Source organism: Dipodomys merriami, unplaced genomic scaffold (assembly GCF_024711535.1).
Source record: "Dipodomys merriami isolate MVZ:Mamm:240054 unplaced genomic scaffold, mDipMer1.0.p SCAF_1, whole genome shotgun sequence".
Classification (NCBI taxonomy): domain Eukaryota; kingdom Metazoa; phylum Chordata; class Mammalia; order Rodentia; family Heteromyidae; genus Dipodomys; species Dipodomys merriami.
Genome location: NW_027202270.1, coordinates 4,144,751 through 4,216,839, shown reverse-complemented (window position 1 = coordinate 4,216,839; position 72,089 = coordinate 4,144,751).

The following is a 72,089-nucleotide window of genomic DNA, read 5'->3' as shown; positions in this document are numbered from 1 at the left end:
CAAGGCACAAGCCCACCCGTCTTTCTTTCCGGATGGGGCCCGAATGCTCACCCTCTTCCTTCCTCCCTCCTCGCTCGTTCCTTGGGGAGCGGCTTAGAAATGCCTTGAGTTTGCACGTCTTAGAAAGGGCTCCCCTGGGCAGCTCTGGAGTGAATGTGCTCGCACTCACCACTGGGGATCTTCTGGCTTCCCTTCAGAGCTCCCCACCCCCTGGCTAGGAGGCACCCCCGAAATCAGGCACTGGCAGAGGTCAGAGGTTCAGAGTTTCCGGTGCTTTGCAGCCCCACACTGAGACCCCTTCCCTGGAGCCCCCAGGGCGGGGACACACAGCAAAGCTCTCATCTTCCCAGGACACCGCCCCAGGGACAACGGGGAAGTTCCCAGGACTGCCAGGCCACCCACTTCCCCAGGGCAGGGAAAGCTGGTGCTTTATGGCTCCCACACAGAGAGCAGATAGACACACTGCCTGGACAGGAAGGACAGACCAGCTGGAGAGTGTGGGAAGAATTCTGTCTGGAAATGTGACACCGTGCCACCCCTGGGCTTTTAACATCAGATTTTCTAAGGGAACACACACAGCTTTACTCCCTGTGTCCAGGAACCAGATCCACTCTACCCTTCGTGAAGCTGATGTGCAGGTCGGGGGCTCCCAGACGGTCGCCCTGCACCGCACACACTCACACGCACGGCCGCCCTGCACCGCACACACTCACACGCACGGCCGCCCTGCACCGCACACACTCACACGCACGGCCGTCCCGCACCACACTCACACGCATGGCCGCCCTGCACCGCACACACTCACACGCACGGCCGCCCTGCACCGCACACACTCACACACATGGCCGCCCCGCACCGCACACACTCACACGCACGGCCGCCCTGCACCGCACACACTCACACGCACGGCCGCCCTGCACCGCACACACTCACACGCACGGCCGTCCCGCACCACACTCACACGCATGGCCGCCCTGCACCGCACACACTCACACGCACGGCCGCCCTGCACCGCACACACTCACACGCATGGCCGCCCTGCACCGCACACACTCACACGCATGGCCGCCCTGCACCGCACACACTCACACGCACGGCCGTCCCGCACCACACTCACACGCATGGCCGCCCTGCACCGCACACACTCACACGCACGGCCGCCCTGCACCGCACACACTCACACGCACGGCCGCCCTGCACCGCACACACTCACACGCATGGCCGCCCCGAACTGCACACACACGCACGGCCACCCTGCACCGCACACACTCACACGCATGGCCGCCCTGCACCGCACACACTCACACGCATGGTCGCCCCGCACCACACACACTCACACGCATGGCCGCCCTGCACCGCACACACTCACACGCATGGCCGCCCCGCACCGCACACACTCACACGCACGGCCGCCCTGCACCACACACACACGCACGCATGGCCGCCCTGCACCGCACACACTCACACGCATGGCCGCCCTGCACCGCACACACTCACACGCATGGCCGCCCCGCACTGCACACACTCACACGCACGGCCGTCCCGCACCACACACACTCACACGCATGGCCGCCCTGCACCGCACACACTCACACGCATGGCCGCCCCGCACCGCACACACTCACACGCACGGCCGCCCTGCACCACACACACACGCACGCATGGCCGCCCTGCACCGCACACACTCACACGCATGGTCGCCCTGCACTGCACACACTCACACGCATGGCCGCCCTGCACCGCACACACTCACACGCATGGCCGCCCTGCACCGCACACACTCACACGCATGGCCGCCCTGCACCGCACACACTCACACGCATGGCCGCCCTGCACCACACACACTCACACGCATGGCCGCCCTGCACCACACACACTCACACGCATGGCCGCCCCGCACCGCACACACTCACACGCACGGCCGTCCCGCACCACACACACACGCATGGCCGCCCTGCACCGCACACACTCACACACAGCCTCACAGGGTCACGCCCACCAGCCGCTCTCACAGGTTCACACACACAGCACAGATCGGAGTTCCCATGGGAGCAGCCCAGACGCCATTCAGGCTTTCCAGCTTTCCCTGCAGACCAGCCTGCCATAAAACCGGGGTTGGGCAGGAGGGTCGTGGCCTGCGGCCCTGGGACCACTGTCTCAGCGCCTCCTGGTCCCCTGCTGCTGGTGGCTGCATGCATTGTGGTATGTATGGGACTGTGAGTGGTGTGTGTATGTGACTGTGAATGTGGTTGTATGTGTCGTAGTCTGTAGGTGATTTGTGTAGTATGTGTTTAAGTATGTGTATAGTTGTGTGTGCGTGTGTATTAGAGTATGTATAGGTAGCGGGTAAATGTGTTATACATACATGATTGTGTGTATAATTGTAGTGTTAGGTCTTATTGGAAGGAATGTGTGTTTAAGTGGTATGATTTATGTGGGGGGTGTGTGTGTGGTGTGAGGTTGGTTGTGTGTGATCGGGTGTTGTAGTGTGTGTGTAATTGTGAGGGTGACTTGTACAGTTGTATGTGCGTGGGATCTTATGGGAGAGAATATAGATTCATGTGGTATGATTTATGTGCTGTGTGATTATATGTAGTATGTGTGGTTGTGCATGGTGTAAGGCTGGTTGTGGGTGGTTGTGTGTGTTGTGGTTGTGTATAATTGTAGGGGTGACTTGTGCAGTTGTGTGTGTGTTGGATCTTATGGAATGGGTTGTGATCCAGTGGCTGAAAGTGTGTGTGTTTGTGTTTTAAGTGTGTATGTCCATGTGTGACTGTGTATGTGTGCTGGTGTGTACCACACTGCATGGATTTACATGTGTGGCACATACACAGAGGCATGTGTGTGATGTGTGGTGTACACAGATGACAACCAAATCTAGCACTGCAGTGCCAAAGAAATCCTAAGCAGAGAATTTCTCCCTAAACCCTATTTCCTAAGTTTTCTTTATTTCTAATTTTCCCAGTCTGGCCCTAACACAAAGGTGAATTTCTTCTCTGGAAGCAGAAATGATCCAATCAATATACTTCTTAGCCACATTGGTAAATGCAATTTAAGGGCGGATCGAAGTTCAAGTGTTGCTATCAACTTCTACAAACACATGAAGTTGCGAAGCAAGTGGCACTGACTGGCGGCAGGCCTGGCTGAGGGCCGCTCCCTTGCTCCATCCCCGCAGAGAGGAAGTTCCTGGTGGGGGCCTCGGGCATCGCCACCCACCGCAAACCTTCCCACGGGCCCAACCACGGCAGTCCGGCCTCCGTTCCACAGGCCTCAGCTTTGTGGACACTGACACCCTGCAAAGCTCACTCAAAAGTGCAGAATGAACATGAGTTACACGGGTTCCCTGGAGCCCCCAGAGGTCAGCAGCCATCAGACCAGGGAAGGACAGAGCAGACACCAGCTGGGCCCTCTTGGCTGTGGCCTGCCTGGCTGGCCACTGAGTGGGAGCCACATTAAGACAGCCTAGGGATAGTGTGGACATGACTACATTCCCTCCTACACACACATCCAAGCCAATCATACGCTCACACTTTGGGTTTCTATGCTACCGAGACCATCCTCTGATGAATGCCACGGCTCTGAGGAGACCAGCAGGAGGGCAGCACATTCAGCATGGACACCCTAACAGAAGAACGGCTTCCCCCTGGGCTGGACAGAGATGGACAGCCAGAGAGTCTATCGCCCTCCTCCGAAAGTCATGCCAACTTGCAAATTGCTTATTTCTTAGTAGCTTTGGACTGTGGCTGACCAGGGATACCTGAAGCCAGCCAGTGTGAAGCCATGGATGCGGGGGACACTGAACCCTGCGTCAACTTCCTCTTGTCAAACGCTCTTCTGCCCCTGGGCTTTGGGGAAGCTGGGTCCCCACAGGACATTGCTCCCCTTGTCACCCTCGTCAGGGTGGCAGAGCACACTGAGGGTGACGCAGGGTGACGGAGCACACCCCCCAGAACACATGGCGATGGCTGGGACAGGAGAGAGTACGGGGGTCCCGGGGTCCCCGTGCAGGCTGGCCACTGCATCTTCACCCGCATAGACAATGCTGGGCTCAACCTATGCCGCTGTGACAGTCTGCCTGTCCCCAACCCATGCAGCTGTGGCTTTTTGGTAGTTAATTAGAGATACACTTTCCTGTCTGGGCTGCCCTCGAACTCAGATCTCAGGCCCCTGAATAGCAAGGGGTTGCAGGTGCAAGCCACCGGCCTCTGGCTGAGCACTGTGTTTGAAGGACTGAGGCGCAGAGAGGTTAAGAAACCCTTGCAAGCCCTCGCAGTCAGTTCCACAGCCAGAACCTCCCCCAGGGAAGAACTAAATTCAAACGGAATACCTTCAAGGAATAAAACTCGTGTTGATAGCTGACGGTCCCAAGACAAGCCCCTCAGATGCCACGGTGCCCAGTGGCAAAGCTTGGACTCTGTTCATTGCTCACACATTTCCAAGGTCTGCGCTGAGCCATGTACATAAGCGAGTGAGAGAAGAGGTTCTCTCGAGGTAGTCAGGTGATAAATGGCGGGCATGACCGCAGCCCAGGTTCTGAGGTTTGTGACGAGCAGCAAGGGACCAGGGAACGGGAACAGGGGAGACTGGATGGGGATGCACAAAAAGCGGAGGTCGCTCCCTGGGCGGCAGGAGGCTGTGCCGGGCTCAGGAGGACGAGGAGCGGTGTGTTCCCATCTCGGCAGGAGGCGGGGTGTGATCAGAGCTGTGGCTTATCTTGTGGTGTGTAGGATAGATTTGGGGGGAGCCAGGGTGAGGACAGTGCAGTAGAGACACAATCAGCCAGGCACAGCGGCAGACGCCTGCAATCCCAGCTCTTCAGGAGGCATAGTTCAGAGAATTGCTGTCCATGGCTGGTCCTGGGGAAAAAGCAAGAGATGCTACCTGAAAAATGAAGCAATAAGGGCTGTTGGGGAGGCTCCAGAGGTAGACAGCGGCCTAGCAAGCACAAGGCCCCAGGTTCAGACTCACGACCACCAAGAAAGAGGAGGGAGGGGGAAGAGAGGGACAAGAAGGAGGGGAGAAGGAAGAGAAGGAAGAGAAGGAGGGGGAGAGAGAGGGAAGAGGGAGAGGGAGAGAGGGAAGAGAGGGAGAGAAAGAGAAGAGAGGGAAAAGGAGAGAGAGGGAAGAAAGGGAGAGAGAGAAGAGAGAAGGGGAAGAAAGGGAGAGAGGGAAGACAGGGAGAGAGGGACGACAGAGAAAGAGAGGGAAGAGAGGGAGAGGGAGAGAGGGGGTGGGGGAAGGAGAGAGAGAGAGAGAGGGAGGAGAGGGAGGGGAAGGAGAGGGAAGAAAGGGAGTGGGAATTTCCTGGGAGACGTGACTAAGGATCTCCCCGTGATGGCCACTGCATGAGAAAGGAAGTGACAGAGCAGCCATCAGAAAGGAGTTGAGAGGCCGCAGGAGCTCCGGAAATGGGAGGAGGCAGAGGGTGAGCTGAGCCCACCCGTGGAAGCTGGCTGCCTGAGTTGCGTGGAAGGCAAGAGGCCCTGGGGCCTGGAAGAGGGAGGCAGAAAACCTCCACCTGGACACCCGGGGTGGGGTTACGATGGTGAGGGGAGTGGGAGGGGGGAGCAGAGGGACAGAGACAGCCACAGCTGGGATCGTACCCAGGCGGAGAGTGGCAGCTGTGTCCTGTGTCGGGGACAGGGTCTGGGCCGCTGGGTCTGCTGATCTGGAGGTGCAGAGAGGAGGGAGCTGAACATGGCCGGTGCATTGTGTTTCCTGCGGCACACGGATCATGGCTCCCTTGCACACACGGACGGAGCTTGCTCGCTGCTCTCGGCACCCTGCAGTTCATAACCAATGTCTTACAAAGCATGCTTCCTAACTAATATAGACTCCAGGCTCGAGAAGCCACGCCCAAACCAGCCACCCGCCTACACTGCCCAGCCACCCGACATCGCAGAGGAAACGCGGAAACACTCCCGAAGCCAGAGGGGCTCTTCGTTCCCTTCCTGACGCAGCAGCTGTGGACCTGCTCCCACCCAGGACAGAGCAGGGAGGCACTGGAAGGACTGCCCAGACCACTGGGACCCCAGGAAGGAGGAGAAGGAGGGATGAAGGGCCTTGGAGGTGGAGGGGTGGCAGTCCTTGATTCAGCTCCTCACTGAGTGTGTACGTGTGTGTGCACGCATACGCTCATGTGTGAGCGTGTGTGTGCGTGTGCGCACGTGCATCACTGAAGTGCAATGGCTTCTGGGACACCCAGAAGAGCAGTGAGGTAGCTGCAGGTGGAGGTAACTTCTGCTGCCCGGAAGGGCAGGATCCTAGTCCTGACCTCCTCTCTCCCTCCGACGGCTCTGCCCTTTAGACACATAGCTGGCCAGGCACCACTTGCTCACGCCTATAATCCCAGCTACTCAGGAGCCTGAGATCTCAGGATCAAGGGTCAGAGACAGCCTGGGCAGAAAAATTAATGAGACCCTTATCTCCAATTAGTCACCAAAAAGCTGGGCAAAAGAGCTAAGGGATAGTTCTCTGGCCCCAAGTTCAAGCCCCACTACTAGTGCACACATGCATGCACACTCACGTGGGCACATATGTGCGCGCGCGCACACACACACACACACACACACACAGAGGAAAGGATTTCTGTCTGAACTACCAAGGAGAAAAGCAGTCAATCCCTGTCGCTCTTGGTCGTGACTGAAAGATTAAAAACCGAGACCCAGGCACTTATTGACAGATTCTGTCTCAGCCACTAATCCCAGACGAAAATCAACAGAAAAGAAACAACGACTGATCAAATCCACAGACCTGTCCATTCCAAAGGAGACATCAAGTCAATTAAATGTACACTCAATAAAAGAGTCCCGGAAGTCGTCATACACATTACCTTTCCACATTCTCCATGTCATCTAGAAGAGCTTCACACCCTTAAAAGCAACGTGGGCTATCTTTATAAAAAGAGCCGCCTCAAATCAGGAAGGAGCCAGCAGGAAAACCAGTGACCAAGCACGAGGATTTCATAGTAGCGGCCTGTGTGGATGGCAGGGCGCAGAGAGCCACGGGATCCTGAGAGCAGATGGGAAACGCTCCCGAGCCATAAAGGAAAGAAGGAGAATGAGAAAGAAGAACAGAGCGATTCCTCCACGCTGCCGTTCAGAGAACCCGGCTCTCTGCTGGGCACCGGGCTTCATCCAGGATCAAACAAGGCTCCCACCTTTGCAGTCAGCGTCCTAGACGCCGATCGCCACGGGAAGGGGGAAGGCCGGGCAGTGAGGGGACTGGGAAGCGAGGGGTGAACTGAGCCACTGCGGGTTTCACTCTTTGCTTTCCATCACTGTTGCAAAGTGCTTGAGGCCATGAACCTAGGAAGAGAATAGGTAATTCCACTCCTGGGCCTGGAGGCTCCCCTCTGAGACCAAGTGGCCTCAGCACTTTTGGGTCTGTGGTGGCCATGGGGTGCCCCCAGTCCTCCAGGGATGACCCTAAAAACCTACATACCTCCCTCTAGGGCCACCTCCAGAAAGTTCCACATCCCCTCAGGAGTGTCGCCGTGGGAGCCAGGCCTTCCACACAAGGGCCTTCAGGGAACATTCGAGATCCAGACTAGAGCATGGCCCGCGCTGGAGCAGACTGGCTTAGCACGGAGACAGCTGGGCAAAAGCATCCTAGGCTGAGTAGGTGCAAAGGGCCTGAGGCAGGCGCCTCCAACATGTTCAAGGAGCCGTAAGGCGTTCCGGGTGGTGAGAAATGAGGAGTGTGGTGGTGACCCTGCTGGGAGGTGCTGGGCCAGGAGCTGAGCATCGGGAGTCCGTGCTGGTCCTCATCTGCAGTTGTAAGTTTTGGCTTCTGTGATCCCTGTGAGGAACCTGAGCAAGTGCTCTGTCTACTGTGTGGGGAGAAGGAGGGGAGAGGAGGAGACAGAGGGGCGGGGATGGGAACGGGGAGCCCGGCCCAGTGACTCGGGGAGAAGACAGCAATTATGGCAAACGGAGTAGCTGGTAAGGAGCCATGAGATGCAGCCGGCTTCCAGACTGTTCTGAAGCCAGCACATTGCCAGTAGGACTTCCTGGAGTTCTAAAAGGGGGAGGGGCAGCAGGAGAGGAGCGAAGGTTCCCATGGTTTTTGGCAGGCGCCCCCCGGAAGCTTCCATCAAGTGAGTGAGGAGGCGCGGGAGCGTCAGGAAGGCCGGCAGACAGCACAGCACCGCAGCGGCTGTGCGGGCATCCTAGTGGGTATGTCAAGTTGGAGGCCTGGAACAGGGGGAGGTTGAGGCTGGAGATAGAAGCATGGAGTCTCAGCCTCTGTTGAGACACCTCTCAGCGCTGACACCAGCCGGTGCACACAGCGCAGGAATCACACCCTGCTGAGCCTCGGGGATGTCTTGGAACCAAATGCATGCTCACAAAAACCAGTTATGTGTCGTGGGAAACGCACGGACAGCTGCGATCCACCCAATTCAACCTGCATCTCTGGTCAATATGAAAAGCTGGGATTCCTCAAAGAAAAGCACCTACCAGCACCCAGCCATATCCCGTTTATAAACAGATTCTCATGTCACACCACCTGCTATTTATTAATGCTGTAAAAGTGAGCCTCAAGCCAGGCATGATGGCTCATGCCTGTAATCCCAGCTAACTGAGGAGGCTGAAATCTGAGGATCAATGATTTGAAGCCAGCCCAGGCAGGAAATTCTGTGAGACTCTTACTTCCAAAGAACTACCAAAAAGTTGAAAGTAAGTCGGGCACCAATGGCTCATTCCTGTAATCCTAGCTGCTCAGGAGGCTGAGATCTGAGGATCACAGTTCAAAACCAGCCCTGGCAAGGAAAGTCCATGAGACTCTTATCTCCAAATAAAACCATCAGAAAACTAGAAGTAGTGCTGTGGCTCAAGTGGTAGAGCGCTTGCCTTGAGCTGAAGAGTGCAGGGACAGCTCTTAGGCCCAGAGTTCAAGATCCACGATGGACAAAAAAAAAAAAAAAATACACAAAAAGCTGGAAGTAGAATTGTGGCTCAAGTGGGCTGGGAAGGTGGCTCAGTAGTAGAGCGCTTGCTTTGCATGCGTGAGGCTCTGGGTTCGATTCCCCAGCACCACATAAGCAAAAAGAAAAAAAGGCCGGAAGTGGTGCTGTGGCTCAAGTGGTAGAGCGCTAGCCTTAAGTTAAAGAGCTGAGGGACAGGGCCCAGGCCCAGAGTTCAGGCCCTACGACTGGACCCCCCCCCAAAAAAAAGAAAGAAAAAAAGAATTGTGACTAAAGGGGTAGAGCACCAGCCTTGAACAGAAAAGCCAAGCAAGAATGTGAAACCCTGAGTTCAAACCCCAGAACTGGCCAAGAAAGAAAAGGAAGGGAGAAAGGAAGGAAGGAAGGAAAGAAAGAAGGAAGGAAGGAAGGAAGGAAGGAAGGAAGGAAGGAAGGAAGGAAGGAAGGAAGGAAGGAAGGAAGACTGTCCAGGCTGGCTTTGAACTGCAATCCTCAAAATAAAGTCTCAGTAAATGGGAAAGAAGCTGATTAAAATCAAGCATTGCTATCAAGTTAGACAAAAAGATGCGATAACTGCTGGTGGTCTCTGGCTGTGAAGCCCTCCAGCCCCTCCATTACTGCGTGCCAGAGGGGCACCCGGGTGGTCCTAGGTAGTGACGGGTTGTGCGAGGAATTACACAGACTCTGCACGTGCTCAGTAGATGGACCAATCTCTGAGTGATCTGCACCTGACAGAAATGTGGACTGCTAGAGTCATGAACAAGAACATGGCTATTCCTCCCCTGGCCCAGCCTCTCCTCTTCACCCCTGCCTTCACACTGCCTTCACACTGCCCGAGGCAGCTTCTCTGAGAGGTTCCCCATCCCAAGTCACTCTAAAGACGAGGTTGAACTGCGTGTGTCTGTCTCCTGCTGCTCATAACACGATGACACAGAGGAGTACGTGATAGAGTGGGTTATTTTGTCTTGAGGGCTGCCTCTGGCGATGGCCTCTGGCTGGTGGATTTCTGAGTTGACTCAGAGCACCACCTGGCAAGAAGTAGGGAACACGGAGATCTATGCAGTCACCCCCTCCCTTCTCCTCCACTTCCTCCTCTTCCTCTTCTTCTTTTCCTCCTTCTCCTTCTTTTGTGTGTATGATGGCACTGGGGCTTGAACTCAGGGCCTAAGCACTGTCCCTTAGCTTTGTCACTCAAGGTGAGTGCCCTATCACTTGGGCCCCATCTCCAAATCTGGCTTTGGGGTGGTAAACTGGAGATAAGAATCTCGTGGACTCTCCAGCCCCCAGCTGGCTTCGAACCTCCGATCCCCAGATCTCACCCTCCAGAGTTGCTAGGATTCTAGGTATAAGCCACCAGCATCCAGTTTTCTCTCTTGCTAGATAGCCACCAAAATTCTATGATAGGTCCTCCCACCAGTGACTTTATCTAACCCTAATCACCTCCCAGAGGCCCCACCCACAGTGTCTCCACCCTCTTATCGTTCTCAGGGGAGAGTAAACTTCAAACTGCATTTCAGAGGGGCCACACCATGGCTGGAGGAAAGCAGTCACACGCACCATCCCTCCGCTGTTGGTCCTTCCTCCTGCCGTTTCCCTGCACTCATCTATAGTCAAAAGATGAAGCCAGCACATCAGCCCGCACTGACCTTGAAGCCTCTGAGGTTAAAGTAGGGCGGTGCATCCTTGAAGAGCAGGGCAGCTATTTCAGTCCAAACACTGACTGAACACGCATCACAACACTGCCAACGTCGGGAGGCAAACGTCTGAGCTGGGAGTGAACGGTGTATCTGGTGGCTATGTAATCCTTACATCTTTCCTGCCAAAGTAGTTGCTTCCTTTTGGTCAACGTTATGAGAGTTGCTTCTCTGCATAGTTCCTGCTTTGGCCAGTCGGGTGACTCTGCTTGATTGAATTTTAGTTACATCCCATTCCTGTTAATTAACACATCCTGTTCCTGTGAGTTATGCCATATTCTGTTACATTTTTTTCTTCTCTGTTCAAAATAGCCAATTGGGCAAGACTGTGAACCTAAATTCTGACCAATTGGAACAAGAGGCAATACTACATTAGGGGTAAAACCTGCACAACTTCCTGCCAAACATGCTCGCACACTTTGAGTCATGTCAGTAGTAGAAGTGGACCAGGCCATGCCAAGTTCCTTTCAAGTTAGTGAGCTTACTGCTGTACCCCAAGATGCAGAGACATTTCCAACAGATAGCAGGCAGCCAGGGACATTGTTGCCAAAGGTCCTACAGAAGACACAGCAAAGCTTAGGATGGCATAGGGCCAAGGTGGAGAGCCGTGTCCACAGAGGAGAAAAAGGCAAATCCACCCACTCCCGGGAAGTGTGGGGGGGAGCACGTGCCCGTTTACAAGGCCGCGTGGCTCACGGAAGCAAGGCCAGCACGAAGGTTTGTCACAGCCGTCCCTCTGCCAATATGACCTTGGAAAAAAGAAGTTACATTGAAGGAGAAGTGAGAAGCTGCACACCTTGGTGGGATTTTTTATTTCTTTGGCCACACGACTGCGCTACATTTCTGCACAGCCTCCTGCCTCCTCCGCTTCCACCTCAACGCATTCGCGCTGGAAGCAGGAAGGACTCTGCTGCTATGGGAACACGGGTGTGGCCCCCAAACTGGCCTCAGGAGGGGAATACGAAGGGGAGGAGCCAGAGCCGAGCTCCAGCTTTTGGAGCACCTTATCAGTTCCATGATAAACAGGAGCGTGAGTTCACAGGGGGCTCCTGGAACACCAGGCGGGTCCATAGAACACAACCAAGGCACGAGACCTCTGCTGGGACGCCCTGGTCAGTCTCAGGAGCTTTGTACTTCAGGCAGACTCTTCCCTGGGTCACCAAGTAACCCATCCCTTCCACTCACCTTGAGCCAGGAAGCTTGGCTGCACCAGGAAGCCAGCAGGGCACCCGGGAAGACCTCTCACCTGACAGCCACAGCTGCTGCACACGGATGCCTAAACACCCAAGGTGTGGCTGAGATGGGTCTACTGTAATGCCCGCATTTCTGTGACGTCTCTTCAAGAGAAGGAGAATATGCTGGCATGGAGGCGGGAGGGAGATGGCGTTTCCTGTCTGAATGGAGCCGGGTGGAGAGGGAGGGAGAGCCGTGCCATCTACCCGCCCATCCCAGAACAGACTCCTCACCTGTGACCCTCTTGCCAAGTAGGGGCTGTAACTCAAACTCCAGCAGCTAGAGCTCGTCCTATTTGGACTTGCCAGCCTCTGGTTCTTTAAAATACACACATTCATACACAACATATATATGTATATACATTCACATACATATCTACACTAGTATACATATATAATGTACACATACATAAATACACATTCATATATATTTGTGCATGCATACTCATAAAGTATATATAATAAATATATATATAGGTAGCTATAGATGATACACATTCGCACACTCATGCCATGGGTTCTGTTTCTTTGGCAATCGCTGACTGATGCATATGGTTTTAGTGAATACAAACACAGGAGACTTCCCCACATTGGAGGATCTGCTTATCTGGGGAGGTTAGTATGTTTGAGAGAAAATTCGAACCTCAAAGCAGTTAGCTTTCTGTGAAATGCTTTACCCTCACTTCGTGTTCTGTGCAAATACCACGCTGCCAGCCAGAAGTGTTTTTGTTGCTGCTTTTTAAAACTTAAATAGACAGCAATCACAAGAAACCCAGACTTCCCTGGGCTGCCCATCTCTAGAATCTCCACTTAGAATCTTGATAGGCACAGATACCAAGTCGTTCATAGCCGTGAAAAGTTTGAGTTTCTTCCCCCAACGCTGAAGGACTTCGCTTGGTGTCGGTGAATCTGAAAGAGAATCACTCACAGTTGGTAAGAACACCTGCACAGTGCCTTTCCAACCACACTGGACTCCTGTCCACTGTCTTCTCTCCACTCACCCCTTGGTGACTTCCTCCCCCCACCATGCATGCCCACATTAGCTTTCCTTCCCATTTGCTTTGCTTGTAAATGCAGATGGTCATAACAGTAGTAATAATAATAAAGAAATTAAACAATTAAGTGGAACAAAAAGCTTCTTTTCAGCTTTTGCAACCCCCCCCACCCGCTTCTTCCCTTGATCCTCCTGTTCCTCAGTCATGAACCAGCTATGTTGATCAGTAGCCCCTGGGAGCCCAGGGATGCATACACACAAAGCCTTGGCCTCTGCGCCACACACACACACACACACACACAGCGCTGGCCTGACCGGCTGTGTTCCGCCACGCTTTTCAGTGCAGAGCTGTTCCCTGGTGCCAGCATCGCTGAAATGTCAACTGAATAATGCAAATGCTCATCTGTCCGTGTGTCCCCCTCTTCCTTACCCTCCACCTTCTGCTCCCCACACAAACCTGTTTTCCAAGGTTCTGCATACAAAATACATGAGGCCAGTGTAGGGACCCAAAGGACGGCTCAGGCCACCCAAGGCCGCCTTGTTTGATTTGATTTTTCATCTCCCACATTGATACTCATTACATGACAGGTTTGTTTTATTCTTCCTCTCCCACATTGGTATTTATTACATTGACAGGTTTCACTTTGAGCCATTAGCCAATTTGACAATTAGCCATACTGACAAGAAGAGATAAAATTCAAAAGCACCTACCTTGTTTTGTAATATAGGTTGCAAAGGCTTTGATTCTAAGGAGACAGCTGATTTGCTAGCCAGCACTGAGTATTTGCCTCTATGTCTACCCCATGAGGACCTGCAGAATTTAAGACCTGCCTGCCACGCACCTGATTTGTGAGGTTTTCTTCCTCTCTGTCTTCACAACCAAAGACTGCGCAACCCACTTTTATTCTTTTAAACGATGTTTGGTGGGTGTTGTTCCGGTATGGTTTTTTGGTCTTAGTCTGGGCATGTTTTATTTCATTTATTTATTCACTTCATTTCAGTATTTCAATTGTAAGATGGCAGAGGACATAAATGAAGCAGTCAAGTTCCTACTCCATCATTCTGGTCACAGTACGGAAGCAGTTCATCCCCTTTGTTTTCCTGGCCTGCGACCCATTCCCCCTTCCCCCAGGGATGACCCCTGTGCTCCACCAAGGCCGGAGCTTCCGCACGGCCCTCACACTGCGCTCACTGTACACCCAATCAATGGCGAATACTCATCAATTTGGTACATTTAATGATAAATGTGAGTAACATAACATATCTAAAATATTGTGGCCTCGGCATGTCATCAGTATAAAATAGTGCAATATTCGGCCCACTTTCTGCGCGCAATGTTGTAAAACTGAGACAAATCTTAGCAGCCACGGTGGCCAACCATGCCCAGCCACTGCTAGGCACAGCAAGGGCCAAGAGACTCATTAAAATGCAGGCCACCGGGTCTCCTGCAGTCTCTGGAGTCTGAGAATCTGAATATCTAACAAGCTCCTGGTCATGTGACCACTGCCTTGGGAAGTGCAAAAGGCAGAGGAGGAAGAAGAGCAATTACCATAGTCTTCCTTTGTCTGAGGATGCGCTCCCTGCGGCTTTCCCTGCGCCAGCCAACTGCAGTCCACAAAGATCGAATGCAGAACTTTGTCCCTTGTCCCACGCTCAGCCATTAGGAAGAATGAAAACATCGTGTTAAGTAGAGTCAGTCAGGCCAGTCAGTCAGAGAGACAAAGGATGCATGCTTTCCCTTATATGTGGAAGCTACATTTAGCTTAGAAACCAAAGCAAATGCAGTGGGTGGTAAGCAAGTGTATACAAATGTACTAACTGAAATATGGGAGATTCAAGAAGAACTTAAGTAGTACAAGTCCTTAGAAAGGCAAAGTCACAATAAGGAGGCTGGTACTGGAAAGGGTGGGGTGGTGTCAGGGGACGGGGTAGATGGATGAAAAGAGAGGGAGAGGATGCAGAATTCAACATAATCCGACAAAATTAAGAAGAGTGGGAGGAGCGGTTAGGGAATGTTGAAAGGGTGACAGTGATCAAGCTGTGCTATGTGTTTATAAATTGCTTTGTTAAATGGCAACTCTTTTGTGCAACTACTTAAAGATAATTTGGGGAGGGGGGTGTTGGTCAGGCATAAGGTTTGAACTCCAGGCCTGGGCGATATCTTTGAGATCTTTTTCTCCAGGCTAGCACTCCACCACTTTGGACCACAGCACCACTTTAGGTTTTCTGGTGGTTAATTGGAAATAAGAGTCTCACAGACTTTCCTACCCAGGCTAGCTTTGAACCGTGATCCTCAGGCTCAGCCTCCTGAGTAGCTAGAATTATAGGCATGAGCCACCAGCCTCTGGCAATAATTTTTTTTTTTTTTTTGCCGGTCATGGGGCCTGAACTCTGGGCCTGGGCGCTGTCCCTCAGCTCTTCAGCTCAAGGCTAGTGCTCTACCACTGGAGCCACAGCGCCACTTCCAGCTTTTTCTGCTTATGTGGTGCTGAGGAATCGAACCCAGGGCCTCAGGCATGCCAGGCAAGCGCTCTACCACTGAGCTACCTTCCCAGCCCTCTGGCAATAATTTTTAAGTGTAAGGAAAAAAAAGACTGAATGCAACACTCCATAGATAGTAAGAGAGGATAATAAAGGAAGTCAATATGATCAGAGTTCATTACATGCGTGTGTAGAAATATCACCATGAAACCCTTCTGCACAATTGATAAATGCTAATAGAAAATGGCTTTTTTTAATTCCAGAGAGAAATAAATCACAAAAGGTAACTCATGCGCCATGTGCTGAGTGTCTGCCACGACGCTCCTTTACTCCTTCCCTGCATACCCCAGCCACTCGTCCCTCTGTAGCCGCTCAGGCCTCAGGCTCTGGCCTAGAACCATGGAGCTCATGGTCAATAACCCTGGCATAGCAGCCTAGCGCTGCCGCACTTTAATAGGACTGGACAGAGCCACACTGTCCAACAGGGCAGCCATGAACCCCAGTGCTGGGTGAGCCCCAAAGGTGTGATATAAGATGTGTTCTCGGTGTCTGGCAATGCCCGACTGCCTCACCGCAGCTCTCCACGTACTCACTGTCAGCTGACACCATCGCGTGAACAGTCGGGAAGGCTTCAGGCAATTGTAAAGAGTAAAGGCTGAGCCCTCTTCTCTCCAACTACAAGTACACCTCCTGCGACACAGAAGAGGAAGTGCAGGAAAGGTCTTGTGGAGCCCAAACACTGGAGGGTTTGTTTTCGGGGTCTGTGTGGCCCAGAAAGCTGGGAGGGTAAGGGCTGGCCTGGCTGAGGAGGGAGGAGCATGGGCAAAGGGGAAGTTAGCTGGCTCCAGGTTGCAGACCCCATGAAGGAGTGCCTTCCTCTGCTTACGGGATGGCCCTGACCACCTCGGACAGGAGGTCCATTTGGAAGCAGATGGGTGCTGCAAAGCAATAAAAAGACTGTGGTCTTTGGTTCCTGTAATCTTGTAGCAGATTTCCCAGATCCCTGTGAGGTCTTAGGCAGGTGGATGAGGGACGAGCTAAAACGACAACAACAGAGCATCTACCGCTGACCGCAGGGAGCCAGCCCTGGTCCCCCGGGCCGGGGTGCGCGGCCTGTGGATGGCGGTTACATGAGGTAGGGCCTGTGCTGAACGAGGATGGGACAGAGCCACACCGTCCAACAGGGCAGCCGTGGACCCCAGTGCTGGATGAGCCCCAAACGTGCTGATGTAAGATGTGTTCTCGGTGTCTGGCACACGTTGGACTTCGATGATCTGGTGGAGATGACAATTTTAAAATCAAAAAGGGAATATAATGATGCATTGCTTAACCAAAAGGACACAGGTTGAGGAATGTGTCACAGGTGATAGGTCATTGTAGAAACACCATTAAGCACACATGAGATCAGGGTGTTGGGTTCAAAGCCAGAAAGGGCCAAAAGAAGTTCAACTCCATCTCAACCAATGGCTAGGTGCAGTGGTATGCGATGTTATCCCCAGCAACACAAGGAAGCACAGTAGGAGGATCACAATCCATGCCAACTTAGGCATGCACTGTGATCTACCTCAAAACTAACCATTGCTGAAAGGGTGCTGGGAGTGTGGCTCTAGTGGTAGAGCACCTGCATCGCAAGCACAAGGCCCTGAGATCAACCTCCACTACCACAAAACATAAAAAGGAGAAGGAAAAAGGAAAGAAAACACAATGGCAAATGTGGCTCACACGTTTCCATAGGTAGCTCCAGGCCAGGTGCTATGGGATAGGGCTGGTCCGGGACATTGCTCAGATGCCACCTTCCCTTCCACAGCGGCATGGCCGTGCACATGCTCCAGAGAAGATGAACGCCACAGGGTGTTCATGGACAGCTTCCCTTGGGCCTGGGAAGTGCCAGCTTGTCCTCCCTCCCTAAAGAAGGAGAGACCTGAAGAATGGCAGGCATGTGTGTGTACAAAGACCCCAGCCAGCCCTGTAATGAAACACCTGTTTGCTCAGAGTGCCCCCAATAATGGTCTTTCTGCATCTGTCCATGAAGATCCACAGGTTGAAGGTTCCCTGGGATACAGTCTGAGGGGTGATGTGTCAGCGCTCCGTGGGGACCATGTGAGTGAGTTTGTACTTTGTTCCACGGAGAGCATGCATGGCGGATGGGTTGGTGGTGAGGATCCTAATGCAGATTCTCTGAGACTCCATGAATGGACGCCAGATGAGCAGGAGATATCTCCGTTCCAGGTCAGCAATTCCTGGGAGCACAGCTAACGTCTGTGCAGGCATTAATGGAAGGCGGACAGAGGCTCAGCCTCCTGCCACCGACTAAATCATCTTAATATCTTAATCACAGCCTGCTGTTCACAGGCAAGGAAATTGCTCTAGAGGAGCAATAATAAATGCTAGATTCTCCAGGCTGACAACATCTACCTACATGGCCACAGGGCTTAGAACTGTGAATATTTCCCCTAATTTGTCGAAGTACTATTTATCCCCAAAAGTCATCCGTCGTTCTTGTGAAGGGAAGAAGGCCCATGATTTAAATGGCTTTATAAACCGTGCAGGCTTTAAAAACCTTCATTTCTGGAATATCATCTGTAGAAAAGTTAGCCATTGTTGTGCCTGGTGTTTGGTGGGAGTAACTCCTATGGGCCAAAGGGACTTTAAGGTCATTAGCCACCAGCTGCTCCCCTGACAGCCCCCTGGACCACCCACCCTGGAGGAAATTCTTTGCCCTGGGAGGGATGAAGGGAATGTGCCATGCCGGGAAATAACATCCACTAGCTGTGGCCTTGGGTAAGGGGTGGTGAACTGCGGGGGGGGAGGAAACTTTCTAAGTCCCCCTTCTGTGTGATACAATGGGTCAGACTCCGGTCATGGCACCTGCTCAGGCCATTACCACCCCCCCCCTCGACCGTCTGTGCTGAGGTTAGTGATTGCAGAGAAATTGATATTTCTACATAGCGTGGGTGGAAGTCAACCAAAACTCCTCACCCTCCATCCCCACCAAGTGTGGCTTCACATCCTGCCCAGAGCTGCTCAATGGTCCCTGACTGCTGCTGGAGAGGCCAGGCCAGCCTGAGAGTCACAGAGAGTCACCAGCAAGTGCAGAGGCCACCCAGCTGGAGTCCGGAGGGGATGAGGACCCTCCAAACAGGTGCAGGAAGAAACACACACACACACACACACACACACACACCCTAGAACAAGTCATGAACAGTCCTAAAAAAGTCCATTATAACTGCCTTCATCACTAGTAGCCTGTACAAGATAAGATTCTTCATATCGTGCCCATGAGGACGTTCAGAGAGAAAGGAGGAAGGGAAGAAAGAAGGGAGGGAGGGAGGAAGGAGACGCATGACTCTGGTTTCTGGGGCACAGATACTTTTCCTCGATGAGATCATGGTGCCAGTCTGAAAAGACATGGGGCAGGATGGCCGTGTGCGTGGGAGATGGGAGGGAGGAGCTGTGGGAGAGCGGGGAGGGGGGGGTCTAAACGAAAGTGTACTCTCTACTAACTTGTGTACACCACCATTGTAAGAACCATAGTTGTTTTTGTTGTTTTTAGTAAGCATGATTCTGCTGACATATCTGTCTCACTGTCTCGCCTGTCCTGGTTCAAGCCTGGTATTCTGTGTTCTGAGGCCCCCTCCGACCTCCTCACGCCCTCAGGGGTCTCCAGCAGCAAGGCCAGTGTGGAAGGGGCCGGGCAGCAGGGCCAACCTGGAGGAGCACCACCCCCACCCCCGGCAGAGCAGAGTGTGCCCCGCCCAGGGCCCAACCCAGAGTGTGGACACCGCTCTTAGCCGACCACAAACAGCCAAGTTGTCATGGAGTCACAGACCCGTCACATGAACCCGAGGAAGAGGACAAAAAGTCTAAGAATCGGCCGGGCTGCTCAGGCAAAGGCCGGGCCTGTATGTTCCTGACCACCATCTACCCATGGTCCACCTGACATGCATGCTGGCACTGGGAAGCCACACCAAGCTTCCTTTAGAATACATTGCTTTGTTGCCATGCAGGCCTGAAGCCCTGGGTTCAACCCCATGAAAGAAAAAGAGAGGGAGGGCTGGGAAGGTGGCTCAGTGGTAGAGTGCTTGCCTTGCATGCCTGAGGCCCTGGGTTCGATTCCTCAGTACCACATAAGCAGAAAAAAAAAGCCAGAAATGGCGCTGTGGCTCAAGTGGTAGAGCGCTAGCCTTGAACTGAAGAGCTGAGGGACAGCGCCCAGGCCCAGAGTTCAGGCCCCACGACCAGACCCAAAAAAAAGAAGAAAGAAAAAGAGATGGAGAGGCAGAGGAAAAGGGAGAGGGAGACGGAGGAAGGGAAAGGGTGAGGATGAGAGAAGGAAGAAGAAGGGGAGGGGAAGGGAAAAGAGAAGAGGGAAGGGGGAAGAAGGGAGACAGGAAGAAAGAAGGAGAGGGAAAGGGAAGGAGAGAGGGAGAGAGAGGAAGGAGGGAGAGGGATAGAAAAGAAGAGGAAAGAGGGGGAGAAGGGAAGAGAGGACAATGGGGATGGGGAGAAGAAGGAAAGAGAAAGAGAGAGGAAGAAAGGAAGAGGGGGCGGAGGGGGGAGGGATGGGGAAAGAGGTGGAGAAGGAAAGGGAAAGAAGGGGAATAGAAGGAGGGAAAGGAGGAAAGGGGGATGAAGAGGCAGAAGGAAAGCTAGATGAGGAGGGAAAGGGAGATGAAGAGGGGAGGTGGAGGAGTGGAGAAGGAGACAGGGAAAGAGGAAGGGATGGAGAAAGAAGACAGAACCAGAGATTAAGACTGAGTTTTAAAACAAGCACAGCTGAATACATGCATTTTTTAAACAGCAGCCCAGCCCTTCTCGCCTTTGGTCTGGTTAGAAATGAGGGCTTAGCAGGCACGGGGGAGGGGCTGGAACAGGCCAGGCCCACTGCGGTCCAGGGCCTCCAGTTGCCATGGCAACTGGGGCCCATTACACAAGCCATCTCCTGCTGCCCTCTGCTCCCCATCACAGAGACCTCTTCCTGCTGCTCCTGGCTTCCTGTCAGCCAGAGACAGCACCATCACCACGCGCTGGCTGAGGGCCACCAGCAAGCCAGGACGAAAGCTGGAGCGCGGCTTTGCACAGATTCATGGTGGCTCCTAGCACCGCACCCAGACCCTCTGCACCGCACCCCAGGGCTGCCCCCTGGTGGGAGGAGGGGCATCTGTCTGCTCATTAAGGGGCACCCGTAAGCTAATGGCCAAGTGAAGTGCTGGCTAAGCTCCTGGAGGAGTTGTTATTTTTAGGAGGGGGGCGGGGAGGTCCTGAAGCCAGCATTGGCTCAGGAGCTGTCTAATGAGCACTCACTGAGGTCCAACAGCGCAAATTAACACCTGTCCTGGGCATGAGCCACCGTGGGGCAGCACATAGGGCACTGAGAGCCAAGATCTTAGAAATCAGCCGCTCCCAACCCCGCGGCCACCCCTGGCCCAGTTCCCTGCTCTTCTAGCACAGATGAGGAACAGCTTTTCACATGTGCATGCCCACATCCTCACCTCCTCACCCCGTCCCCTCTGCAGGGAGGTCTTTCCCGTCACCCACCAAATCCAACCAGGCCAAGGTCACAAGGACCTCTGGATCCACGTCAGCTGCACAAGTCCTGCCCCAGCTGATGCCCGCGGAGCAGAGCCTTTCTTGTCTGTTCACGGCCTGGTCTCCAGGTGAGAGTTCTCCAGCAGCTCCGTGGCGCAGGCCAATCAGGAAGCAGTAGACTCTTCCTCTACAGAGCCCAGCCCTCCTCCTGAGGCCCTCCTCCGGGGCTCACTCCTCCTTCCTCCTCCTTCCTGGCTCTTCTCTCTTCCTCCCTGAAGCCAACCCATCAGCAACCCGTGTTGGCTCTGCTTTCAAAATACAACCCAGCCAGTACCTCACTGGCCCAAAGCACCCTAGGATCTCCGGAAACATGTCTGCCCTGTCCTCAGCCGTCTATGAACAGCTCCATTCAGATGATGCACAACCAGTCCCCCCCAGCCAGGAGCCGGTGGATCAGCCGAATCCTAGCTACTCAGGAGGCTGAGATCTGAGGATCTTGGTTTGAAGATAACCCAGGCAGGAATGTCTGGGAGACTCTTATCTTCAACTAACCAGCAAAAAGCCCAAAATGGAACTGTGGCTCAAGTGGTAGAGCACTAGCTTTGAGTGGAAAAAATTAAGGGGTAGTGCTCAGGCCCTGAGTTCTAGCCCCAGTATTGATACAAAGAAAAAGAAAGAAGGAAGGAAATTAAGAAGGAAGGAAGAAAGGGAGGAAGGAAAGAAGGGAGGAAGGAAAGAAGGAAGGAAGGAGAAAGAAAGAAAGAAAGAAAGAAAGAAAGAAAGAAAGAAAGAAAGAAAGGAAGGAAGGAAGGAAGGAAGGAAGGAAGGAAGGAAGGAAAGAAGGAAGGAAAGAAGGAAGGAAGGAAAGAAGGAAGGAAGGAAGGAAGGAAGGAAGGAAAAAAGAAAAAGAGAGAGGAGGAAGGGAAGGAGGGAGGAAGGAAGGGAGAAAGGAAAGAGAGAGATGGAGGGAGGGAAGGAGTGGGAGGGAGGGAAAGAAGGAAGAAAGGAGAGAGAGAGAGAGAGAGAGAGAGAGAGAGAGAGAGAGAGAGAGAGAGAGGAGAGGAATACAGAAAAAGAAAAAGAAAGAAAAGAGAAAATCCCCCGAGGTTGATGTCATCTGGAAGATTGTGACTGTCCCGGCAGGAAAGACTCAGGAAGGTTACAGAATGTTCCAGCTCTGGAAGTGATAAGGCCAGGCAAGCATGGTGACACCTGCGTGTTTGTGCATTATGATTGTCACTGAGGAATCTCCACAAGGAAGCAGGAAGAAAGCAGACATGTAGGCCCCCCGGGGGCCGTGTTTTCTCCTGCGAGTCGGCTGACAGGGAGTCACACCTAGACAGCTGACCCTTCGATGGCTGGAGGTGTCCCACTTGCAATCTGTGAAGGGATTTAGGATGAGGAAATGAGTGGATGTCAGAGGAAACACCCAGGGGGAAATAGAGGAGAGGCTACAAGGAAAAGCCCCTGTCGATTTCCTGGGTCACTTTGATCTTTGGAGCTGGGTAACAAATACATGTTTTTAGGGCCTGCTCATCACATGTAGGCAGGTCCTAGTCTTCACAAAGAAAAGGAGCAGAAGAAGAAATCTGTAAGAATTGACACTGAAGAAAGAGGAAACCCATCCAGCTAACTTAGCTTCTTGTTCATTTCTCCAACTGAGAAGTGTGTTTCCACAAAGAGCACAAATTGCAGTTTAGACACATTACCACCCAACACATGAGCTCAGAGCAAAGCAAATTATCAGTCTTTTCAAAAGTTACCACCAAGGGGAAGCAGAGAAACTGATGAGTCTGTGTGAAAAATCTAGAAGATCAGGAGCAACTATCTCTACTCAAACATTTGTAAATAGAAAAGAAGGATGAAGCCAGGCTCCCGCCTCATGCCTACAATCCTAGCTACTCAGAAAGTTGAGATCTGAGGATCAGGGTTCAAAGCCAGCTCAGGCAGGGAAGTCCATGAGATTGTCGTCTCCAGTTAACAAGCAAAGGACCAGAATTGGCAATGTGACTAAAGCACTACTAGCCTTGAGTGAAAAAACTAAGGTACAGAACGTAGGCCCTGCATTTGGGTTCCAGTACCAGCACACACACACAAAAGGAAGATGAGCCAGGTGCCAGTGGCTCACACCTAGCTACTCAGGAGGCTGAGATCTGAGGATTGTGATTTGAAGCCAACCTGGGCAGAAAAGTCCCTATGAGACTCTTAGCTCTAATTAACCACTCAAAACCCAGGAGTGGTGCTATGGCTCAGTGGTAGAGTGCTAGCCTTGAACACAAAGAGGCTCAAGGACAGCATTCAAGCCATGAGTTCAAGTCCCACAAGCCCAACCAACAAATAATGGGGGGGGGGAAGGGAGATGAAATCTAGTTGCATATCTTGCACACGTGGGCAGCATTGAAGAGAACAGAGTCTTAGACACTAAGTCCATGGGGTTGGCGAAAGGTTGAAAGCTTTCCCAAAATTCCCACGAGAGGCCCAGCCTTACCCCAGAACACACCCTCACCATCTTCCCTCACTTTCCCTCACTGCCCATCTCGATAATGCAGCTCCTGTCCTGTACAGGCCTAGGACAGGTGTCTCGTGAGGTCCTGCCTCTGTCCGGTGGTGAGCCTCACTCACTGTGGAGATGACACCAAACCTACCAGGTCTCCTTAGGCAGAGCTGGCCCCGGTCTGGGGCGGGGGGGAGGCAGATTCAACCCCGCTTCTCCTGGCAGAGTGGAGAAAGGCCTGAAAGAGCATCAGGGAGAACACAACAGGGCTTCCAAGAAAAATGAAGTTCTGCTCAAGTGACCTTTGGACTTGGCCTTGGGTCACTTGAGTGTCCATGTCAGAGGACAGACCGGTTTTCCCCGGTCTCATGTGCTGCTCCATGAATGGTTCCCTCCTTCCCTAGAGCCTCAGAGCACACAGCAGAGCAGACAAAGCAGCCAGCCCAGGTTCAGGATTGACCTGCTGCTCCCCGGGGCCCTCCACCTGCAGCCACCTGCACCCCTGGTGCGAGTTCTCCACGCACCTCACCTGCTGCTGCTTCCTGCAGGCCCCTCTGCTCCCAGCAGCTCTGCCTGGCACCTGCCTGACCAGGGCTTCCCAGAGGCAACTCTTGAGCCAGAACTAGTCTGGTCACATCATTCCAAACGGCAGGCATTGGAGCCGGGAATGGTTGCTTCAAAACACCTCACCTCATTTCCTCCTGCAGGGTCAAGCTCATGAACTCTGCCGTCTCTGCGTTTAGGCCTCTCAATCCTGTGCCTTCTGGCACTGCCGCAAAACCACCACACCACTTCTGTCCTCCTTACCTCAGCAAATGGGCTGAGTGGGCTCCACAGCCAGGCTGAGTGCTAGAGCAGAAGAGGCGGGGCAAGGAGTTTACCAGAAGTCAGTACACGAGATCCCTGCAAGGGAAAGCGCATGGCCAAAGACAGATAACAGAAATATGAATAAATCATTACTCCACACAATGGACAGGTCTGCATTAATGCAATTAGCGAAGTTCCCTAAGAGCTCAGCGGAGGAGAGCTAGTGCTGCCTAAGGGTCAAAGGTGGTGGCCCAGAGCCGCAGCTCGAAGCACAGCCGGAAGAAGCCAAACTGAAAGGGAGGACTGCTCACGCGCTCCTAGCCATTTTCTTCCCCGTCAACGTTTTTCCATCGTTCACGGCTAGCATGAGCTGCCTTGCAATTTAGAAAATCAATGTCCTATCGCTGCATTCTTACATTACATTTAAATTTTGTATTCCAACCCCACTGCAATCTTTCAGAAGAATTAAAATGATTTTCCCCTGGAAAATTCCAAAATATACAACTACCAGGTCAGAAGACTTGCTTTGAACATTCCTTTAATCCATATTAACAGTAAAAATCGAATCTTCTTTTCATTTCTATCTCCAAGAACATTGATAAGGATACAACTTTAGACATATTTGTTGATTTCTTTGATTTCTTCACCTGAGACATTGTCTAGTCATATATATATATATATGTATATGTATATATATATATATGTGTGCGTGTGTGTGTGTGTGTGTGTGTGTATACACACACTCATTCACATACACATTTTATATATAGAATCTTTAATCCATTGTACAAAGGCATTGCCACTTAAAAGCAGTCTATGAATACAATGCATCTTGATTAGTGTCATTGAGAATTTTTCTAATCTTTTGTTTCTTATAGTGATTGTCTATTTGCCTGATTTCAGAGATTCGTAATAATATATTTTGCCTATATATGATTATTTTGGGGTTGTGTCTTTGTACACATTGTGTTTGGGGATAGTAATGTATTATGTATGTAGCAAAATTTTATGATTTCTGCCTTGGCTGGCAGTATTTTATCACTAAGTTACATTTTTTAAACATTTTACATTTTATGCATTTAATAGTTTCTCCTATGTTTTCCTCTATTTTGTGGCCTATCAGTACATATTGTTAAATGTTGATTAAATCTATTCTTACGAGCCATTTTAGTGTATCAAAATTTTTATCTTGCAGAATTTTTGTCCCTCGGACTTTTTGTAGCTCAGAGGCAGCAATTACCTTGCGAATTCAAAAACCTCATTCCTACTTACAGATGGGTGAGCAAGGGCTCTTCCTAATGCTATAACAATTACTATTGCAGTTAAGGAAGAGCTGCCTAAGCTCCAATGGCTCACACCTCAAGCCCTGGGGTGTGCAGCACAGCCTGCCTCTGCTCACAGCCGGATCCTGACTGCCCGGCCCACCCAGGTGCATCGTCTGGAGGTCACCTCCAGGGCTGGGGCTACTGCCCTCTCAGCTCCCAGTCCCCCTCTTCTGTATTTGTTGCCCTTTCCTGATTCTCTTCCTTCCTCTCGAGGGTTGCTCATCTCTTACTTCCATCTCCTTCCCCTGCCCCACCACCCACTAACCAAGCCATAGGGCTGGTTCTTCCTGGGGCTTCACCAGACATATGACTTCTGCCCCCACCTGGTCCCCTTCCCCCTCTCCCTCCCCCTCTCCCCGCCCCCTGCAGAGCCCTTTCTCTCCTGGGAAAGCCCAGGCATCCCCCACCGTGTGTGCGTGCGCATGTGTGCGGCTCCTCCAGATCCCAGCAGAGCCTTGGGACTCTAACTCTGGGCTCTGCACTTTTTCTTGCCTTTTACATCCTCACTCTCAAGAGATACATTGCTGACTTAACACCCCCCTGAGCTGGGGCTTCCCACTGTGCTTACTGATTCTTCCCCATCAACTGTAGCTTTTAATTCTCACAATTGGAATCATGGTCAGTAGATTCTGCTCTCGTTATACTTAAGCATGTTCATACTTCTCAGTAGGAATGGCCTCTGTCCACATTCCACAGACCAGCCTGACGCTCCACAGCCCTGACTCTAGCACATGCCCATAATCCTAGCTACTCAGGAATCCAAGACCTAGAGAATTCTGGTTCAAAGTCAGAAAAGTTCAAGACTCCATCTCCAAGTAGCCAGCAAAAAACCAGACTGGAGACATGACTCAAGGAGTAAAGCACCCACCACAAGCATGCAACCTGAACAAGAGCACAAGCCCTGAGTTCGTGTGTGCGTTGTCTGTATGTGTCTGTGTCTGTGTCTGTGTGAAAGAGAGAGACAGAGAAACAAAGAAAAGGAGAGATAAACTGGAATTATGGCTCAAGTGGTAGAGTACTAGCCATGAACAAGAAAGTCCAGCAAGTGCATGAAGTTTTGAGTTCAAGGCACAGAACCAGAAAAAAAAACTCAAGTTATAATTCAGTCTGATTTCTTCATTACAAATACTGCTGATTTCTAGTTTGAAAATTAATTCTGTATTATTCCTCTTTCTGTTTTGTAGGAAGGTCGCATTGCTCTCTTCCTTCAGGTGATAGGCATTTCTTGTCTATTCGTAGCTACTTTGTTTTCGTACATTCTGTTATACGTTCATTCAATCATATTCTCTGTTTCACTATGGATAGATCATTTTTAAAGGGTGCAGCCTGTGTTCTTGTGTAACAGCTTCTTGCCTTTAGCATTTTTCAGCTGCATCTACACTGTGCATCCAATGTTTAAATTATTCCCCTTATTTTCATCCTAGCACACTGCTCTGTCTCCTTCTGGCCTGTGTCTCCCTCCCTCCCTCCCTTGCCCCTTGGGGAGCCTCTAGGGAGGCCTCCTGGCCTCCAGTCTTTACAGTCATCCCTACTACAATCAAAGTCACTGGGCTCTTTCCCACTCACCCTATGCCACTCCCCGTGGACACCAGCCATCCTTCCCTGGTACTGCTTAAAATCAAAACACTGGCCCTGTGCTCTTTCTAATCTCCTACTTCCCTGACCACTTTTGCCCCCATTCTACAATGTGCAGACTTCTGCTCGTATTCATTGCATCACCTCTTTAATTAGCTAAACACTAGGAGCAACCTAAAAGCCTGGGGGTGGGGGTGGGGAAGGCAGGGGTAATTATATGACATCTACAGGGAGTCATGCCACAGTCACGCAGCTGTTAGAGAAGCCAGATTCCAAGTCCCCGATGTCAGGAGCCTTTGGTGTGAGCAAGGTGCTGAGCAAAGCAGCCTCGCGCTGGGTCACCTGATGTTAGCAATGAGCACATGCTCAGAACTGAGCTCGAGGCAGTCTGCAAAACAGCTAGCTCCTGCACCTTCCATGTCGCAAAGCCCAGAGAGGATGAGTAACAGCTCCAGACAAACCCATTCACCAGGAGTGACCCTGAACCGGAGCCTGAATCACAAAAATAGATTGCAATTAAGGACATTATCGGGACTGCTGATGGAAGTGAATGGGGACTATCTGCTGGATAATGGCAGGGTGTGGATGTTAAGTGCCCTGAAAATGATTTGTATTCAGCATGGGTGAGAGAATAACCTTGTTCTTGGGAGATGCACTGAAGCATTCCATGATAAAAGATGGTAATGTTCCTAACTCATTCCCAAAAGTATCTACAATAATAGCCGTAATTCCATGTGAGAGAGACAGAGACAGCACACGTAAGAGGAAAAAGACAGAGAAGAGACCCTTCATGACCTAACATAGTAAAATGTTGACCAATGGTAGAACTGGTTAAAAAAAAAAAAAAAAAAAAAAAAAGTATGTAGAAAGTCTGCATTATTCTTTTTCAGGAAGTAGGATGTTTCTCAAAATAAAAAGTGAAGGAAATCTGGGCTCCAATGGCTCACACCTATAATCCTAGCTACTTATGGGGCCAAGATTTGAGAATCATGGTTAGAAACCAGACAAATCTGAGGGACTCTTATCTCCAATTAACCAGCAAAAAAAAAAAAAAAAAAAAGAGCCAGAAATGAAGTTATGGCCCAAGTGGTAGAGTTTCAGCCACAAAATCCTAGTAAGGGGACAAGGTACTGTGACGGACCAAGTGGGCCAGAGCACTGAGTGACGGGGCAGGGATCTCGGGATAGGTGGGCAAGGAGTCAGCAAAGTGACAAACACACAGACTCAAAAGAGTTGCATCTGAGTGTATCTTTATTGAGGAGAATTAACATTTTTATACAGTGTGTGATTGTGACATAGATTCTTTGTTTATTTAAGCACGTAATCAGTTTTTAAGAAAAGCAAAGCATTGATGGATTACATGAAAATTGATGACTATCCCACCAACTGTTTGAGCTAAGTGGTGCGAGACAAGTCTAGCATATTGTTTAATAGAGTGCGTCATCTATTCAGCCTCTTTATGTCTAATAATTAACATACCTAAGACAGGGCTGTACTTATATTGTACTCTTTTTATTTTTTCTGTATATTTTCAAGTCCCTTTGAAACCATCCTAAAAACCTCTTCCAGGTTGAGTCAGGCATTCTCCATTTTTAAAAATTTTAATCCCAATATTTGTTCATGTAAATTTCTAATTGTTGTTTTAAACTATCTTATTGTTGTTTTGATAATAAATACCATAATGGCCTAGATCTACCTAATCTTTGCATAAAATCTAATGAGTTCCAAAATACCCTTTTTCCTTTTACTTTAATCCATCTATTTTCATCTTTATAAACTCCTGTATAAGGCAATGGTTCATTGGGCAGCTCAGAAATGTGATGTCACTAACTTTATATTTTGTGGTAAACCACCATCTATTCCCTATAACATAAGCTGGACTAAACTTAGTCATAACTGTTGGGGGAATCTTTCTTTTCCTTTTATTATCAGGGGTCCCTTTTTCTAGAACTCTCTGTGCTTCAGGGATAACTCCTTCTTGCTTAGTTTAATTCATTAATTCTGCCTGTTGTAACATATCTGGAAATTTTTAATTTCTATATTTACTATGAGTGAGCCGCAAAACTGCTTGTGAAGTTGTAGGAGTTTCTGGAGGCAGCGCCACATCAGATGATAGATTGATTGGGGCATTGCCCACATTTAATCTTTTGTCCTAGTCTTTATTATTCAGAGAAGCCGTCTCTATTGGATTGGAAAGAAACAACATGCTCTGTTCACGGATCAATAGAAAAATAGCCAAAACGAGAATAAAAGCAACGAATGTACAGCCAAGAAGAATATAATAAGAATAAAGGTAGAGGCTCTAAAGGTGCAGCCAAGTATCTGGGAAGCCTTGAACCAACACCCCCTTCCTGCAGGCATGCTTCTTTGAAGCTTATGCTTTGTCTGGCGTGATCTCTCACGCAGACTCCACAGGAGGTGGCATGGCAAGGTACTGAGTTCTGGTACCAGTAGCAGATAAAAATGATAAACAAATAAGTTAATCCAGCTATTTCAGAAAGAGTGTTTGTAATGTATATAATAAAATGGAAGATGTTATTACAGAAAATGCACATGCATTATGTACAAGCAGTACAATGCAACAATGAAACTTTCAGTTCTATATATTCAGAAAACTGCAGAAAAAGATGTGTGCAAAGATGGTCAGTGTAATCTCATCTGCAACAGTGGGAACCGGAAGCCAATTGTCTGGGATAAAGATGTAAAAAGCTACAAAGTGCCAGTGATAGAAGGACTGTGCCATTGGGAGGGAGGGGGGAGGCTGGGAAAGGATGTGAAGGGTAAACCAAAGGAGGAGGGTGCAATGCTTGGTAAGAAATGTACGCATTATCCTGCCCATGTAATTGTAACTCCTCTGTACAGTATGTTCACAAATAAAATAAAATAAAATTTAAAAAAAAAGAAGGACTGTGCCAGGTCTACACGTGGCTGTGAGCACCGACTTGAAAACCAAAGACTGAATGAGAATGAACAGACACAGAATAATAACAACCATGCGTAAGTAACAAGATAGTGTTTTCGTGTGGATACAGGTATTGAAATCCATTTTCAAATGAAACAATGTGTACTACGCTCATAAGATCATTTAGCTATAGGAAACATAAGAGAAGAATGTAGAACAGAAGTGAAGGTAAGCAGATCCAATATGTACAAGACCATTAGCTGTTTCCATCATGTCTTAAAGTTGTATTTAAAAACTAAAATCACTGACTTATAACTGTGACCCCTCTGTTCATCACCTTTATAATAACAATAAGAAATTTTTAAATTAAAACATTTTTAAATATATCTAAATATTAAGTCATTACGTCTAGCTGGTGCAAAAATGAGTGCATGTTTCTAAATTTTTCTTTTTTCTAATTAAATATGAAGATTTTAAAACTCATTGAGTCAGAAGCTTTTCATAAAATTCTTTTAGCACCCAGACAAAAACTCAAATCCATATCTTAACAGCAACTTGATTCTAAGACATAAAATACAGTTTGAATATTGAAGAATCCAGATAGAGAAGCTCATAGGCCTAGAAGATTAGCCAGAGACAAAATCCATCTGGTGTGGGCTGTATGAGTTTATATCCATCCATCAAGGCGTTTTAGCGAGAAACCAGGACAGTGATTCAGACACATCCTTTCTCGTTTCAACTTCCTCTTTGAGTTAGTAAGGGTGACAAAGTCTTTTCCTTGTGGAATAAAGTGAATCTACTCATTTCTGATTGGGAAGATCAACATCAGGATACAAAGCTCTGAGCAGAAGTTTTCCATTTGCATCCATCAGAATCTCCTAGGACACAGCACAGATGCAAAACTCTTGGATACTATATTCATCAATTCTGACTCAACAAAAATGAGGTGAGGGTCAGCATCAGTGCCTTTTTTTTCAATTGTAAAGGTGATGTACAGAGGGGTTACAGTTGCATAAGTCAGGTAATGAGTATATTTCTTTTTGAACAGTGTCACGTCTTCCCTCTTTTTCTCCCAGTCTTTCCCTCCCAACCCCCCTCCACAAGTTGTATAGTTCACTTTCAATATAGTGTCTAGGGAGTGTCACTGAGCATTTGTGTCCTTAGCCAGTCTCTCCCAGTGATTCAGAGTTAGAGAGTCTGAAGAATATGATTTGGGGGAATAAAAAGGTTCTTGATTAGACCACCACCAGATATTGTGTAGTCTTACTCAGCTACAGCTTTGGTTGGAGGAAGATGGTTAATTGTCTGGTTGGTAGGTAAATTAGTTGGAATTGGTTGGTTGGTTAGTTGATTGGTTGGTTGATTAGGGTGTTGGTTCGTTGTTGGTTGGTTGGTTGGTAAACCAGGGTATTGGTTTTCTCAAAACTGACAAGAATTTCTGTGCATTCTCTCCCTGAGAATCCTCCTTCTGCTCTCCACATTAGAAATTATGAATTTTCATTGAACACTCTAACCCTATACCATCTTAATGGCAGCAGTCTGACCTTTCACCCAGTCCACCTACTCCAGAAACCTGCCCTGAGGTTTCTTGGGATCCAAGAATAAGCCTGGTACTCAGTCTTTGGGATCTCAGCTGACACTCCTCAGAGAATGGATGAGCATGAATCAAGGAACACTTCTCAGGGAGTTACTGTGCTCATTCATTTCCCAGATCAACTTGACAAGGCCATAAGGTGCCCAGACTTGGTGGAACATTCTGACTGTTTCTGTGATGATGCTTCTGAGTAAGATTACATTAAAATCATAGACTGAACAAAGCACACCGCCCTCCTCCATGCTGTGCGAATCTTGTCTAGTCCATTGACAATCTGAGTGGTCTGGAACGGCTGACATCTTTCAGGAAGAGAGAATTCCTCCTGCTTTGCTGCCTTCAAGATTCCAATGGAAACAGTATTTCTTCCTGGGTCTCAAACCTATTAATCGTTAGCCTGTGACTACACTATAGGCTTTCCTATGATTCCAGGTGCCAACTTCAGATCTTGGCATTTGTCAGGCTCCATAATCATATAACTCAATTCCTTAAAGTAAATGTGTTCTGTGTATGCATCCTGTCAGTCCTTTGTGTATTCTTGGGTTCCACATACAATTCAATGAACTGCAGATCAAAAAGTAGGAAAAGTAAATTACATCTGTATTGAACATGTGCAGACCATTTTCTTGTCATTGCTCCCTAAGCAAAGCAGGATAACAACAATTTACATGTCATTTGCATAGCACTGGGTATTCCAAGTCCTCAGGAGATTATGTAAAATATGTAGGAGAAATGTAGATGATGGGGCTGGGAAGGTGGCTCAGTGGTAGAGCACTTGCCTTGCATGCCTAAGGCCCTGGGTTCGAATCCTCAGCACCACATAAGCAAAAAGGAAAAAGCCGGAAGTGGTGCTGTGGCTCAAGTGGTAGAGTGCTAGCCTTGAGCTGAAGAGCTGAGAGACAGCGCCCAGGCCCAGAGTTCAGGCCCCACGACCGGACCCAAAAAAAAAAAATGTAGGGCTGGGAAGTTGGCTCAGTGGTAGAGCGCTTGCCTTGCATGCCTGAGGCCCTGGGTTCGATTCCTCAGCACCACATAAGCAAAAAGAAAAAAGCCAGAAGTGGCGCTGTGGCTCAAGTGGTAGAGCGCTAGCCTTGAGCTGAAGAGCTGAGGGACAGCGCCCAGGCCCAGAGTTCAGGCCCCATGACTGGACCCAAAAAAAAAAAAAATGTAGATGATGTACAGCCATTGCATCGTCTTATGTAAAGGACACAGTGGATTTTGGTGGCCACTGGTCCCAGACCTCATCTCCTGTGAACACATAGGGACACCATACAAATAAACACACAGGGGTTCCTGTGGGATCAGTGTCTCTGAGAGCCTCACAGACTCAAGCACCACAGGAAATGGCCACACCTTACAGAAGACAGATTGGGGCCAACGTGGGGACCAAGAGTCAGGATCAGATATCCCCCAAGAGAGCACAGTCTCCGACCTGAGCCCTCGCTCCCCGCTCGGCAGCACCTAGTGAACAAGGTGATGATCGGTGGCAGAGGTCCAGTGAAGGTAACCACAGACCCAGTGGGAGAAGATGGACTTCTTCAACATCTGAGAGGACCCGCACACCCGGTAAGGCCGCCATGGGTTCCGGGTGCTGGCAGCTGCTCGTGGCTCCCAGGCCCTCACTCCAAGTGTGTCCTCAGTGTGCGCCACCCACTTGTGTGGCTCTGGATCCTGGAATGTACATGCTGCGTGGTGTCCACTGTCTTCCACATCTCTGTGGACCCCGTCTGTGGTGCCCTTCTGTCAGTCAATCCTTGCTCCGGTGACCATGATGCACTGGGCTCTTTAGAATGACAAAGAGTCTGGGTGATGAGCTGCTGGAACTTCTCCGGAAGGCCTGCCCTGTGAATGTCCTCAAGGAAGGCCAGCTGTCCAGAGGCACTGTGCTGAGACCCGCCCCGAACACCTGCCAAGAGAAGTCACAAGTAGCAAGCTCTGCAGGATCGCCCAAGGCAGGAAACATTAGTATCCATCCTTTGAGGCGGCCAGCCGAGGCGCACCGCTGAGATGGCTGGAGTCAACAGCCAGGGCTGGTTACCCATCTGCAAGGGCTGTCCAGTGTGGGGCATGTGGCAGGAGGACACAGAGAGCACGTCCAGTCTGGCCACAGGCAGAGTTTTGTGAATTTTGGCGGCCAGTTGAGAATAGCCAGGCCGGACTAGCAGGGCTGCCAGCAACGGTACTTCCTGAAAGGGAATGGGCCATGTGTTTGCTGGGTAGACAGCAGGACAGAACTCCCAGCTGACTCAACTGCTGGGGCTAGAACAGAAATGACAAAGCGTTGATGTGGCAAAGGATCACTGAGCTTAGAGACGGAGGATACACCAGTGGCTGGGGTTCGAGGGCAAAACGCCCAAACCACTTGAGTCTCCAGGTTTTTGTCTATCATGTGACTAATCACACTACACACCAGTGAGGCTGTAGGGATGACAGATGACAATTGTTTCATAAACTCTTGTTGCTCTTAAGGGCTCTCATCTGGCCCATGGCAGACTTGGGGGAAAACGCTTATTTATGGATTCCTAGTGTTCATTTTAACCATGGTTATTCTTTTTAGTTTGTTTGTTTGTTTGTGTCAGTCATGGGGCTTGAACTCTGGGCCTGGTCACTGTTCCTCAGCTCATCAGCTCAAGGCTAGCACTCTACCACTTGAGCCCCAGCACCACTTCCAGTTTTCTGGTGGTTCATTGGAGAAAAGAGTTTCACAGATGCTCCTGCCCAGGCTGGCTTTGAACCATGATCCTCAGATCTCAGCCTCCTGAGTAGCTAGGATGACAGGCGTGTACCACTGGCACCCAGCTTAACCATGGTTATTCTGTTTAAGTATGTCATTCAGTTTGATCCTATGAACACCCCATGAGTGGACAGTGTAACCTTCTTCTACAGCGGGAGACACAGTCCCTGAGTTTCGAGACTCCAGTCTGCCCGCTCTCTGATGGATGCTGAACCCAGGCTCACCCTGTTGATCCTGGCATCTAGTTTGCTGACCTGGGGCTGGCCTGCCTCCTCCCTGCCTGGCGTGGCTTCACCAGCTACGTCCCCTCTCCACCTCATCCCTGGGGAGGTGTGAGTGGACAAAGTGCCCACCTGTCCAGTTCCTGCACACAAAGGGCATTCTGAGTCCAGCCTGGTCTCCACATGACTAGCGTGACAATCAGGACTCTCGCTCGTTCTCTCTCCAGATCTCACGCAGGGCCTGCTCTCCCTTCCGCTTTCCCAGCATTGTCCCAGGCCCCGGACGGAAGAGGGGCTACCCCACCGCTGCCTGCCGTGGGGAATGCCTAATGAAGGCACCCGCCTGCAAAAGAAAAGGCTTCTGTCTCCCTGGGAGATGGGGCTCCATTGGGGGACGTGCACGACACAGCTCTGGGCCTCGAAAATAAAGTAGTGTCTTTGTGGGGTATGTCATCTGTCCTGGCAGCTCTGAGAGGAGACATTTCATTTCCGTCCCCAGCTCCCTTGTGCCCTCTGGATGGCTCTGGGGCTGTGTGGCCACACCATGACCCGGCTGCCTGTCTTCCAGGGTGGTGTGGGCATCCCAGAGAGAGAAGACCTGATTTGCCGTTAGTCCACCTCCAGCCACGCAGACCACATCATGGCAGGGACCCCACTGTGGAGACGGTCGTGCGTGGAGCCTGTGCTGGCCTGTGGTGGCTCAGTCTACCATAGTAGAATATCACTGTTTGCTACTTAAATAATAGAATCCCACTCCCCGTAGCTCTGGAGGCTGCAAGATCGAGGTGATAGCCTAGCCATGAAGGTTTCCTACCGTGTCACTGGATCCCCACGTGGCCTTCTTCTAAGCACACACCACGGCTCCCCTGGGGCCTTGGCATATAAAAACACCAATCCCATTGGGTCAGGGTCCCACCTTTATGACCCCATTTAATCTTAAGTGCTTTCTAAGTTTATCTCCAAATAAACTCACACTGGAGGTGGGGCAGGGAGGATTGGGGAGAGGGGTCCCCGTCATGCCACAGCATTGCTGTAACCAACGACCACAAACTCCACTTTAAACAACACCAATGTGCTTTCTCACAAACCTGAAGGTCTGAGTCTCACATCCAGGCTCCAGCAAGATCGGTTCCTTTTGGAGGCTTCTTGACTGCCTACCTTGACCCCTAACCCCTTTCTCAAATCACCTCTCAGCACATTCCCTCTGGCCTTCCGTCTCCCCCTCATAAGAACCTTAGGGTCTCACTGGGGTCACTGGGCAGCCCAACGTCACCTTTGCACTTGAGATCTGCAGTGCAGTCTCCTCTGCTGGCCCGTCTGCCGCACCGGAGCGTGCGCTCACCAGAGTGAAGGGCCCCACACACACACCTCACCTAGACACAGAGCTTCTGTAAGACAAGGAAATGAATGTGTAAGACCCTCTCCCACATTCTCCTGCTGTGGCTTGTGGTTAGCCACACACAGCAGGCAGCTTCCGATTTGCTTCACACACACACACACACACACACACACACACACACACACACACACACACACACAATTACCTGCGTTGTGTTTTAGAGCTCGGAGCACCAATGGGGTTTTACTTCTGGTAAATCTCAATCTTTTTTCCCAGAGCAGTCTTTGTATTTTCTTAGAACACCTCAGAGCTAAGACTCTTCCACATTGTTTTCCAACTTCAGCAAAATGGGGATGCACTTTGCACAAACATTACCCAGCACTTCCTATTTGGCTATGTCTATTTTTTTCTGCAGACTTTGAATATAGGATGAATGCATTCATTAATTCATTCCATATGTGTTTGCTAAGGGCTTGCTGCAGTACTAAGCACTATGTGAGGGACTAATGGTGGAGATGTCCACATATCAACACACACACACACACACACACACACACACACACACACACACACACACACACTAGCAGGAGTCTAAATGAAGAAATGAAGATACTCTAGAGAAGGGGCAGGCGAGGGGATCACACAGAGATTAGCCTTAATAAGCAGCATTAACCCCCTTAGGGCCAAAGGAAAAAGAATGTAAGGGGGGATTGGAACCCACAGGGGGAGGGCTGCCATCCTGAGGGTGAGGGCCATCATCAAGACAGCACGTTGAAGAGGACATGACTAGAAAGAACTATCTACCCTCTCTTCCGCCTGCCCTCAGCGCCTCTACTGGCCAAATCCAACCACTCACCCAAGGGGAAAAGGCCCAGGAGATGAGATTCTAGGGTTTGTCTTGGGCACAGAGTGGGCAGAGAAGGGTAGGGCGCAGATCGCATTGGGGGAACCAAGGCCAGGAACAAGCAGCCCTCCAGCCTGGCTTTATTACCAATTCTTCCCTGAGCCAAAGCCAGCCACTTGGGCTTTCAAGCTGCTCTCCACACCTTGGTGTCTTCCTTGCTCAAAATGAAGGGCAGAGCTGAACTCTGCGGGGTAAAGGATGCCCCCCGCTGACTATCAACATTAGCCACCCATGACTTCAGATGCAGACACATTGTAGACACACAGAGCCATCGTGGTTTCCGTGGCTCACACCTGTCATCCCAGCTACTGAGGACGCTGTGACCCAAGGATCACAGCTCCAAAAGCCAGCCACGGCCAAGGAAGTCTGTGTGACTCTTATCTCCAGTTAACCACCAAAGAGCCAGAAGTAGAGAGATGGCCCAAGTGCCAGGGCTCCAGCCTCAAATGAAAAAGCTAAGGAACACTGCTCAGACCCTGAGTTTAAGCCCCAATACTGGCACAAAAAATAAAATAAAAATAAAAATTCAGAGAGAGAGAGAGAGCTAGGCCATCTCTCCTCTCTCCCTCTCTCTCTCTCTCTCTCTCTCTCTCTCTCTCTCTCTCTCTCTCTCTCTCTCTCTCCCTCCCTCCCCTCTCTCTGTGTGTATATATATATATATATATATATATATATATATATATATATATATCACCATATGTTTGTTTTCTGTAAATACACTATATACCGTGAAGATGTAGCTACGAGGCGGCTGGTTTCAAATATGAATCTACCGATTAGATTCACTTGGTACATCTCATTGAAAGCTAGCTTCCAGACAGTAAGAAGAAATTCAATGAACTCCACTGTGCTGTTCTAGCAATTGTTCTGCCAGGTACCTTTGGGGATGGAGGAGAGCAAAGTTCACATTTTCCTGGGATTGCAGTTGGACATCTACAATGAAACCTGCAGAGAGACCTTGCCTTCTAACGTGGCCCACTTCTCTCCGGGCGACTGTGTGTTCACTGCTGGGGACAGACAGACCTCCAGGGTGGGGGGAGTGCTGTGAAGAGTTGGGCGGGGCAGCAGCAGCACACAGCTCCCAGGGGAGGGAGAAGGACCCACAGGCTCTGGGTGAGGTGCGTGTCCCCACTGCAGCCAGGGCCACCAAACAACGCTGCCTCCGCCTGTGTCACAGTCTGCCCTGCTTTTAGACAGAGAGGGATGACAGCATATCAAAATGCAACAACAAGGGGCTGGGAAGATGGCTCAGGGGTAGAGTGCTTGCCTCCCATGCATGAGGGAGGGAAAGCACCCAGGCCCAGAGTTCAAGCCCCACGACTGACAAAAAATAATGCAATGACAGGAAGTGGAGGCATGGCTCAACAGTTAAATCATAATCATAATCATAATCATAATCATGACATGAGTGTGATAAGGCTTGGAGGTCCTGGGCCGTTAAAGGCTTTCCTGCTGAGAGAATGAAGTCCTCCACCTGTGGGAGGCAGTCATGGTATCAAAACAAATGAAAACCCAAAGGCTGGAACATGGAAAGCAAGCTGCGGTGCCTGGGGTTGGCAGACGCAGCCCGGGGTGCCAGGCAGCGCAGCTCACCGGGACAGCTCTGCAACGGCTCAGGGGTGCTGCCCATGGAGGCCGAATTTAAGGTTTTCAGAAGCCATGATTATGGAGATTGTCCCTGGCCTCTCTGACTTTGGGCCAAGCCTGTGCGTGAGGACACGTAGGCCGAGGACCTCTTGCCCTCTCTCCGCCTTTCCCATGCCAGCGTCCCGACTCCCTTCTCCTTCCCGGGGTCACACACTCCTGCTCCTCACCTAATTCTGGAATCCAATCACGTCTTTTCCTTAGTTCAGGATACCACGACTAGTTGAAGCCAAGCCTGGTGGTGCACAGCTGCACTCCCAGCTCTCAGGAGACAGATGCAGGAAGGTCGTGAGTCTGAAGACAACTTGAGCTGCATAGTGGAACCCTGTCAAAAACAAAAAAGAAGTGCTAAGCCCCTCTAGTCCTCCAGCTCTAATCAATCTGGCCAAGAAAAGTCACTGGATATAAATGAGAAACGTGAAGCAAACGGAACAGGCTGGAGAAACATTGCCCAGCGTTGCTGCAAACGCATCTTGTAGTGCGCGAAAATGAGCAGGTTTTGGAGTGCCGGGGACTTTCCTTGTCGCCAGAGCGGCGGTCTCCCCAGGCAGCCTTGCTGACCAGTGCGCTGTCCCCAGAGGGCTTGAAGCAAATCGCTTGGCTGGACCGCTTACCCCCTCCACACACACCCCCTCCACACCCCCTCCACACCCCCCACACCCCCTCCACACCCCCCACACCCCCTCCACACCCCCCACACCCCCTCCACACTCCCCACACCCCTTCCACACCCCCCCACACCTCCTCCACACCTCCATACCCCCTCCACATCCCCCACACCCCTCCACATACCCCCCCACACCCCACACCCCCTCACACCCCCTCCATACTCCCCACACCCCCTCCACACCCCCTCCACACACCCCCACACCTCCTCCACACCCCCCATACCCCTCCACATCCCCCACACCCCTCCACACACCCCCACACCCCCTCCACACCCCCCACACCCCCTCCACACTCCCCACACCCCCTCCACACCCCTCCACACACCTCCCACACCCCCTCCACACCTCCTCCACACACCCCCTCCACACACCCCACACCCCCTCACACCCCCTCCACACCCCCCACACCCTCTCCACACACCCCATACCCCCTCCACACACCCCACACCCCCTCCACACCCCCTCACACCCCCTCCACACCCCTCCACACACCTCCCACACCCCCTCCACACCTCCTCCACACCCCCCCCACACACACCCACACCCCCTCCACACACCCCACACCCCCTCCACACCCCCTCACACCCCCGTCCTCCAGCCGAACCCACACACAAGTTTGTCATGTCACCTCCTCTTCCCCAAAGCTGCCTCTGCCCCCCAACTCCAGGACCCCGCGTGCATCTCTCTGGGCAGGGAGCAGAAGTTATCTCTCTTGGGATGTGGAAAAGAATAGTAAGTCATTTATTGAAAGAGAATCTGTAGACCCTGGGTTAAGGGGGTCAGAGAGACCTCTAGACGCTTGGTCAGTGACCCCCTTTAGCTGGAGGACCTGGGGTGGCCTCCCCCTTGCCCTCAGTACCAGCCCTACCCATGGTCAGGGAAGGACGCCTGACCCCATCCATTGCTGTTCTCTCATCCAGCCCCTCTGCAAAAACTCCGTTTCTGTCTCCCCCAAGCTCTCCACCTCCGATGCCCATCCTAGCCTTTGCCCAATGAATGACTTGATTTTTCTCTGGGGAGTTTAATTCCGTCTCTTTCCCCCAGCTCTGAGATGTTGCATCTACACATAGCAAGACTCTGAAAGACCCCCTCAGGCACAAGCGCCCGCCCCAGCTCACCAGCCTTCCTCCTCTGGGGAACTTCTCTCCATTTGGGGAAAGTCAGGTCCCAGAGGCAAAGCTGTCTGAAGACCCTGAGGAAAATCCCTCAGCACGTAAGTGCCTGTTCTTACCTCCTGTCTGTGGGTTTTGTTTAAGATTGGAAACCCCACTGCCTGAGTTGAAAGCCGGGGAGGGGCAGGGGAGAGGGAATGCTCGCGGTCGCAGCGGCTTGGCCATGGAAGCTCAGACTCACGGAGGACCTGAGCTGGCACGGGCCAGTGCTGAGCAGGCCGGAGCCCGCTGCCTCAATACACGGCCTCTGCTTGCACTCCTTGCAGATCATGTATTCTCCTTCTCCCTGTTCTATTGCCAAAAAATCCTCCCAACCTTGACTGACACCTCTCTTGTTAACGTTCTTTTACATTCCAAGTCTTTATTTCCACATATAAGTGGCATTGCTAAGATCATTATCTTTGTTAGTTTAAACAGAAGGGAAATCTTAGGGGAAAATTGCTCTGATATTCACGTAGTCAGAGGACACGGAAGAGTCGGGCAGCTGCAAGCAGCAGGCTTAGGGCTGGACCCGCCTTCTCCCTTCCTCCTCCTCCCGCTCAGCCGCATTCCCCCAAGCCTCGGCTGGCCTTCCCTCTGCAGATGGACACAGCGGGTGACAGCGCCCGCGCTTGACGCCTCAGGTCTCCACCATCACGCCTGGCTTCCGTGGTGCTGGTGAGGCTGAGGCTGACACGCTCAGCGTGCAGGCCGATGGGGTCAGTCTCAGACAGGATCCTAGGAAGGTCCACTTGCAGGTCCCAGAGCCTGGCAGTCCACGTGACAGTGTGGCCTAGGGAAGCGACCATCCACGTGACAGCATGACACCACGGCCCAGAGCAATGACTCTGTGTGACAGTGTGGCCCGGGGCAGTGACAGCTGGGTAACAGGGTGGCCCAGAGCGGGTCAGGCCATGTGCAGTGAGGCTCAGAGCAGGGGAAGGCCCTGCGCCACACCTGTTTTCAGCTCAGTCCCTCCCATGACAACTGAAGAACCGTCAGCTTCAGAGGCCTCTGGAGATAGCGCTCTGGACTGGGCATGCCTCTTACTGAGTTATTTTTAAAAGCAAGAAGGAGAAGAGGAAGAAGGAGGAGGAGGAGGAAGAGGAAGAGGAAGAAGAGGAAGAGAGAAGAAGAAGAAGAAGAAGAAGAAGAAGAAGAAGAAGAAGAAGAAGAAGAAGAAGAAGAAGAAGAAGAAGAAGAAGAAGAAGAAGAGGAAGAGGAAGAGGAAGAGGAAGAGGAAGAGGAAGAGGAAGAGGAAGAGGAAGGAGGAGGAGGAGGAGGAGGAGGAGGAAGAGGAGGAGGAGGAAGAGGAGGAGGAGGAGGAGGAGGAAGAGGAGGAAGAGGAGGAAGAGGAGGAAGAGGAGAAGGAGGAGGAGGAAGAAGAAGAAGAGGAAGAAAAAAAGGAGGAAGAGGAGGAGAGGAAGAAGAAGAGGAGGAGGAGGAGGAGGAGGACAAGGAGGAGGAGGAGGAGGAGGGAGGATAAGAAGAGGAGGAGGAGGAGGAGGGAGGATAAGAAGAGGAGGAGGAAGAGCAAGAAGAAGGAGGAGAAGAAGAGGAGGAGGAAGAGCAAGAAGAAGAGGAGGAGGAGGAAGAAGAAGAAGGAGGAGGAGGAGAAAGAGCAGGAAGAAGAGGAGGAAGAGGAAGAAGAGGAAGGAGGAGGAGGAGGAAGAGCAGGAAGAAGAGGAGGAGGAGGAAGAAGAGGAAGGAGAGGAAGAAGAGGAAGGAGAAGAAGAGGAGGAGAAGGACGAGGAAGAAGAGGAAGGAGAGTAAGAAGAGGAGGAGGAAGAAGAAGAGAGGAAGGAGAGGAACAAAAGGAAGAAGAAAAGGAGGAGGAAGAGGAAGGAGAAGAAGAGGAGGAGGAAGAAGAGGACCTCATCAAGAAGGCAAGTGGTCTCATGAGCAGCACAGCCAGCAGCAAGGCCAAGGAAGAAAGAAACAAGGCAGGTGCAGAACCCTGAAGCCTGCAGGAGGTTCCTGTGGAGTATGTCCATGAAACTTGTCTAAGACCTGACGTTAGTCATCACTAGGGCTGCGGGGCATGGCGGGTCACGTCTGTAATTGCCGCTACTTGGGATCACAGTTTAAGGCCAGCTGGACTTTTCACGAGCAAGTTGGTTTGGCACGTCACACCTGTATTCTAAGCTCTGCTGGAGGCCACAATCACAGAGCTACTTCAGGGGCCGGCCACAGGCAAAAACCAAAGGCCCCGCACAAAATGAACTGGCTTCCTGGTCTTTCCCCACTAAAGCTGCCTGACTCCTTCGGGCCCACGCGAAGGAGTGGGCATGGCACTCTCTCCCAGGAGCCTGACCCCGTGCTGAGCTCCTGAACCCTCAGATCTCTATCCTGACTCTCCGCATGTACCCTGGAGTTCAAATACCTGACCTTTCCACCACTGAAGCCTCAGCGTTCCCTACCATTAGCTACCTTCCCAGTGCTGCCCTCGCTCCTCAGATCCTGGACTGGGCCACAGAAAGGCAGGCCAGCCCTCCGCAGACCGGGTGTGGACTGATGACTGGGTGGAAAGCTGACACCAGATGCTTGCTACTAATTCACTAAAAGCAATGGGAAAATGCCTTCTTTTCTAAAAAGAACAGATGTCATCCAAATGTTTTAACTGGCTCCCGTTATCAGTGGTTCTTAACCTTCATGATTTATTATTCCAACCCCCTTATACAGACACAGAATACATCTGGCATCTGAAGGTCTGTGCAAAACCCTGAGCTCAATCTTCAGTATCACAAACACAAAAAACAGTTAATCCTATAGTTAATCCACCATTTCGAGGTTAAACCTATTGATGATTAATGACAAAAGGCTTGCTGTCACTCTACAACTGTGCGCTTCTCTTACTTTTATCAGATGTCCCCCCCTCCAAGCCTCTCTTTCTCTTTCTGTAAAGACGATCACAGAGAGGGACCCCATCCAGTCATTGGGCTCAGACAGATTGGGATGTGAGTCCCAAGCCTAAAATTAAGAGCTGTCAGAGCTGGGAAAATAGACAACCATTTCTGATCTTCGTTACCATGGATGGGTGGTTTTTATTTTTTATTTTTATTTTTCAGGAGAGTAGTATGACTTAGCATATAAGCACCCCTGCGGCCAGTAATTACACTGGATCTGTGGTCTCTTTCCCAGTCCCTTGGCCCAAGCCCCTCTGGCTGGCTTTCCAAAGGACTAAGTAGGCTTCCAGTATGCTCACCCTGATCTCTGCCAGGCTGACTTCGCCTCAGAGGAGAAGAGAGGGGAAGAGCCGTTTCCACTCCTTCTGCCTGTCAATCACCCGTCAATTCTCTCAGGACCCTGATGCTTCCCTGCCACCCCCAGCAGCAGACGCCAACCGAAGCTTCAGAAGACTGCAGAAATTGCTTTCTACAGGATTCTTATTCCTTCCCAACATCTTTACCCTAAGGAAATCATTTCTCTTTATTGCTTTTCCTGATCACAAAAGTAATACAAACGTGCTTTAGAAAAGTCAAGCAATAAAGAGAAGAAGCAGAAAGTCCTAGCTGGCAGCAAGATTGTCTCCTAGAGTATCCAAGCTGCAGTACCTGGCAGGCAGCAAGGTGATTAGGGGAGGAGGTGTTTGAGTTCAGCTTTTTTTAAAAAAAAATAAAGTTTGTTATTTTCATGGGTAATATAGAACAAAAAAAATAGGTGTTTACATAGAACTATCATCTTCCCTCCTTTTTTTTAACCACAGTTCTACCAGTTACTGCTAGAATTCTTAGTTGTCTTGTTACAGATGCTCTTTTCTTTTCTTTTCTAGAGAGTGAATGTTTTCTTTATCTTGAATTTCAACTTCATAAAAAAGGAAAGAAAAAGAGAATAAAAATTTATTTTTAATTTAATGTGCCTAGATCAGAGCCAGACTCAGTAAAGCACTCAGTATCCTGAAAGAGAGTAGCTAAGTTTGTCCCATCCAGCATACCATCTTAGAATGAGGGGTAGACTGAAATGACTGAACACAGATGACAAAGATGGCGTGGGTCTCGGGAGCCTGTCTTAAGTCTAAATGGGTACAGGTGAAGCTCAGAAGAAAAGCAAGTTGTTTCAGCCTCATGCACCTCCAGCCCAGAGTTGTTATCTCCCATCTGTGGAAACCTGACCTACAGAATGTCACATCAGCAACTCTTGGGTCTGAACACTGCAGACTTGCAAAAGCAAAGCTCTGGAACTCCAAGTCTTCCTGTCTAAAATCAGTCCATATTAAAGTTACCTGCCCAATGTGGACCTAGAATAATTAAAATCATGCTTAATTGTCCTTGATTTCTAAAAGAAAAACAGGAAAAGGAGAGGAAAAAAGAAAATGGGGGAGGGGCAAGGGGAGGATGGGAAGGGAGGGGAAGGGGAAATAAAGGAGGAGGCTACAATGCTTGATAAGAAATGTATACATTATCTTGCCCATGTAATTGTAACCCCTCTGTACAGTATTTTCACAATAAAAAAAGAAAAATGGTACAGTAGTGCACAGCTAGAATTCCAGCATTTAAGATATTAAAGCAGGAAAATCTCAAGTTTAAGGCCAATATGGACTTAAGAGAGGAGAGAAGAAAAGAGGAAAAGAGAAGAGAAGAGAACAAGAACAGGCCCACATTGTTATGAGTTCTTTTTTCTCTCAACAAATACTTTTTAAGAATAAATTCTTAGACCCTTGGCTAAGCCTTCAAGATTCCAAGATGAGTAAGAAGAAACAAGTAGATAAATAACCCTCCCATAAAAATCAAGCTGAGCATTTACAAAGACAGGGACCATAGAGTTAAAAGAATATGCAAGAGCCATAAATATATCAAAGCATAGTTTCCCAGTAGGAGCGGCTACAGCTTCCTTTTCAAAGTATCCCCTCAGCAACTTCATATTTTTAACGAGGAAGGGGACTTGATTTATTACTGTCCTATGGATGCTGTAAAAAAAAATCACCATAAATGGAGTGGCGTCACAGCAGCTCATCCTGCTCGAGGTGTCAGCCGGCAGGCCCTGCTCTCGCTTCAGGCTCTGAGGAAGAACCTTCCGTGCCTCTTCCCAGTCCAGGCTTGCCAGCACGCTCGCTGTTCCTGGACTGGTATCTGTGTCTCTGTCACATCATCCTCTTTCCAACATGTCTGTGCCTTTTTCTGAATCTCCCTCTTCCTAAGAATGAGAGTTGGATTGGGCCCACTCAGGACCCACAGTAACAAAGTACAACCCCACGTCAGCTTGGTCACATCCGCAAAGGCCTACTTCCAAATATGATCCAATCCACAGGTTTTAGTGGACTTGAGCGTGGGGATAAGCTGTCAGCCTACTAAGATAGGTAACCATTTAGAAGCTAGTATGTGCTTTACATCATCATTGCTATTTTGTCCTCAAGTCCCCTTTAAGCCCAATGCTTATTTGTTGGATGTTTAACACACATCACATCAGTGCTTCTGGGATAAAGAACAACCACAATAAAATGGAAGGCCAACTGGTTCTCAGAAGGAGCCTGCTCTCTCAAAATAGAATCTCGTAATCTCACTCAGCCTTGCTCCTGGGGTGATCAACAACGCTGCATTTTAGTGCTAAAATGTCTCTCATCTCACATGTCTAGAATACCTCCGTACTAGGCCAACTGAGACAGCTGGTCAACCTCAAGCTTACAGAAAGGCAACGGGTCTAATTGATTGACTAAAACATGGGTGAAGCCAGGTATGCTTACACACACTTTCTTTTTGCCAGTCCCAGGGCTTAAACTAAGGACCTGGGCACTGTCCCTGAGCTTCTTTTGCTCAAGGCTAGCACTCTACTATTTGAGCCACAACCCCACTTCTGGCTTATTTCTGTTTGTGTGGTACTGAGGAATCGAACCCGGGGCTTCATGCATGCTAGGCAAGTACTCTACCACTGAGCCACCTTCCCAGCCCAGTTCATGCACACTTTTAATTTCAGCTACCCAAGAGAGAGGTAAGAGGATCTTGGACTCAGGCCTGTGGCAGGTAAAAGCATGAGACCCTATCTGAAAAAAAATAGAATAAAAATAGAAAAAATACCCAATGAATTGATTGATGGATCAGTGAGTTGAAGATGGGTAGAAGTCTTGTCTGTCTGTCTAGGAACATGTTTGAACTGGATGATAGATGCATGCAATAGGACCTGGGGCTGCAAGGAGGCTCTCTAGGATAGCAAGGTCCTGAAGGGCTGTCCATACAGTTTGTTCACACTCTGTCTGAGACCTGGAATTTTACCATGGCTGAGGTTCATGTCCTTTGCACCAGACGCTATGGGTTCAGAATCTTCTCCTTCTATAAGGATTTGGAAAGGCTGCAGCCTTTCTAAAGACTGTGTAGAGCTCAAAACTACAACAGGCCGACAGTGGACATAATACATACTATTTTAGACCAAGTCTTAGAGAACAGATTCTAATGTATATAATATACCGAAGCAGGGGGAAGAATTTGTGAATCCCTGGTTTGAATGGGGCGTAGTAACTCACACCTATAATCCCAGTTACTTGGGGGATAGAGATAGGAAGGGCTAATGGTTCGAGGGAGGCCTGGACAAAAAGTTAGCTCAATCCTTCCTCAGTCATCAGAGGTGGATGAAGTGGCCCACCTCTGATCTCAGCCACACTGGGAGACATAGGTAGGAAAACTGAGGTCCCGGACAACAATTTGGGACCTGTTGCAACAATGAGAAGTACAAGTTGTCATGCCCAAAACGAGCTTTACAACGTCAGTGCCGGGGGGGGGGGGGGGAAGGGGGGGGGAAGGAGAAGGATTGGGATTGGGGGGGAGGGGGGAGGCTGGGAAGGGATGTGAAGGGTAAACCAAAGGAGGAGGCTGCAATGCTTGGTAAGAAATGTACGCATTATCCTGTCCATGTAATTGTAACCCCTCTGTACAGTATGTTCACAAATAAAATTAAATTAAATTAAAAAAAAATGAAAACGGATAGGAATGTAGCAAGTGGCAGAGCTCCTGCTACCAAGCAAGTGACACTGACTTCAAACCTCATGTCACCAAAAATTTTCAAAAATCCCTGGGTTGGAAGAAAAATAATCCCTGGACTGGAAGAGAATAAATAGGCCATTTATCTCATATGCTGATTCTGGCACTCCTATCTTAAAGCAAGAAAGTCACTCAATTTCGGGGCCTCTGTGTCCTCCACAATAAAATGAGCAGCGTTATCTGGGGCTTTTTTGATCAACCCAAAGGGTTGGTATGGAGCACATTAAGTGCTTTGAATCTTGAAAGCACAAGTTAAACACTGCATATGTTTTATGAGGCAGGATGAGACGAAACTTTCTTTACTCCATGGTTTCCTAGCACAGCCATATTGGAATTTCAATTCCATGACAAGAAACTCAATTCCAGGGCCTTCAGCCCCATCACAGCTCTGAAATGGTAGCTTTCTTCCCTAGACAGAAATATTCCTCATGTTTTAGACTCTTCACAGGGATTGTTATTTTAAAAAAAAAAAAAAAAACATCATGTGTATGTTTATGATAACATTTCCCAGTAGGAAAGGACACAGATAAACATTAACCACTCCCCACACACACAAAAGAACATTTTCTAGTTCTCACCCTCAAATTATATTATGAGTTTTAATAACTAGTTGCGGACTGCCAACTTCACAGTTCTTAGAGTAACACAAACTTCCATATTTGGGCTTCTGTGTGGGCCCTTGTTGGATTTCCATGTGAAATCGCCTTGTGATCTATCCTGCAGGTCATGACTGAGGAAGGGAGGATTGAGGGGGGAGGTCATGTGACAGCATGGGAGGGCTAGTGACGCACTGTTGCCTGAGACCAAGCCTAGCAAGCTGGGGTGCCCTTCTGTCTCTCTATGTACAACTGGGTCTGTGCTAACCTTGTGTGGAAACCAACCTTGGGATTTCAGAACCTGCAGAAACACTCAAAGAAGAAGCACCCTAGGCCAGGCAACCATGGCTCATCCCTAGCTACTCAGGAGGCTGAGAGTTGAGGATCCTGGTTCAAAGCCATCCCAAGCAGACGAATCTGAGAGACTCTCACCTCCAAGTAACCAGCACAAAAAGCCAAGTAGTAGAACATCAGCCTTAAGAAAAAAAAAAGTTAAGCAAGAGCAAGAAGCTCTGAGTTCAGACTACACACTGGTAAGAAAGAGACAGAGAGACATTCTGGTCAAGAGACTCTAAAGCTTCCACAGATCTTTTATCTTTTATCCTATCTAGCTTCCAAAAAAAAATCCAGAATGAGCTCAAAGATGATCTGAGTCACTGCTTCCTAGTTGGACCCTTCTTGCCTGTCATTCTTCCTTCCTTCCTTCCTTCCTTCCTTCCTTCCTTCCTTCCTTCCTTCCTTCCTTTCTTCCTTCCTTCCTTCCTTCCTTCCTCCCTCCCTCCCTCCCTCCCTTCCTTTCCTTCCTTCCTCCCTCCCTCCCTTCCTTTCCTTCCTTCCTTCCTTCCTTCCTTCCTTCCTTCCTTCCTTCCTTCCTTCCTTCCTTCCTTCCTTTCTTCCTTCCTTCTTTCCTTCCTTCCTTCCTCCTGTCCTTTCTTCCTTCTTGTCCTTTTTGCCTCTCTTTTCTTCCTTCCTCTCTTCCTGTGAAACCAGCAGGGCACTTCCCTCAAGTGGTATCTGCCACTTTCCCCCACACCCTGAGTTCCTAGGAGCAGAAGTCATGTTGCCTAGCTCCTTGAATAGAAGTTACACTGAGAGTTGCTCAGTTCAGGAAAGAATAAGGATTGTTTGGTCTGCAGAACCTGAAAGCCATCAAGTTTATTCCAGGGATCCACAAGACCTGAAGGACAAATAGAGCTGACCCCAAGGTCAGAGAGAAAAAAAAAGAAAGGGAACCACAGAGGGGAGACACTGCTCCATGGGGGCCCTTGGGGACTCTTTGACTCTGTGACAGGAGTCCTGGCAGGCAGGGGTCATGGTCCCGTTCTGCCCTCCATGCCTCCATGGTCAGCTGAAGGTGGATTTGCTCTGGTTATGATCCTCTTGCCTTTCCAGAAATCGGTCAAGAGGAACTTACTCCTGGACTGGGACACTCAGTGCCTGACGTGGCTTCCAGACTGCTGTACTGAGGACTCCGGCTTCTCGCACCCCAAGGCTAGAAACAGTGGAAATAAGAGCTACCCTTGGGGACACCAAAGCCCTTCAGAAAGTGCTCTCTAAGGGAGGAAGGAAGACTATGCCACCAGGTGGCTTTCAAGAGTGGGGCTGTGAAGGAGAACTCAACTTGTCTTGCTCCCTGACCCAGACTACCTCCCATGCACAAAGAGGCAGCTGATTAATCCTTTTCCAGTATCCCAGACAGGAGCAAGGCCCTGCAGGAGGCACAGGGCACAGTCAATTTGGAGGCACAGAATGCCTGGTTGGCATGAAGTCAGGGCTTTGAGAACAACCTTGTGGGTGTTGGGCTCCTTGAATTTGGAGGAGACAGGATATCTTTCGAATTTGAGAATATCACTCAGGACAAAATGCTGATCATCAGAGTGTTGTAAGGTGAATTATCAGAGAAGCCACATTTTGGAAGATGGAATATTGGAGTCTTTATTACACAGTTATCAATCTGCAAGCAGCCCATTGCTACAAAGGCCTGGAGCCCCCCAAATACACATAACACGGCTAGGAAACAGGCCAGAGAGGGAAGAAAGAACAAAGACAATACCAATGAACCAATTCAGCTCCAATGGAGAGCTGAATCAGGACGCCATGATGACTGGAGATGAGCCAGGACACAGGACACCGTCACAGAGACACACATGGCATGATGTCCCCACACCCATACTCCTCCAGCCCTAAATAGGGTCAGGCCAGGGGCCCAGTCCCAGGACACTCCAAGTCCCAGGCACTAGACTGACAGGTACAGTAATCTATCAGCCAAGTGCTGGCCCCTGTCTCCAGGGATCCAGGCACGCCCAACACCTGGTGGGGAAGGGGGGCATCACCCTCCCCCTACCATGAAGACAAGATGCCAGGCCTTAAATGGACATACTCAGGTACCAGCAGAACTTTCCCATCTAGAGAAGATAGGCCTTCACATTCCATATAGGGTACGCTTAGAGGCTACTCAGAGGCTGGTGATTCGAGTCATTTAGGGAGCTAATCAATGCAGAATCAGAGCATTCTCTATATGCCAAGCTTTTCTAAGGCTATGACATCTACATCTCTCCAAAGCAGAGCCCTCCCAGCTCATCCTATTGAGCCAGGCATCTGCACCTCAAAGGATGGCTTGCTCACCTCTAGGCCTTGCAGCTGGGTGGACAGCCCCCCATCTTCTGCCTAGGTACCAGGATGGCTGCAAGAAATTTATTTAGGTTCAGCCTCCTTACTTCAAGAGATATAACTGTGTCGGAGAGAAGTCATTTCTATTTTCAGGTTCTAATCTACCACACTTTCAATTTGGTTTTGCCAGGAACACGTGTTTAGTCCCAGACAGTTCTCAAGCCCAGAACATTAAGTCAAAGGGAATATACCCATTATAAGTTAGCCCACATCCCCCATCCATTTCCTGTCTTGCACAAGTGGTTCTCTGTAAAGCAATTAGCAACAACTCACCGAACTTTGTTTGGGGTTTTTTTCTGCCATTTTTATATATAACCCTTGAGCAATTCCAAAGCACCTGAATTTGTCAGGCCACACTGAGCTATGTTGCAATAGCCATCCACGATAAAGCTAGTTTTGTTCTGTGGGAATTTGATCAAAAGATACAGAGAAGCCACGTTTTGAGAGGTCAAGTCCAGAGTCTTAGAAATCAGGCAACCACAGGCAGACCACAGGCCATGGCCCAAAGCACCTGCAGCCCCAAATGCAGCTAACACAGAGCTTATAAAGAGAGAAACCACATGACTGAATTTATCAAAAGCATGTTTACAGAAGCAAAACAAGCTAGCTGGGACAATCTGAGGCTTAGGACAGGTATTCCCTGGAGCAAGACTTTCCAGGCACTAAACAACATCTACAATTCAAAGAATGATCTAGTTCACCTCCAGGGGTTTCTGAAATGGGTAAAAAGTCCCCAACTTCTCTAGAGACTGCAGGATGAGGATAAGATGACGTTACTTCGGCCCAGTATCCATATTTTCAGTTTCTCGCCTTGCATTTAGATCAAGCAGCCTGCACTCCAAGGTGGTGGGTCAGCAACAGGAGAGAACTAGCAATCGGCGGGGATGTTCATACAGTTAAGCTCAGTGGTAGATTGCAGAACTTCTGCTCTGGCCTAAGAGCTGGAACCCAGTCAGTTATTACAAGGGGCACTGGGAGAGGGACAGGAGAAGAATATACTGAGTGATCACTAATGGCTATAGACTTTATGAAGAAATCTGTATTGGCCAATACCTGGTGAAGCAAAAAAGGGAAGGTATATGATCCTCTTCTACAACCAAGGCATGGCCTGCTGTTTGTCCTTGCGTAGATTCCTGATAAAGTTTGCCCTCTCTGCCCGTGGTGTACACTGGAGGCGTGAGATGTAGCATCTGATTTAAATCTTGTTAACAGGGTCTTAAACCAGAGGCCTGACTAGGCACCGGAGGACATCCTAACAAACCAAGCCTGGTCACCCATCCCGGAAGGCCAAACATAACTGGTGGTGGTGAAGTAGGGAGGGAACTTGTTAAGAATGGTGATACCAGGAAGGAACAGAGCCCCACCTTGTCAGTCTTCTCTGCTGGTGTGTTGGCAATAGCTGGAGGATGCTACAGAGAAAAGAAAGGGGACAGGAAGCAGGAGAAGGCAAGAAGTATGCACAGTCCAGTCATCACAGTCTGGTTGGTCTGAATCTCAGGCTCCACCTGAGCAAAGGGTTGCTGCCTGGGGAAATAGATTTGAGCCTTGTCTCTGATGTTTATCAATCAGACCAGCTGTTCTTGGGATCTGAGGACACTGGGGAAAGGATGACTCAGAGGGAGAGGAGTCAGAAAGGCAGGATGGAGTTTGATAGGTCAGAAAGGAGCCCTGCTTCAGATTTAGGACAATGGTGGAGATGTCTAGGCTCTGTTCTGTGTTCGGGAGGGGATGGTAGGGTCTATTGATTGTGATGTGAGCCTTAAAAGGTCGGGGGAGGAACTTGTTTCTGATGAACACTACTTAAAGGTTATCATGCAGCCAAGCAGGAATCTGGCCCAACGTTTCTGGTAACAAAGGCAACAGATAGATGAAGGTGAAGGGAGCGATGCTAAGCTACCCACCCCTCCACCCGGCCGGCCTTAACCACTAATTAAAAGTGCACTGGCCCAAGTGAAGAGCCAGTGATTTTAACCGAAACAGAGTCTCATAGGTAGTTACTATTCTGCTCATTTCCAGGAAAGGGGGTGTTAGCAAGATGAGCTCCCTTCCCACAGCTTAGCACGCCCCTTCCCCTCTCCACAGCTTAGCATGCTCCCTTCCTAGGCAACACCAGGCCCATGTAGTAAAGGCGGTAAATAATCAGCCTCCAACCCCCTTTACCTTGGGATGGCACTTCTCTGGGGCAGCTACCACCATAGAAGGCAGCAAGAGCCCCTTAGAGTGACCTTCAGGTCTGGGCAGCTGCAGGGCCCCTGATCTGCTACATAGGCAGCAGCCATCAATCCTAGTTCACCATGATGAAGCCCCTGGCCTGCACGTCCACACCGGGGTCTCTGCCTCCTAGCCCCTTCCAGCCCCTCCTAAACCTCCTAGGTTATATAGGTCACCTCAGACAATAGCCGGTGCTGCTTCTCACTTCTCCCTTTGTGAGAAGGGGTCTTGCCGGCCCCTTTCCCGGCAATAAACCTTGCTTTGTTCTCTGTACCTGGATGTCTGCGTGGTTCTCTGGCAAAGTCTAATAATCTATCAGGGGGCATGCTCCAAGAAGTGAGTAGCGTTAGGAGAATGGAAGAGAAAGGAAAGAAACAGGCCAGACTCGATCTTCCACAGGCCGGGAGTGTTCACTGAGATAGCACAGCGAAGGACACAGCCTTCCCACCAGCTTGGAGACTGTGTAAAGGAGCTGGGACAGGAGCTGGTTTTTTATGAGGTCTGAGCAAGGAGGCAGAGGTTAATGAAAAGCCATTAGGTCTAGGGAGTTGCGGGGAGGGTGGGTGTTGGGCTTGGGCCCCACAATGGAATGTTTACAGAAGGATTAGGTGGACTGCCTTGCCTGCACAGGAAGTGCATCTGCGCATACCTGGGGTTTTGCCTGGTGTCTGTATGCACCTGGGACAATAGGGTGGGGGTCAGTCCTTCAAGGAGGGGCAGGGGCTGGCTTACCTTCTCGGTCCTGGGTTACCTCCCACCCTATCTAAGGTAGGAGCAGCTACCTTGGTTTCCTGATTCAAAACTGAGTTCCCTGCTAGGTCCTGAGCCAATCTCTGTACCTCATGGAGGCCCAAGGTCTAGAAGCCCATAAACACCTGTCATCGCACAGCCTGTTTCTATACCTCCCACACACACACACACATACACACACGCCCTGGCCCTAGAGTCCCTCAACCTCCATCTTGAGGTACCCAAGCCATACTTCCTTAGATTCCACCCTGTGAAACAGATCTCTAGGGGTGAGGTCCATCACGACTGCCATCACAACCACCTAAACCCTGACTCCAAATCCCAGTACTGCAGAAACAAGGAGGAAAGGGAAGGAAAAAGAGAAGGATGGAGGGAGGGAGAGAGGGAAAAGAAGAAAGAGAGGTGGGAGAATTCAGTTTAAATTAATGATATATGGAAAGATTCTGTCTTTTGATGATCACCTAATAAGTGGTGGGTGATTTCTCCCGGTATTTGACTGGGGACAGTATGTGAGCACATGGCTATGAGTTTCAGATTCGTTCTGCTTCCTGAGGGTCTATGGAAGGAATTTCCAATTCTATTGCTCAGTCATTTGGGACAGGCCGACCGCCTGGGGGCGCGGCCGGGCCAGCGCACCGGGCCAGCTCTGCCCAGCCTGGCTCTCAGCACCACAGGTTCCAGGAAGGCTCTGTGGGCATTGTCCTCACCCTGCAGGGCCTCCACGCTGCCCGCACAGGACCTGACAGTGTGGACGGAGGGGTAGAGGGCACTGCCTTGGGCTCAGGCTCTCTGGGAGTCCAGGTTTCAGGTCAGGGTCTGTCCGCCGTGCCTCAGCCTCACAACCTGCGTCTTTGTTCTTCTTTGTTTGACCCAAAGGGCAGCCCAGACTCAGGAAAGGGACCTCGGGGATCCCCCACCCAACGCTTTCCTAGATGATGACACTGGATGGAAGACGCATGAAGTCAGCGACCAGGCAGGCCAGGTAGAGACTGAGCCCTGGTCCCCAGCGGCCTACGGTGACCTGCCTTTCTCCCCGTGGGCACAGGCAGACTGACGGCTGGCACTCATCCCAGTGCTCCGCTTCCTGGCGCTGTCTGTTGCAGCTGTCCAGGCCAGGGCATCCTCTCCAGGAAGCTCCTTTCCCTCATAATTGTGTTAGTCACCTAATTGAATGGGAAGACACAGCTGCCACCCTGCCCTTCCATTACTTCAGCATATCCTGTTCGCCTGGCGCTGGAGCACCTCCTCCCTGCTCTGCTCCACCCAACAGCCACGCCCACCGCCCGAGTGGTGCGTGGGGCCCCGTCTCACCGCGATTTAAAACCTCCTGCGCCACACCACATCGGGAGAGCCAGAGCTAACTCAGGCTCGTGACTCTCGCAGCCCATCCGCAGAGACGTGAATGAGGCCTCAGAAGTGAAAAGAATGTTCCATTGAGAGGCAGGAGTGCGTCCTCCTGGAGGCTTCCTCCCCTTCCATCCAGCAGAGATGGCAAGGAGCACCTCCTGTCCGCCAGCCCCAGGTGGTCATGGGAAGCCACAGATGAGCAGGTATTATTTCTGGCTTCAAGATGGCATTTAGTGTTTGGTAGGAAGAAGGTGTATATCCAAACAAGCGTGTTGATGCCATGCTATTTGTGTAGAACACAAAGTATATTCTTGAACAAGCCCCATCATGGAAGACCATGTTTCCACTTGCAGGATGGAACTTCATGTTGTAAAGATGGGGTTCCTGAACCTCTAGGATACATAGGCCCCACAGGGCCTTCTGGGCTGGGGTGTCTCTTCCAAGACTCAATCATTATTTCCCTTACCAGAACATGTTTTCTTATGTGGATCACCTGCCAGCAGCCACCGCAAGAAATCCTATTTGCTTTTTGTTTGGCAGTATTGATCATTTGGGGGGAGCACAAGAGTAACTTTTAGTTCGCTTTTGGGGGGTCATATTTAGGGATGTCTTGAAGCTCCTTTTGCATAGAAAGCCCAAATCCATAATGGCGGCCTCTGAGAAGAGCAAGAGCTTACCTCCGAGCACCAGTGTTTAGGTTGAGACCTTCATTTTTCACAATCAGAGGAGATGATGGCATCTCACAACAAGCCCTGTCTGGAATCCTTCAAGAAAGGAAGTGCACCAGGTGCAGTGGCTCAAGCCTGTGATTCTGACTACTTGAAAGATGGAGAGAGATCTGGAGGATCAAAGTCCTGGTGCACTCAGACATCTCAGTTCCTGAGGCTCCACACCCAGAAGCAGGGGTGTGTACCTGTTACCTCACCTACCGGGAACGAACAATGGCTGGGTGGGGTAGCACACACTTGCCCTCTCCCACAGAGGAGGGACCACAGCCCAGGCCAGCCTGAGCATCATGTGAGACCCTATTCCACTTCAGGTTTAAAACTGAAGATCGGAGCACTCTAAAGTGATCTCATAACCCCTTAGTTATGATTCATCATCAGCAAGCATGAGCCTGGGCATCGGGTTTCCCCTGAGGTAGAGAGGCACACAGCTGGAGGGCAGGGGAGGTAAGGCGGTGCTGGGCCTGGTGGGGACTCAATCAGAGGCAGCTCACATGATGTCTAGGCTCTCCATGGCTCACAAAACACACAACTCTGACCACAAGGATGGCAGCCACTCCAGCACGGCTCCCACCTGTAGGCAAAGTAAGAGAGAAGAGGGAGTTGCCCTGCTTCAAAAACAAGAGAAGAATAGGGCTCTGTCATATGAGTCTGCATTGTGAAACCACGGCTTGGAAACGGAAAACAATATGACTTTATAGTCACTCACCTGGCCTATTTCAAATCATTTAACTATCATAAATTCATGAATCCTTGCAGAGCATGAACACATGCAGGCCGACAATAGGGACGAGGACCTTTCACATTAAATCCAATGTATGCATGTTTAAAATGATTGGAATACTTAAGAAGACTAGCAGAGGAAATATATAACACAACACCCCATGACTTCCTAACCGTGTAGGAAAAAGCTCCTATAACTGTGGTGTTTCATTAAGGAGCAAGAACCGCTATTATTTCATGGGAAAAGAATAACCTGGTCAGCACAGCCTGAATACATAAAGGCAGGGAGGGTACTGAGAAAGAGATGTTAGCTTTGCGAGGGCACGTGCCACGTGGCTCCATTTAGGTACTAGCAGAGATCCAAACAGCAGTTACCTGAAGGAGTGGGATATTGGTGGAGGCAGACCATAAAGAGATTCGATGAAACTTTCTGGAGTGATGGAAATATTCTACATCTTGATTGGCCTAAGTCACATACATGATACACTTACCGAAATTAAACAAAATATATATCATAAATGGATATGTTACACTGGAAACAAACTAGATGTGGGCACCGCTGGCTCATACCTACAATCCTAGCTACTCAGGAGGTTGAGATCTGAAGATCAAGGCCAAAAGACAGGAACGTTGCCTGGTGCCAGTGCTCGTGGCTGTAATCCTAGCTATTCAAGAGGGTCTTTATCTCCAATTAACCACCAGAAAACCAGAAGTGGCGCTGTGGCACAAGTGGTAGAGTGCTAGCCTTGCACTGAAGAGCTGAAGGACAGCACCCAGCCCCAGAGTTCAAGCCCCAGGACCAACCAAAAAAAAAAAAAAGACAAGAAAGTCCATGAGGCTCTGATCTCCAATTAAACACCAAAACAACAACAACAACAACAAAAGACATAAGTGCAGCTGTGGTTCCAGTGGTAGAGCACCAGCCTGGAGCAAAAAAGCTAAGGGACATCACTCAGGCCCCGAGTTCAAGTTCTAATACTAGTACACACAGAAAAGAAAAGAAAAAAAAACTTGGATAAAGTTGATTTTTAATAGGTAAAATGATAAGCAAAGACAGTGTGGATAAAGTCTAAAAAGAAGAAAGACAAACTGTCCCCAACCTGATGTGGCAGCATGGGGCCTTTGGAGCTCCTGCAGCCTCCCAGAGGCTGGGCCTGGAGAGGCTGGCAGGAAGGTCCTGAGCTGAACTTTGCCACCAGGACCGACTATTTCCTCTGGCCTTGGCCTCAGCTTCCCACTGCCGTCCCATCTCCTGGAGGTAAGGACCCCTTCTCTTACTCCTTCATCAAGCCCAGCGTGAACCTCACAGTACATAATAGGATAAGCGTTCTTGGGGTCTTCCGTGTTGCTTTGATTACATGGATGCTATTGTTTCCTTAAATATTGGTATGAACTAGATTTCTCAGGGGGAAAAAAAGAACTTAGCTCTGAGAGACTTCCAGAGACGACGGTTCTGGTATAGCTGTGAACGAGAAATGCAGAGATCGCAGAGAGGCTGGACATGGGGACCCCATCTGTTCCTGGTAAGAAAGTAGATCCTGGGCAGGAAGAGAGAGCCAGACTGGGCGTGCATCCAGCTGGACCTCATTGGAGTGGCCGCCTCCTAGCCAAAGAGGAAGTAAGCTGGCGGGTGGCTGGCAGCAGAGGGGTGACCAGTGTGCAGGAGGAAGGTTATTCTCAGTTTGCCTGAAGGAAAGGCAGCAAGAAGCCTCCTCCGGAGCAAGCCGTGTACACACCATGTACGGGGTGTGGATGGGACTTGGGTAAGAGGAGAAACGTGCACCTACCTGCTCTCAGGTAGAGAGTGAGTGTTGAAATGAAAAAGCATCCACTTTCTAGTTCAAAGTAAAAGCTGGGCCCTGTCATCCTAGCTACTCAGGAGGCTGAGATCTGAGGATCGTAGCTCAAAGCCAGCCGGGCAGGAAAGTGCGTAAGATTCTTATCTCCAATTAACTACTAAAAAGCCGGAAATGGAGCTGTGGCTCAACATGAAGATGCAGAAGATGGACATTCAGAATGACTTTTATAAGGAAAAAAAAATGACTTCAGCAGCATTGCCAGGATTGGGGAAGGAATAAAATTACTGGGCAGAGGAACATAGATTAGGACCAGTAGCACCAGAGTTCAGGTGATGGCAGGCAACGTTGCTTTATAAAATAAAGTGACCTTAGCATCTGCTCCCAGGTTCAGAGATAGGTGTATGGCCAGAGAATGGGCCTGCACTCTCTTCACACCAAAGTACCATGCCCCAAAAGACAAGACACTGCCCCATCATGATACATGCTCCCACAGCGAATGCCAGGGGACATATGCAAATGAGTTTGATCCTCCAGGAATCGCAGGAATCAGATGAAGTGAATAATCAAGTCATGATGTTTTGTATATTAAGCAAATGTAGCTGTTGAAATGATCATACTTACCACCTGAGAGGGTGCAAAGAAACAGAAAAGAAGCCCGTGGCCTGTAATCCTAGCTGATCAGGAGGTGGGAATCACAGTTTGAAGCCAGCACAGTTTGAAGCCAGCCCAGGCAGGAAAGTCCATGAGACTCTTATTTTCAATTAACCAGCAAAAAGGCGGAAGTAGAAATGTGGCTGAAGTGGTAGAACACCAGCCTTGAGTGAAAAAAGCCAAGTGAAAAGGAGAGGCTCATTCAAATCCCAGCATTAGCACAAAATAAAACAAAACAAAAACAATAGAATAGATGCAGGATTCTTTAGGTGAATGAAAGTAGGTCACTATTCGGGAATAGCAGAGATCAAACAATAAAAATAAGGGGTTGGAGGCTTGGGTCAGGTGGTAGAGCATCAACCGATGAGCAAACAAAAAGCACCAGAGACTGAGTTCAAGTCCTGTTGCATTAAACAAACAAATAAAAGGTATACATGCGACTCTGCCCAGCATGGTGTCTTCTGGGAGCCAGTAGGAGACTTCCCTTGCACTGTTTATCAGGAGCCATCTTGCCCTCCCCCCAAAGGTGCAGGTGAGATACAGCCACTGTGCAAGGCTCCTCTAGGACTCTTCCCAAAACTACCAGGAAAGACATGACTGAAATCTTTGCAGACAATATATGCCCCACACAGTCATTGTTCCTTTTCAACACCAGAGAGTTCCTGCAAGGAAATCAAGCCCAGACAGGGAGAAGACAGGCAGACACACAGCCAAAGCCCTCTTTACATCATATGAACCCCTTGGACGAGCTTTTCCTGAAACAGACACACCATGCCATACCTTTGACCTCAAAAGTTACATGAGCCAACACACATCCTTTTTTGCATCTGTTGATGAGAGCTGAATTTCTCCTTGTTATAGCCAAGGAATTCTGATAGGCACTCATTGTCCCAGAAATACTATTCTAAATAGTTTGCTGGACATAATTAATTGGAAAGGAACTTTTCCATAGAAGGGAGAGAAATGATTTTTGTTTTTACCCAAGATTTTGAACGACCGATCTTAAAGGGGCTGTTTCTGTTTAAGACTCACTGAAAGGCAAAGATTTCAGTTCAGAGACAAAGTTTACAGATGACCAATGGAAAAGAATATGTCAAGGTGTATAACAATAAAAACAATTAAATGTACAATGTAAAAGGAAGAAATGGAAGATGGTTAAAAGCTATAAAGGGTTAATTCATGGATAGAGAAAAACAAATGGCTAATAAACTCATAAAGCAATGTTCTCAGTAGTTAATTCAACTCACTATGTAATGCTGAATGAAAACTAAGGAAGGTGAATTTGAAACCACATAAAGTAATAGGCATGTTTTGTACCTATTAGATTGGCCAAAATTTAAAATATTTAGGGAGAGGGAGGCAAAGGAGAAGAAATCCCCATGCACCATTTGTAGGAGTACAAACTCACAAAGCTTTAGGAGAGTAAATAGAAAATAATTAGCAAAAGTTGATGGTGGGCTCAAGTGGTAGAACACCTGCCTAACAGGTATGAGGCGCTGAATTCAGACCCTAATACCACCAAAAAATTAAACAGATATTACCTTGCACATCTGTTATTTCAGAAATTTTACTCTAGAGTATATATCTCAGACAGGAACTTTCACTCAGGGCCACAAATGGTCATAATTATATTATAATATAAATATATAAATAAATACAAATATATATCCAATTGAAAACACAGAAAGTAATAGTTTATGTTTCACCAAATTACATATATGTATATACAAGGGTCTAGAAAACAGATCAGGATACATAATTTACTCAAAAGCAGCCGGGTACTGGTGGCTTACAACTGTAATTCTAGCTGAGATCTCAGGATCAAAGCTAGCCTGTGAGACTCTCATTTCTAATTACCCACCAAAACCAAAACCAAAACAAAAACAAACAAATGAAATTGTGGCTCGATGTGGTAGAGGGCTAGTCTCAAGCAAAAAAGCTCAGGGACAGACAGTGCCCAGACCCTGAGTTCAAGCCCCATGACTGACCCAAAAAATAAAAATAAAAAATTACTCAAACTCAGGATCCATAGGAGAAATGTAGCAAGACTGGGGATGAGGATGAAGAAGAAAATAATGTGTTTTCTAATGGTTTGATGAAGAAATTCTGTGAAGCTAAGACAGGAAAGAAACGAAAAGTGATAAATAAATATGGCTACCATTACAGAAATAGGTGGGACCGTCCAGAGGGTGTTTAAATCATTCAAAAGATAAGATATCAATCAGATAAATTAGAATACATCCATATGAGGATATAACACAAAGCCATCAGGAATATAGTGCAGAAACAAATTAATCAATATGGAAAGCAATTTATAATGTATTAAGTTTAACAACAACAAAAACACTTAGTTAACTTACAAATAACAGGTCTGATTGATCCATCCATAACACAAGGAACATTCTGAAAGGAGGTGAAGCAAATCCTCACATTGGAACCACAGGGTTTTTTTTTCTGCCTTTCCTCCCCTGGGTTTGTCCTCACCTTCTGATATTTAGCAACGAATATAGATTACTTGTATCACAAAGAAATATGCAATCTCCCAAATAAGCTTTTATCTGGTAAGACATTCTGGCTGTGTATCCACTCAAAAGTGTAACTCTGTTATGCATCTTTACTATATTTTAGCAGCTGTAAGCATCAAACTATTTTTGTGTCATTATGTCATATCAACTCCTAGATGTGTTAATTTCTGGAGAAAAACAAAAAGATCAGCCAGCCTGAGAGGTGTCAGCTACCTGCAGGTGCTTCCCACGGTAAAGGAAAACCTAAAGATAGAAAATTCACCCGTGAGTTGAACGTCCACAGGTTTCTCCCAGGTCACTTTCCAGGGAAGCTCTGTGGGGCGTAGAGCTGCCTGGCATCTGGAAGGACACAAGGTAGTTTTCCACTCTGCTCAGCTTGCCACCTGTTTCTGGGTCATTTGGCACCTGCATGCCCACAACATCCTGTTGGTAGGCATCCAAGGGCAAGACCACGGTGGGTGTTACAGGTGCCAAGGAAAATAGTCATACCACTGACTTCACAGGATGGGACCTGACCCCAAGACACCAGCTTTCTCCCCTCAGAGAACAAGAATGAGAAGCGCGAGACCCACGCAGGCCCCACTGACCCTTCCAAAATGTCTCCCCAAAAAGCCAGGAGCAGAGTGTTACTTCAAATGAGCGTCCTGCTCCCTAAAAAAGATGAGATCATCATCCTTTGGGACGCTGCCTCCACCATGACCTTGACATGTTTCCTTGTTCCTTCTTCGCCGTCTGGACCTTTATGAAGGCTTCAATGTTTACAGGGGAAACAATTTTGTAGTTGCCAAAAAAAAAAAAAAAAAAAAAAGGTTTAAGTCCCTAAGCATTCCATCATCAAGTAAATGAGGATTCTCATCTTCCACACCAAGGGGAGCTATTTGTTCTAAGCTCATGTGGAGCCTGTGGACTGTGAGGCAGAGAGAATAGAAATGATTACAGGAGACCAGGGAAGGAAGGAAGGAAGGAAGAAGGAGGGAGCTAGAGGGAGGAGACTGAGTCCATCTTAGACTAATGCCTGGGATTTGCGCCAAGTGACTTTCGGAGGAGGCGTAGAGCTCTACTCAATACTTATACATCGCCAGCTCAGGCACCCTAAATCATCCTCCACCCTTCATTCTAAATTGTCACAAAAGGAAAGTGTGGTACAAAATACATAGAGGAGCATGAACAAACTTGCTGGACATAAAGCAAATTTTGGCAAAAAATAAACTGTTGGCTGAGTGCTGGTGGCTCACGCCTGTAATCCTACTCAGGAGGATAAGATCTGAGGATTGAGGCTCAAAGCCGGCTCTTATCTCAAAGGGAGAGAGAGAATGGGGGAGAGACAGAGACAGAGACCAAGACAGAGACAGACAGACAGACAGAGAAAGAGAGACAGAGGAGTTCATGTTCCCCATCGGTCTCATTGGGCTAGAGAAAGAGCTGGATTCTTAGCTAGTTTTAATAACAAGCTACTGCTCAGAAGGAAACAGGGCCTAGGACAGATCAATAGATGCCCTGATAGGAGCTGAACTACAAGGAAGAAAGAATGAGTAAGGAGGAAAGGGGGGAAGACATGGGAGTGGAGCCATCTCTGCTCCCCTCCACCAAGAAGGAAGCTAGCTATGCAGACAGGTCCGTGGCTGATATGACTAAATGGAACTGTAGCCAGAAAAAAAAGGTCCCCAAAGAATACAGCCTTGTTAATGAGGAGGGGGCGGTTCAGATTTTCTTTTCAAATATTGCCCTTGCTAAGCGGTGCACTACAGGGAACTATCCTTTATGGGATCTTGGGCAGTTAATCAACACCTGTGTATGCTTATTCAACAGCTATGCATGATTGCATGAACTGTAACTAAGCGCTCCAACGATGTGCTGAAGACTTTGGGAATCTTCTGGAATGCCTGCACATTCCACATTCAACTTCTGGCTCCGATATTCCTAACAGGAAGATTGACCGTGTGCAGAGCTGCCCTGTCTGAAGTGGATACAGCTGCCCCCCAATGACCCCCACACAAGCACATTCAACAGCAGGACCTTACGCTTTTCAGAAAATAGGGTAGAATCCCTACTATCACATCCTCCTTCCCTCTCTATCACAGTGTTAGCTTGAACCTTCTTTATTTGTCCAGCACAGACTTTGTTTTCATTGAGGCCTCTGGGATTTGCTGCCATTTCCCTTGCCTGCCCATCACTACTGGGTAGGTAATGCAACACGACTTCCTTCTGGTTAGTTCACACTGGCACTCTGTAGAGTTACCAACTATGTATCTGGTGCTGAGCTAGGGTCTGAATAGACAGGTGTACATGGGTAAGTATAATTAGGTTGGCTGTTGTCAGAGGCATGAGTTTTGGAGCATCGGATGGTATCTGACCTCTGGGGGGAGGAGGAGGGTGTTCATGGTGCACAGATTCTAAGATCCTCCCCATGGGCTCAGCCTCCTGGTATTGGTATCTCTGCATGGTCTCCTTCTCCAATAGAATACGGCAAGGGTGATGTCACTCCATGTTTATACAACTGTAAGATTTCAGCTGAGACCGGAGCCAAAGATGTCACTGGGGCTGAGGAAGGAACTGCCCCACTGGGAACTTCAGGCGTCCTCCAAGGTTTGAGGACAACTCTGAGAGCTAAACACAGCCTCTGCCTGACAGCCAGTGTGAAAATCCGGGCCTTTGGACCCACTAGCACAAGGAAATACTCCACAGCCGCCCCAGCGAGCTCAGAAGTGGGTCGTCCGTCACCTGAAGATGGTCAAGAGCCTCCAGGTAAGAGACCAGCCTGGCCAGCTGCTGCCTTGTGAGATCCAGAGGACAGAGACTGCCAAGTTGCCAGCCGAGCTTCGGTCCACAGAAACTGTGAAGTAATCAGAATGCATTGCTTCAAAACCCTACATTTGTGGGGCTTTTTGTTCCCGGCAATAGATACTAGTACACACTCCTGAGCTACATGAGGTGGTGATGAGGAGTCTGATGAATCTGATGTCTTACTGATGAGTTCTTCTCCTCAAAAGCTCTGATATAAGAGATCTACAAGGGGAGGCGCACAAATGGAGAGACAAGGGGTTAACAAATGCAGCAGTGTATTCACTGGACACTACGCTGAAAATGAACTATACAACTCATTGGTGGGGATGGGAGGAAAAAATTGAGAGAGAACCAGGGAGCGATCACACTGTCCAAAAAGAATTGTACTCCTACCTGACATGCAATTATAACCTCTCTGTACATCACCTTTACAATAACAATAACTTATAAAAGAAGTCTACAGACACACACAAAGTAAGTCATTCTCTCTTTTATCATGGGGTGGACTGAGGATTGTAAATTCACAAGGCCCAAGTAGAATAAAATGATTCCTGCAAGCACAGACTTTTAATCAGGAGCCAGATCTGCTTTGGCTCTCTTGGGTTGGGTTAACATCACCTGTTACTCTAGTTTTCTGGAATACTGTAGAATCCACAGCCACTCAGCAAATCTATCCTTCTCAGAGCTCTGTGGTCAGCAAGGTCTAACTTGGAGATTTCAAATTGTCTCCACAAGTACAGAATGGATGAACTTGACTTGGTAGACACTCATGTTATAGTTGACAACAGGTTCCAGAAGTGGGGTGCCACAAACCCAAATATCGCCTAGTGTTTTCTAGAGTCAGACCACACCTGTTCCACTGGGCCAGCTCTAGGGAACAAAGACAGAAAAAAATCCACTCTCATTCAAGGCTGGCACTGGTCTTATATGTTAGGAAATCTCTAGTTTTGTTCTCTGTCTCTGTCCCCCTCTCCCTCCATTACTCCCTCCTTCTTTCCCCTCTTTCTCTCTGTCCCCTCTATCTTCCTCTCTTTCTCCCCCATTGTCTCTTTCTCCCTCTGTCTATCTCCTTCTGTCTTCTTCCCTCCCTCTCCTTCCCTCTGTCTCTCCCTCCCTCCCTTCCTCCCCCCCTCCCTGCCTTCCCTCTCCTTTTCTTCACCCCCCTCCATCTCTGCTTTCACCTCTCCCTTCCTTTCTGACTCGTTTTTTGCTAAGGCTACAGAGACAGCTAAGATGAAACACAATCTTCGTGCCTGGCACAAAGCATGCTTCAAACCTGCTTGTGCCCGTCCCCAGAGCCCACTGAAGTCTCCCTCAATGGCACTGGCCTCTTCCGTGGCATCGGTGGCCCTGCCCTGAGCTAGCAAGGATGGCAGAAGGGCAAAGCTGAAAGAAGACCGATCCAGGGTCTTCTGTCCAACTGGTCATTTAACCACGATTAAGTAGATGGGGCCTCTGCTTACCTCCAACTCCGCTGTCTGTCTGCAAGGCTGCTTTACTTCTGGTGTGGGGCTGGAGCTGCAGCTCGGCTTTTTCCTGGAGGGGTCTGAAATATCCAAGTCTGCCGCCTCTATTCCTGTCGGGAAAGGGAGACTTGGCCGAGTTTTTCTACCAAAAACTTTCATCAAAATAGCACATTCAAGTTATGTAAGCCTGTGTATGTGAGGAAAAGTTTAGGAAGAGGCAAACCAAAGTGCTTGTATTTTGGTGGTGGTTCTAATGCCCTTTGCAGGAGGCAGGTCATGGCAGATGTGTGGAGGAAAGGCACAGGTATGCTTCCTGAGGAAGTGTGAGAGGCAGCCGACTTTGGGCTCTGTAATCTGTAATCATTCTCCTTCCTCCCCACCTTACTTCCATGTACTAAAAACGTGTGTAGATTATTTCTGTGTTCAACGTGGCAAGAAAATAAGTTTTAAGAACCAGGAAGCGAGTCAACACAAGACAGACACCAGAATCCTATTCACAGCATCCTTCCTGCGATCCAATGAACATCCCAGCATCCTTCCCGTGATCCACCACCCACCTCCGTAAAAGCCCAGCCCACCTCCTAGACACAGGTGGGATCTGAGGATAGCGCTTTTCTCATGGTCCATTTAGCCCTTCCGTGCACTATAAACAGAGCTGTGGCTGCTGGTTTTGCTGTGAACAGTTGACGTCATTCCACCTCTCTTCATGGACTTGTGTAGATTCATTTCTCTCTGGCCTCACTGTCCTGCCTGACTTTTTTCCCTCAGCATATTCTTTGGTGATGAATTCTGTTTCTGTTCTTCTGGAGGAAGTTTTTCTTTAGTCTTCCTATGTGGGGTCAACAGTTTCAGCTAGAACTCTAATGAGTTGTCCAACGCACCATGTATGTAGGCCTTTATGGTTTTTTGAGACAGTCACATTTTACTCCAAGCTGACCTCGAACACTAGATTCTTGATCCTCCTCTCTCAGCCTTCCCAGCGCTGGAATTGCAGGTATGCACCACCAGGGCTGGCTGAGTGTGCGCTATCCTGGAAGCTGCAGGCACTCTTCCTCTTCTCTGTACGACCTCAGGGAAGATTGGGGGACGTGGTGGGGAGAAGAGCTGAGTTCCCTAGTGGTGCGTGCCTGGGGCGTGGCAGCAGCTGACACTAAGGACCCAGTGCTGCCCAGGCCCTCCCCACAGGGACGCAGGGCCCGGGCCCTCCCCACGGGGACGCAGGGCCCGGGCCCTCCCCACAGGGACGCAGGGCCCGGGCCCTCCCCACGGGGATGCAGAGCCCGGGCCCTCCCCACAGGGGCGCAGAGCCCTTCAGCTCACGGGTCCTCCCTGAGCACAGGTGAGACTCATTTATGTGGTGCCATCCTAGACCTGGGTTACCAGAAATCCTCTCCAGCAGGAATCAGAGCAAGAGTAAGGGACACAGAGGAAATGCCACCCTGGAGCCCAGAGCCTGCCTATGATTGAGGACGGCTGTGGCAGCCTCCCAGGCTGACAATCGTGATGGACAAACACCAGCTGTCTGGGAAAGAGAGAAGAGCGAGCCATGCTAGGGAGAAGAAAGAGTTCACTGAGACCATCTCTAACAACCCAGCCACAGCTGGGCCAGGCACAAGGTCATCCCAGAGGAGTTAGATACCACTGGGCTTCTGCGGGCAGCCAAACCACAGAACAACCAAGCCTACAGCAGCAACTGGCCAGAGCGACTCAGTGCCCCACAACACAGGAAGAGTCACTCAGAGTTCAGGACACAGAGAAGATACCACTCTTCCCTGGCCTGGGAATGACCGTCAATCTGTATTTTCTCTTGATTCTGTGGTTTTATGTGGTTTGAACTGGATGAGTCTAGGTATGGTAAGGTGTTTTTTTTTTTTCCTGCTTGTTTATCATTTATCCTGTCTGGTGCCTTCTGGACTTCTTGGGTCTGTTGGTCTAAGGCCTTTGATTATGTGCAGGAAGTTCCCAGTTGTTATCTCTGCAAATATTTCTTCTGCTTGTTCACTCCTGTCTTCTCCTTCTGGTATTCCAGTTAAACATGTTAGACTGTGTGATAGTGTCCTGCAGCCCTTGGATGGCCTCTTCTCTTTGATCTCTCTCTCTCTCTATCTCTCTCTCCCTCTCTGTCTCTCTGTGTCTTTGGTCTTTTTTAGTATCTCGCTATGTGCTCAGGATGGTCTCACACTTTCAATCCTTCGGCCTCAGCTTCCAGACTGATGGCTTCTAGATGTGAACCAGCACACCCAGCCTTTAGTTTCAGTTAATTTTTATTCACCTATCTTTGCACTTGCTGTGTTTTCCTCAGTAATGTCAAGCTGTGGGAAGAACCTATCAAAGGCTCGCTTTGTCACTGTTAACATGTAGGTTTTCTCCTAATATTTCTCCTTGATCCTCTCTTATAGTTTCTACCTCTGCTGAATGCCACATCCGTTCATGTATGCTGTAGACCTTTCCTATTAGAATTTTCATATATTAATATCTGATACTATCTCTCATACTGGTTGTTAAGTCTCTTGATGCTAGGGTTATTTTCTTTCTTTAAAAAATAATTTTGTTGTTATTATCAATGTGTTGTACAATGTGTTGTACAATTTCGTAAGTCAGGTCATGAGAACACTTCTTTTTTTTTTTTGGACAATGTCTCCTCTTCCTTTACTTTCCCCCAGTTTCCCCTTCCCATCCCTGCCCAGAAGTTGCAGGATTGTGTTCCACACAGTGTACAGTGAGTAGCACAGTTGCATTTGTTTGCTCTTCCTCCTTCCTTTTCTGTGCCTCCTAAAAGAAAAAAAAAAGCAAAAATAAATACCACCACTACCAACACCACCACCAACAACAACAGCAACAAAAGCATGTTTCTATTTCTGGAGTCTGTCTCAGTAAATAGTATTTTAAATGTTCAGAGAAGTTACACCTTTGTGTTCCTCCCCTAAGGGTATCCTCCTTCAGTCTGACTGTGAGTATGTGAATACCTAGAATTTCTTTCCTTTTTATCTGTCTTGTGACTTTTGGTTGGAAGGTGAACATAATATGTACATTGAAATCTTACCTGCTCAGACTCGGGTAAGCTGGTGCTCTTAGTCCATCTCTTCATATAGTCCTGTGTCTTTCCTTAGATTTCAGACTGAATTTTTATCTTAGCAGTTCAAGAAAAGCTACATGGGAGAGAGTGAGGGAAGGGGTGACATTGTCAAAAAAGGTATGTAGTCATTACCTGATTTATGTAGCTGTCACCCCTCTATAATATCAATTAAAAATCCTACAGCTTTCTAGATTTTCTAGTGAGGGCAAAAGTATTGTCCTTTCCATCTTCCTATATCTTCAACAGATCCTGGAATTCTGCAACCTTTTTCTGAAAGGAATGCAAGGTGTGTTCGGTGGTAAAGCGCCAGCCAGTGAACCAAAGTGCCAGATTCCAAACTTGAAGCCTGGTCTCAAAAAAAAAAATCCCACAAAAAACAGTTCAATGTGAAGGACTGGAGGCTTAGCTCAAGAGACAGAGCAGCATCTGTGGGCATGAAAGTCCAGCAATAGCACAAGAGTGCAACTTCAGGCCTGCTTCTGCCCATCTCAGAATGGAAATAAGTGCCAGAACTGAGCTAACACCCATTTCCTGCCTCCCCTAATGTCTGGACCAGGTATCTGCCTGATGCCCCTACCAGGTGATGGCTTTGTGACACGAAGGGTTTGCCAGGTTCTCAGCACCACCAGTGTGGAGACAGAAGAGAAAACCAAGCTGTCAAGTAAGAAGGCAGTAGGTAGTCAGGATAAATCTTCCAGTTAATACTTGTACAAAATCCATAGCTGACCACTCGGTTCTCATGGAGTCCTAAAGTAGCAGCTCTCTCACTCAAGAAAGAACCCCACAATGTTACAAGTGTTTATCCTCTCTCTATATAGTTTCCTCCTTTTCTCTTTCTGTATAATCACAACCCTAACCCTTAGAGAGTACCTGCCGAAGTTCTGCCTTAGCTTAAAAACAAGTATAGGCACTCAGCCTTAGCTAGAAACACATCAGCCACCTTCTTTCTTTTTAAAAAAAATTATTTTTTTGTAAAGATGCTGTACAGAGGGGTTACAATTACATGAGTAAGGTGATGAGTACATTTCTTGTTGAGCATTGTTACCCCTTCCTTTGCTGCTCTCCCACTATCCCTTCCCTACCCAACCTCCCCCACTCTCCCTTCCCCCTAGCCACCTTTGTTCATGGTTTCTATCCTACAGTCTAGGCACAAACTAGAATTAAAATGATCTGATGACAATTGCTAGTTCTCTGTTATCTTAATTGGAAAGGATTCAGAGAACTTCAGATATGATACTATGCCGAATTTTATTCCTAAAATTATTCATTCTGTGGATATTGGAAGTCTACCAGCTGATAGCAACTAACTGGCTCTCAGGAAATAGGTCTGTGTATAAACTGAATTAATGCTTTGAGAGGGGTGGTTGGAAACCCCCAAATGTAGATGCTCACTTACAAGCTGGCACAAGACTTGTCAATCAACGATGACCCAAAATAGCATTATGGCCACCACCTCCTGGTTAGTAACAATGGCTTTGTTAATAACAGCAGCATTTAGAGGATTCTTTATCCATTGCTACACTGCTGTCATGAGAAGAATTTTCCCTGGACACTTGAATCCTCTGCCTTCCCTCTTGTTCTTCCCAGGGGAATTAGACTCAGTGACCTGATTGAAAACTCAAGAAAAGAGATCAGCATGGACTGTGCCGCCCTGGGCCCCATCTAGCCAGCAAGCAGCCAATGTCTGGGCTGAATCCCCAGCCTCAAGAACCCCAAAGGTCCACTCCCTGTCCTTGTGTGGGGCTGAGGAAGTAGCTGTAATTCTAAGCCCAGTGCTGCTGCATACTTAAGCCAGGCTCTTGTCTGGGAGTCCTTTTTGGATTGCAAAAACACAGGTCAGTCTTGCAGATCTGGAATACTGATGGCTTACGTGACTTCTGCAGATAGACCAGCAGAATTAAGTCCTTATGAGGGAGAGCAATGTTGGTGAGCCATGACAACTTAAGGTAGTTTTGTTTCCACACAGAGAAGGCAATAGGCCCTGACCTTGGCTAAGCATAAGCTACCCACACCTTAACAAATGTCTCCAGGCTGTGACCACCTAAGCAAGCTTGGGCAGGTGGTACTTGCTGCAAGGAAGCTGCACAGAGCATAGGACAAGCATGTGCCACAGGGACCAAGCAGGTGCATTAAGCAAACATGAGCTCTTAGGTGGCCTTGGTGTGCCAACTGCTACAGCCTGACCTTGAGCTATGTACATTATGCTTGCTGACACCTTGAGATACACACACACACACACACACACACACACACACACACACACACACACACACACACACACACACACACACACCAGTTCTTCGGGTGAGGCTAAGGCTGGAGGACACCCTTCTCCCCTTCATCAACCTTGGTGGGCAGAGCATTCCCTGCTTTTAAAGGGTGAGGCAGCTGCGGAGAGAGGGCTATAGTTTGGGGATGAGGGGATGGGACTGAGCCTCAGGAGCTGGGTATGACAGAGTGTTCTCCTTGCTCTATTCTTCCTTCATGCACAACCAAGGCAGAAGCTCTAGAAACCAAGCTGAGTCCTATGGTTCCACAGAGCTTGAGGAGTCTGCTCAGAACTTCTCTTATTCACTGTCTAATCTTACTAGTTCTGAGCTGGGATTAACCCGTAGGGGTGAGAACCTTAGGAAGTTTTTAGTATTAAACTTCTAAAAAGTTAACAGGGGTCATTGCTGTTCAAGTGCTTGCATTTGAGGGTGTAGAAACAGCTTGTTGCCAATCCAAAGCTATAAAGGCCTGTGTGTGTTAGATGTCTCTTAGAATCACATTTGCTCAGAGAGAAAATCAGGGGCCTGGTGCCAGTGGCTCACACCTATAATCCTAGCTACTCAGGAGGCTGAAGTCTGAGGATTGCATTTCAAAGTCAGCCTGGGCAGAAAGCCCTTGACACTCTTATCTCTAATTAACCACCATAAAACTGGAAATGGAGCTATGGCTCAAAGTGGTTGTGATGCCTAGAACAAAAGAACTCAGGAACAGCACCCAGATCTTAGTTCAAGCCCCATGACTGACAAAGAATGAAAGAAAGTAAGAGAGAGAGAAAGAAAGAGGGAAGGAAGGAAGGAAGGAAGGAAGGAAGGAAGGAAGGAAAGAAGGAAGAAAGGATGGAAAGAAGGAAGGAAATCAGGATTAAGAGAAAAGAAAGCTTTGTGCCAGACTGGGAGAATCCACCTGGAAAGAGAAAGATTTCATTAAGGGCTGGAGAAAGGGTGGGATTTCCACTGATAGACTAGAGTACTAGTACTCTAGCAGGGAAGATGGTGGCTTACACCTTGCAACCCTAGCTCCTGGAAGGTCAGCCCAGGTAGAAAAGGTTACCAGAGCCCTTGTCAGCCCATAGCTGGGTATAATGGCAGATGCCTGACAATCTTAGACAATAAATATACCAACAATTTGTGGTTTTAAAAGAAGAGATGCACCGATTAAGAAAGCTAATGGACTTCATTTGGAAAGCAGCTGACCAGGACAGCATGGAGACTCCCACACCAGCCAACTTGTGAAGCAGGGTTCATGCTCTTTGGCATATGCTCACTGGCGTAGCTGGGATGAAAAAAGGCAAAACTGAAGTTTCCTTGTGTAGGATA